Raw genomic sequence first — 72089 nt, 5'->3', positions numbered from 1 at the left:
GCAGGATTTTTGGAAGCGTAGTGTAGGAAAGAGATTTAGGATATATGGTTATCTGTTCTGTACACAAGGACAGATGGGCAGACAAAAAGATGATTGATTGATTGATAAATAGATAGACAGACAGAAAGATAGATATAGGTACATATCGATTAACACGAGCTACTGCTCATAACCATGAGAGCAATGGTGAAAGCACATAGCGAATCTACAAACAAAAAGTAGAATGAAATCCAGTTTAAAAAGTGCAGTAAGCAGCCATAAGAAGAAAACAAATCCTATCATTTGTAATAACGTGGATGGAGCTAGAGGGTATTATGCTCAGTCAATAGGCCAGGCGGAGAAATACATGTACCAAATGAATTCACTCATGTGTGGAGTATGACAACAAAGAAAAACTGAAGGAAAAGACAGCAGCAGACACACAGAACCCGAGAGTGGACTAACAGTTACCAAAGAGAAAGGGACTGGGTAGGGTTTGTGGGAAGGGAGTAATAAGGGTGGGAAAAGAATGGGGGCATTGGGATTAGCATGTATAATGTGTAGGGTGGGGAGTCATGCGTAGGGCTGCACAACACAGAGAAGACATGTAGTGATTCTACAGCATCATAGTACATGCTGACGGACAGCGACTTTAACTGGGATTTTGGGGGGACTTGGTGAAGCGGGTAGACTGCAAAACATAATGTTCTGCATATGATTGTATATTAATGAGAACAACAAAAATTTCAAAGTGCAGTAAGAGCACAGCTCTCAAACATCAGAATGAAAGTACAGGCTTTGAGTGCTCCAATCAAAAGACACAGGGTTAGAAGACCTGATGAAACCTCAAGACCACTTACGTGTTCCCTTACTGGAGACTCACTTGAGATCTAAGGGCACAGACAAACTACAAGGTGAATGGGCGGGGTCAGGTACCCTACACAAGTGAAACTGAGAAACAAACAAACAAATGGATTCTGTTTGCGTCCCCAGAGAGAGTCAGTAGAAAATAGCCCTATCTAGCCACCGTGAATTCTTTTTGTTTGGTTTCAGCAGTGCTCAGGCATAGATTTCGTGGTGCAGCAACTTCCTTCTCATTTCCTCTCACCTCAACAAATGAATTGCTGTAATAATATGCATCTTGGCTTTTAAAATCATAGCTTTTTAGGATGTTCACGAATGTAAAGTAGTAATAACCACCTAAAGAGGGAAGTTTGGACCCTCAAATAAACACTTCACTCCACAACACACTCTTTGTTCCCATCTGCTCCTGTCCATAAATAGGTGTTCCTTTATATTTGGCCCTCCACCTATAAGCAGTGATCACCCCGATGTTCCTCTAACATGGTGGTGTGCAAAGAACCAAGTACACGTTTCTGTCGACAACAGGACCAGAAGAAGGATACTTGTGGTCTTCAGGGATCACTTACTCACTGTAAGTGGCTAAATAAAGTCACCAAGCGAGCAGGAAGTATAAGAGGACTGGGGACAGAGATACGGATTCAAGTCCTTTCACCTCTACTTACTGGTTTTCTAAGCACACGTGGCTGACTCTACCTGAAAGTGCATCGGTGAACACAGTGCTCTCCTTATGGCTTAGTTACCTTGCAATATTTCTGGAAGCATAACGTAGTGAAGAGACTTACGCTGTGTTGTTAACAGTTCTACACATAAGGATAGATGGGCAGACAAATGATGATTGATTCATAGATAGATAGCGAGACAGACGACAGATGAAAGATAGATAGGTAAATAGATTGAGAGATGATAGACATCATAGATAGATGATAGGAAGATAGGTAGATAGATAGATACATAGATACATAAATACATAGATAGACAGACCATTAGATAGATAGATACAGGTACATCTCAATTGACACAAAGCTATTATTCATAACCAGGAGTTGAATGGTGAATAACATAGCTAAACTACAAACAAAAAGGAAGAAAGAAATCCAGTTTAAAAAGTGCAGTAAGCAGCCTTAAGAAGAAAACAAATACTACCATTTGCAATGACGTGGATTGAGCTAGACAGTAGTATGTTCAGAGAAATAGGTCAGGCAGAGAAAGACAAGTACCAAGTGATTTCACTCATGTGTGGAGTATAACAATAAAGAAAAACTGTAGGAAATAAACAGCAGCAGACTCACAGAAATCGAGAGTTGACTAAAAGTTACCAAAGTTAAAAGGACTGGGCATGGTGGGTCTGAAGGTAGGGATAAGTGTGCGGATAAAGAATGTGGGCATTAGGATTAGCATGTATAATGCGTGGGGTCGGGTGTGCATGGGGAGTACTGTACAACACAGAGAAGACTAGTAGACATCATATAGCATCTTACTACTCACTGATGGACAGCGAATGTAACTGGGTCTGTGGAGGGGGACATGGTGAAGGGGTCTACAGCATCCAACTACGCTGATCGACAGCGAGTGAAGAGGTTTTTCGGGGGGACTTGGTTAAGGGGGGAGCCTAGTAAACATAATGTTCCTCACGTGAGTGTAGATTAATGATAAAAAAAAATCTTTAAGTGCAATAAGTGCACAGCTCTGATTCATCAGAATAAAAGGTCAGGCACTGAGTGCTGCAAACAAAAGACACAGGGTTAAAAGAAGGGATGAAAACTCAAGACACATACGTGCCTACTTACAGGAGACTCACTTGAGATCCAAGGACACAGACAAACTACAAGCCGAAGGTGTGTGGACAAGTACCCTACACGAGTGAAACTGAAAAACAACCAATCAAACAAATGGATTCTGTTTGAGTCCCCAGAGACAGTCAGCAGAAAATAGCCCTATCTGGCCACAGTGAATTCTTTTTGTTTTGTTTCAGCAGTTCCCAGCCATAGATTTAGTGGTGCAGCAACATACTTCTCATTGTCTCTCACCTCAACAACTGAGTTGCTGTAATAATAAGCATCTGGGCCTTTGAAATCAGTGGGTTTTATGATGTTCACGAATGTGAAGATCTAATAACCACCTAAAGAGGGAAGTTGGGACACTCAAATAAACACGTCACTCCACAATGCACTCTTAGCTCCCAACTGCTCCTGTCTAGAAATTGGTGTTCCTTTTCATTTGTCCCTCCGTCCTATCGGAGGTGATCACGCTGATGTCCTTCAAACATGGTGGTGAGCAAAGCAACATGTTTACTTTTCTGCCGACAACAGGCCCAGAGGAATGATACTTGTGGTCTTCAGGGAGCACTTAGTCAATGAATGTGGCTAAATACAGACAGCAAGTTAGAAGGAGATGAAAGAGGACAGAGTATAGACACATGGGTTCAAGTCCAGGAACAACCATTTCCTGGTATTGTAGGTACACGTGGCCGACTCGACCTGAAAGTGTCTCGGTGAAACCAGTGCTCTCTCTACAGCCTAGATACTTTGCAGGATTTTTGGAAGCGTAGTGTAGGAAAGAGATTTAGGATATATGGTTAACTGTTCTGTACACAAGGACAGATGGGCAGACAAAAAGATGATTGATTGATTGATAAATAGATAGACAGACAGAAAGATAGATATAGGTACATATCGATTAACACGAGCTACTGCTCATAACCAGGAGAGCAATGGTGAAAGCACATAGCGAATCTACAAACAAAAAGTAGAATGAAATCCAGTTTAAAAAGTGCAGTAAGCAGCCATAAGAAGAAAACAAATCCTATCATTTGTAATAACGTGGATGGAGCTAGAGGGTATTCTGCTCAGTCAATAGGCCAGGCAGAGAAATACATGTACCAAATGAATTCACTCATGTGTGGAGTATGATAACAAAGAAAAACTGAAGGAAAAGACAGCAGCAGACACACAGAACCCGAGAGTGGACTAACAGTTACCAAAGAGAAAGGGACTGGGTAGGGTTTGTGGGAAGGGAGTAATAAGGGTGGGAAAAGAATGGGGGCATTGGGATTAGCATGTATAATGTGTAGGGTTGGGAGTCATGCGTAGGGCTGTACAACACAGAGAAGACATGTAGTGATTCTACAGCATCATAGTACATGCTGACGGACAGCGACTTTAACTGGGATTTTGGGGGGACTTGGTGAAGCGGGTAGACTGCAAAACATAATGTTCTGCATATGATTGTATATTAATGAGAACAACAAAAATTTCAAAGTGCAGTAAGAGCACAGCTCTCAAACATCAGAATGAAAGTACAGGCTTTGAGTGCTCCAATCAAAAGACACAGGGTTAGAAGACCTGATGAAACCTCAAGACCACTTACGTGTTCCCTTACTGGAGACTCACTTGAGATCTAAGGGCACAGACAAACTACAAGGTGAATGGGCGGGGTCAGGTACCCTACACAAGTGAAACTGAGAAACAAACAAACAAGTGGATTCTGTTTGCGTCCCCAGAGAGAGTCAGTAGAAAATAGCCCTATCTAGCCACCGTGAATTCTTTTTGTTTGGTTTCAGCAGTGCTCAGGCATAGATTTCGTGGTGCAGCAACTTCCTTCTCATTTCCTCTCACCTCAACAAATGAATTGCTGTAATAATATGCATCTTGGCTTTTAAAATCATAGCTTTTTAGGATGTTCACCAATGTAAAGTAGTAATAACCACCTAAAGAGTGAAGTTTGGACCCTCAAATAAACACTTCACTCCACAACACACTCTTTGTTCCCATCTGCTCCTGTCCATAAATAGGTGTTCCTTTATATTTGGCCCTCCACCTATAAGCAGTGATCACCCCGATGTTCCTCTAACATGGTGGTGTGCAAAGAACCAAGTACACGTTTCTGTCGACAACAGGCCCAGACGAAGGATACTTGTGGTCTTCAGGGATCACTTACTCACTGTAAGTGGCTAAATAAAGTCACCAAGCGAGCAGTAAGTATAAGAGGACTGGGGACAGAGATACGGATTCAAGTCCTTTCACCTCCACTTACTGGTTTTCTAAGCACACGTGGCTGACTCTACCTGAAAGTGCATCGGTGAACACAGTGCTCTCCTTATGGCTTAGTTACCTTGCAATATTTCTGGAAGCATAACGTAGTGAAGAGACTTACGCTGTGTTGTTAACAGTTCTACACATAAGGATAGATGGGCAGACAAATGATGATTGATTCATAGATAGATAGCGAGACAGACGACAGATGAAAGATAGATAGGTAAATAGATTGAGAGATGATAGACATCATAGATAGATGATAGGAAGATAGGTAGATAGATAGATACATAGATACATAAATACATAGATAGACAGACCATTAGATAGATAGATACAGGTACATCTCAATTGACACAAAGCTATTGTTCATAACCAGGAGTTGAATGGTGAATAACATAGCTAAACTACAAACAAAAAGGAAGAAAGAAATCCAGTTTAAAAAGTGCAGTAAGCAGCCTTAAGAAGAAAACAAATACTACCATTTGCAATGACGTGGATTGAGCTAGACAGTAGTATGTTCAGAGAAATAGGTCAGGCAGATAAAGACAAGTACCAAGTGATTTCACTCATGTGTGGAGTATAACAATGAAGAAAAACTGTAGGAAAAAAACAGCAGCAGACTCACAGAAATCGAGAGTTGACTAAAAGTTACCAAAGTTAAAAGGACTGGGCATGGTGGGTCTGAAGGTAGGGATAAGTGTGCGGATAAAGAATGTGGGCATTAGGATTAGCATGTATAATGCGTGGGGTCGGGTGTGCATGGGGAGTACTGTACAACACAGAGAAGACTAGTAGACATCATATAGCATCTTACTACTCACTGATGGACAGCGAATGTAACTGGGTCTGTGGAGGGGGACATGGTGAAGGGGTCTACAGCATCCAACTACGCTGATCGACAGCGAGTGAAGAGGTTTTTCGGGGGGACTTGGTTAAGGGGGGAGCCTAGTGAACATAATGTTCCTCACGTGAGTGTAGATTAATGATAAAAAAAAATCTTTAAGTGCAATAAGTGCACAGCTCTGATTCATCAGAATAAAAGGTCAGGCACTGAGTGCTGCAAACAAAAGACACAGGGTTAAAAGAAGGGATGAAAACTCAAGACACATACGTGCTTACTTACAGGAGACTCACTTGAGATCCAAGGACACAGACAAACTACAAGCCGAAGGTGTGTGGACAAGTACCCTACACGAGTGAAACTGAAAAACAACCAATCAAACAAATGGATTCTGTTTGAGTCCCCAGAGACAGTCAGCAGAAAATAGCCCTATCTGGCCACAGTGAATTCTTTTTGTTTTGTTTCAGCAGTTCCCAGCCATAGAGTTAGTGGTGCAGCAACATACTTCTCATTGTCTCTCACCTCAACAACTGAGTTGCTGTAATAATAAGCATCTGGGCCTTTGAAATCAGTGGGTTTTATGATGTTCACGAATGTGAAGATCTAATAACCACCTAAAGAGGGAAGTTGGGACACTCAAATAAACACTTCACTCCACAATGCACTCTTAGCTCCCAACTGCTCCTGTCTAGAAATTGGTGTTCCTTTTCATTTGTCCCTCCGTCCTATCGGAGGTGATCACGCTGATGTCCTTCAAACATGGTGGTGAGCAAAGCAACATGTTTACTTTTCTGCCGACAACAGGCCCAGAGGAATGATACTTGTGGTCTTCAGGGAGCACTTAGTCAATGAATGTGGCTAAATACAGACAGCAAGTTAGAAGGAGATGAAAGAGGACAGAGTATAGACACATGGGTTCAAGTCCAGGAACAACCATTTCCTGGTATTGTAGGGACACGTGGCCGACTCGACCTGAAAGTGTCTCGGTGAAACCAGTTCTCTCTCTACAGCATAGATACTTTGCAGGATTTTTGGAAGCGTAGTGTAGGAAAGAGATTTAGGATATATGGTTAACTGTTCTGTACACAAGGACAGATGGGCAGACAAAAAGATGATTGATTGATTGATAAATAGATAGACAGACAGAAAGATAGATATAGGTACATATCGATTAACACGAGCTACTGCTCATAACCAGGAGAGCAATGGTGAAAGCACATAGCGAATCTACAAACAAAAAGTAGACTGAAATCCAGTTTAAAAAGTGCAGTAAGCAGCCATAAGAAGAAAACAAATCCTATCATTTGTAATAACGTGGATGGAGCTAGAGGGTATTCTGCTCAGTCAATAGGCCAGGCAGAGAAATACATGTACCAAATGAATTCACTCATGTGTGGAGTATGATAACAAAGAAAAACTGAAGGAAAAGACAGCAGCAGACACACAGAACCCGAGAGTGGACTAACAGTTACCAAAGAGAAAGGGACTGGGTAGGGTTTGTGGGAAGGGAGTAATAAGGGTGGGAAAAGAATGGGGGCATTGGGATTAGCATGTATAATGTGTAGGGTTGGGAGTCATGCGTAGGGCTGTACAACACAGAGAAGACATGTAGTGATTCTACAGCATCATAGTACATGCTGACGGACAGCGACTTTAACTGGAATTTTGGGGGGACTTGGTGAAGCGGTTAGACTGCAAAACATAATGTTCTGCATATGATTGTATATTAATGAGAACAACAAAAATTTCAAAGTGCAGTAAGAGCACAGCTCTCAAACATCAGAATGAAAGTACAGGCTTTGAGTGCTCCAATCAAAAGACACAGGGTTAGAAGACCTGATGAAACCTCAAGACCACTTACGTGTTCCCTTACTGGAGACTCACTTGAGATCTAAGGGCACAGACAAACTACAAGGTGAATGGGCGGGGTCAGGTACCCTACACAAGTGAAACTGAGAAACAAACAAACAAATGGATTCTGTTTGCGTCCCCAGAGAGAGTCAGTAGAAAATAGCCCTATCTAGCCACCGTGAATTCTTTTTGTTTGGTTTCAGCAGTGCTCAGGCATAGATTTCGTGGTGCAGCAACTTCCTTCTCATTTCCTCTCACCTCAACAAATGAATTGCTGTAATAATATGCATCTTGGCTTTTAAAATCATAGCTTTTTAGGATGTTCACGAATGTAAAGTAGTAATAACCACCTAAAGAGGGAAGTTTGGACCCTCAAATAAACACTTCACTCCACAACACACTCTTTGTTCCCATCTGCTCCTGTCCATAAATAGGTGTTCCTTTATATTTGGCCCTCCACCTATAAGCAGTGATCACCCCGATGTTCCTCTAACATGGTGGTGTGCAAAGAACCAAGTACACGTTTCTGTCGACAACAGGACCAGAAGAAGGATACTTGTGGTCTTCAGGGATCACTTACTCACTGTAAGTGGCTAAATAAAGTCACCAAGCGAGCAGGAAGTATAAGAGGACTGGGGACAGAGATACGGATTCAAGTCCTTTCACCTCCACTTACTGGTTTTCTAAGCACACGTGGCTGACTCTACCTGAAAGTGCATCGGTGAACACAGTGCTCTCCTTATGGCTTAGTTACCTTGCAATATTTCTGGAAGCATAACGTAGTGAAGAGACTTACGCTGTGTTGTTAACAGTTCTACACATAAGGATAGATGGGCAGACAAATGATGATTGATTCATAGATAGATAGCGAGACAGACGACAGATGAAAGATAGATAGGTAAATAGATTGAGAGATGATAGACATCATAGATAGATGATAGGAAGATAGGTAGATAGATAGATACATAGATACATAAATACATAGATAGACAGACCATTAGATAGATAGATACAGGTACATCTCAATTGACACAAAGCTATTGTTCATAACCAGGAGTTGAATGGTGAATAACATAGCTAAACTACAAACAAAAAGGAAGAAAGAAATCCAGTTTAAAAAGTGCAGTAAGCAGCCTTAAGAAGAAAACAAATACTACCATTTGCAATGACGTGGATTGAGCTAGACAGTAGTATGTTCAGAGAAATAGGTCAGGCAGAGAAAGACAAGTACCAAGTGATTTCACTCATGTGTGGAGTATAACAATAAAGAAAAACTGTAGGAAAAAAACAGCAGCAGACTCACAGAAATCGAGAGTTGACTAAAAGTTACCAAAGTTAAAAGGACTGGGCATGGTGGGTCTGAAGGTAGGGATAAGTGTGCGGATAAAGAATGTGGGCATTAGGATTAGCATGTATAATGCGTGGGGTCGGGTGTGCATGGGGAGTACTGTACAACACAGAGAAGACTAGTAGACATCATATAGCATCTTACTACTCACTGATGGACAGCGAATGTAACTGGGTCTGTGGAGGGGGACATGGTGAAGGGGTCTACAGCATCCAACTACGCTGATCGACAGCGAGTGAAGAGGTTTTTCGGGGGGACTTGGTTAAGGGGGGAGCCTAGTCAACATAATGTTCTTCACGTGAGTGTAGATTAATGATAAAAAAAGTTCTTTAAGTGCAATAAGTGCACAGCTCTGATTCATCAGAATAAAAGGTCAGGCACTGAGTGCTGCAAACAAAAGACACAGGGTTAAAAGAAGGGATGAAAACTCAAGACACATACGTGCTTACTTACAGGAGACTCACTTGAGATCCAAGGACACAGACAAACTACAAGCAGAAGGTGTGTGGACAAGTACCCTACACGAGTGAAACTGAAAAACAACCAAACAAATGGATTCTGTTTGAGTCCCCAGAGACAGTCAGCAGAAAATAGCCCTATCTGGCCACAGTGAATTCTTTTTGTTTTGTTTCAGCAGTTCCCAGCCATAGATTTAGTGGTGCAGCAACATACTTCTCATTGTCTCTCACCTCAACAACTGAGTTGCTGTAATAATAAGCATCTGGGCCTTTGAAATCAGTGGGTTTTATGATGTTCACGAATGTGAAGATCTAATAACCACCTAAAGAGGGAAGTTGGGACACTCAAATAAACACGTCACTCCACAATGCACTCTTAGCTCCCAACTGCTCCTGTCTAGAAATTGGTGTTCCTTTTCATTTGTCCCTCCATCCTATCGGAGGTGATCACGCTGATGTCCTTCAAACATGGTGGTGAGCAAAGCAACGTGTTTACTTTTCTGCCGACAACAGGCCCAGAGGAATGATACTTGTGGTCTTCAGGGAGCACTTAGTCAATGAATGTGGCTAAATACAAACAGCAAGTTAGAAGGAGATGAAAGAGGACAGAGGATAGAGACATGGGTTCAAGTCCAGGAACAACCATTTCCTGGTATTGTAGGTACACGTGGCCGACTCGACCTGAAAGTGTCTCGGTGAAACCAGTGCTCTCTCTACAGCCTAGATACTTTGCAGGATTTTTGGAAGCGTAGTGTAGGAAAGAGATTTAGGATATATGGTTAACTGTTCTCTACACAAGGACAGATGGGCAGACAAAAAGATGATTGATTGATTGATAAATAGATAGACAGACAGAAAGATAGATATAGGTACATATCGATTAACACGAGCTACTGCTCATAACCAGGAGAGCAATGGTGAAAGCACATAGCGAATCTACAAACAAAAAGTAGAATGAAATCCAGTTTAAAAAGTGCAGTAAGCAGCCATAAGAAGAAAACAAATCCTATCATTTGTAATAACGTGGATGGAGCTAGAGGGTATTATGCTCAGTCAAAAGGCCAGGCGGAGAAATACATGTACCAAATGAATTCACTCATGTGTGGAGTATGATAACAAAGAAAAACTGAAGGAAAAGACAGCAGCAGACACACAGAACCCGAGAGTGGACTAACAGTTACCAAAGAGAAAGGGACTGGGTAGGGTTTGTGGGAAGGGAGTAATAAGGGTGGGAAAAGAATGGGGGCATTGGGATTAGCATGTATAATGTGTAGGGTGGGGAGTCATGCGTAGGGCTGTACAACACAGAGAAGACATGTAGTGATTCTACAGCATCATAGTACATGCTGACGGACAGCGACTTTAACTGGGATTTTGGGGGGACTTGGTGAAGTGGGTAGACTGCAAAACATAATGTTCTGCATATGATTGTATATTAATGAGAACAAAAAAAATTTCAAAGTGCAGTAAGAGCACAGCTCTCAAATATCAGAATGAAAGTACAGGCTTTGAGTGCTCCAATCAAAAGACACAGGGTTAGAAGACCTGATGAAACCTCTAGACCACTTACGTGTTCCCTTACTGGAGACTCACTTGAGATCTAAGGGCACAGACAGACTACAAGGTGAATGGGCGGTGTCAGGTACCCTACACAAGTGAAACTGAGAAACAAACAAACAAATGGATTCTGTTTGCGTCCCCAGAGAGAGTCAGTAGAAAATAGCCCTATCTAGCCACCGTGAATTCTTTTTGTTTGGTTTCAGCAGTGCTCAGGCATAGATTTCGTGGTGCAGCAACTTCCTTCTCATTTCCTCTCACCTCAACAAATGAATTGCTGTAATAATATGCATCTTGGCTTTTAAAATCATAGCTTTTTAGGATGTTCACGAATGTAAAGTAGTAATAACCACCTAAAGAGGGAAGTTTGGACCCTCAAATAAACACTTCACTCCACAACACACTCTTTGTTCCCATCTGCTCCTGTCCATAAATAGGTGTTCCTTTATATTTGGCCCTCCACCTATAAGCAGTGATCACCCCGATGTTCCTCTAACATGGTGGTGTGCAAAGAACCAAGTACACGTTTCTGTCGACAACAGGCCCAGACGAAGGATACTTGTGGTCTTCAGGGATCACTTACTCACTGTAAGTGGCTAAATAATGTCACCAAGCGAGCAGGAAGTATAAGAGGACTGGGGACAGAGATACGGATTCAAGTCCTTTCACCTCCACTTACTGGTTTTTTAAGCACACGTGGCTGACTCTACCTGAAAGTGCATCGGTGAACACAGTGCTCTCCTTATGGCTTAGTTACCTTGCAATATTTCTGGAAGCATAACGTAGTGAAGAGACTTACGCTGTGTTGATAACAGTTCTGCACATAAGGATAGATGGGCAGACAAATGATGATTGATTCATAGATAGATAGCGAGACAGACGACAGATGAAAGATAGATAGATAGGTAAATAGATTGAGAGATGATAGACATCATAGATAGATGATAGGAAGATAGGTAGATAGATAGATACATAGATACATAAATACATAGATAGACAGACCATTAGATAGATAGATACAGATACATCTCAATTGACACCAAGCTATTGTTCATAACCAGGAGTTGAATGGTGAATAACATAGCTAAACTACAAACAAAAAGGAAGAAAGAAATCCAGTTTAAAAAGTGCAGTAAGCAGCCTTAAGAAGAAAACAAATACTACCATTTGCAATGACGTGGATTGAGCTAGACAGTAGTATGTTCAGAGAAATAGGTCAGGCGGAGAAAGACAAGTACCAAGTGATTTCACTCATGTGTGGAGTATAACAATAAAGAAAAACTGTAGAAAAAAAACAGCAGCAGACTCACAGAAATCGAGAGTTGACTGAAAGTTACCAAAGGGAAAAGGACTGGGCATGGTGGGTCTGAAGGTAGGGATAAGTTTGGGGAGAAAGAATGTGGGCATTAGGATTAGCATGTATAATGCGTGGGGTCGGGTGTGCATGGGGAGTACTGTACAACACAGAAAAGACTAGTAGACATCATATAGCATCTTACTACTCACTGATGGACAGCGAATGTAACTGGGTCTGTGGAGGGGGACATGGTGAAGGGGTCTACAGCATCCAACTACGCTGATCGACAGCGAGTGAAGAGGTTTTTCGGGGGGACTTGGTTAAGGGGGGAGCCTAGTAAACATAATGTTCTTCACGTGAGTGTAGATTAATGATAAAAAAACTTCTTTAAGTGCAATAAGTGCACAGCTCTGATTCATCAGAATAAAAGGTCAGGCACTGAGTGCTGCAAACAAAAGACACAGGGTTAAAAGAAGGGATGAAAACTCAAGACACATACGTGCTTACTTACAGGAGACTCACTTGAGATCCAAGGACACAGACAAACTACAAGCCGAAGGTGTGTGGACAAGTACCCTACACGAGTGAAACTGAAAAACAACCAATCAAACAAATGGATTCTGTTTGAGTCCCCAGAGACAGTCAGCAGAAAATAGCCCTATATGGCCACAGTGAATTCTTTTTGTTTTGTTTCAGCAGTTCCCAGCCATAGATTTAGTGGTGCAGCAACATACTTCTCATTGTCTCTCACCTCAACAACTGAGTTGCTGTAATAATAAGCATCTGGGCCTTTGAAATCAGTGGGTTTTATGATGTTCACGAATGTGAAGATCTAATAACCACCTAAAGAGGGAAGTTGGGACACTCAAATAAACACGTCACTCCACAATGCACTCTTAGCTCCCAACTGCTCCTGTCTAGAAATTGGTGTTCCTTTTCATTTGTCCCTCCGTCCTATCGGAGGTGATCACGCTGATGTCCTTCAAACATGGTGGTGAGCAAAGCAACATGTTTACTTTTCTGCCGACAACAGGCCCAGAGGAATGATACTTGTGGTCTTCAGGGAGCACTTAGTCAATGAATGTGGCTAAATACAGACAGCAAGTTAGAAGGAGATGAAAGAGGACACAGGATAGAGACATGGGTTCAAGTCCAGGAACAACCATTTCCTGGTATTGTAGGTACACGTGGCCGACTCGACCTGAAAGTGTCTCGGTGAAACCAGTGCTCTCTCTACAGCCTAGATACTTTGCAGGATTTTTGGAAGCGTAGTGTAGGAAAGAGATTTAGGATATATGGTTAACTGTTCTGTACACAAGGACAGATGGGCAGACAAAAAATGATTGATTGATTGATAAATAGATAGACAGACAGAAAGATAGATATAGGTACATATCGATTAACACGAGCTACTGCTCATAACCAGGAGAGCAATGGTGAAAGCACATAGCGAATCTACAAACAAAAAGTAGAATGAAATCCAGTTTAAAAAGTGCAGTAAGCAGCCATAAGAAGAAAACAAATCCTTTCATTTGTAATAACGTGGATGGAGCTAGAGGGTATTCTGCTCAGTCATTAGGCCAGGCAGAGAAATACATGTACCAAATGAATTCACTCATGTGTGGAGTATGATAACAAAGAAAAACTGAAGGAAAAGACAGCAGCAGACACACAGAACCCGAGAGTGGACTAACAGTTACCAAAGAGAAAGGGACTGGGTAGGGTTTGTGGGAAGGGAGTAATAAGGGTGGGAAAAGAATGGGGGCATTGGGATTAGCATGTATAATGTGTAGGGTGGGGAGTCATGCGTAGGGCTGTACAACACAGAGAAGACATGTAGTGATTCTACAGCATCATAGTACATGCTGACGGACAGCGACTTTAACTGGGATTTTGGGGGGACTTGGTGAAGTGGGTAGACTGCAAAACATAATGTTCTGCATATGATTGTATATTAATGAGAACAAAAAAATTTTCAAAGTGCAGTAAGAGCACAGCTCTCAAATATCAGAATGAAAGTACAGGCTTTGAGTGCTCCAATCAAAAGACACAGGGTTAGAAGAACTGATGAAACCTCAAGTCCACATACGTGTTCCTTTACTGGAGACTCACTTGCGATCTAAGGGCACAGACAAACTACAAGGTGAATGGGCGGGGTCAGGTACCCTACACAAGTGAAACTGAGAAACAAACAAATGGATTCTGTTTGCGTCCCCAGAGAGAGTCAGTAGAAAATAGCCCTATCTAATCTAACCACCGTGAATTCTTTTTGTTTGGTTTCAGCAGTGCTCTGGCATAGATTTCGTGGTGCAGCAACTTCCTTCTCATTTCCTCTCACCTCAACAAATGAATTGCTGTAATAATATGCATCTTGGCTTTTAAAATCATAGCTTTTTAGGATGTTCACCAATGTAAAGTAGTAATAACCACCTAAAGAGGGAAGTTTGGACCCTCAAATAAACACTTCACTCCACAACACACTCTTTGTTCCCATCTGCTCCTGTCCATAAATAGGTGTTCCTTTATATTTGGCCCTCCACCTATAAGCAGTGATCACCCCGATGTTCCTCTAACATGGTGGTGTGCAAAGAACCAAGTACACGTTTCTGTCGACAACAGGCCCAGACGAAGGATACTTGTGGTCTTCAGGGATCACTTACTCACTGTAAGTGGCTAAATAAAGTCACCAAGCGAGCAGGAAGTATAAGAGGACTGGGGACAGAGATACGGATTCAAGTCCTTTCACCTCCACTTACTGGTTTTTTAAGCACACGTGGCTGACTCTACCTGAAAGTGCATCGGTGAACACAGTGCTCTCCTTATGGCTTAGTTACCTTGCAATATTTCTGGAAGCATAACGTAGTGAAGAGACTTACGCTGTGTTGATAACAGTTCTGCACATAAGGATAGATGGGCAGACAAATGATGATTGATTCATAGATAGATAGCGAGACAGACGACAGATGAAAGATAGATAGATAGGTAAATAGATTGAGAGATGATAGACATCATAGATAGATGATAGGAAGATAGGTAGATAGATAGATACATAGATACATAAATACATAGATAGACAGACCATTAGATAGATAGATACAGATACATCTCAATTGACACCAAGCTATTGTTCATAACCAGGAGTTGAATGGTGAATAACATAGCTAAACTACAAACAAAAAGGAAGAAAGAAATCCAGTTTAAAAAGTGCAGTAAGCAGCCTTAAGAAGAAAACAAATACTACCATTTGCAATGACGTGGATTGAGCTAGACAGTAGTATGTTCAGAGAAATAGGTCAGGCGGAGAAAGACAAGTACCAAGTGATTTCACTCATGTGTGGAGTATAACAATAAAGAAAAACTGTAGGAAAAAAACAGCAGCAGACTCACAGAAATCGAGAGTTGACTAAAAGTTACCAAAGGGAAAAGGACTGGGCATGGTGGGTCTGAAGGTAGGGATAAGTGTGGGGAGAAAGAATGTGGGCATTAGGATTAGCATGTATAATGCGTGGGGTCGGGTGTGCATGGGGAGTACTGTACAACACAGAGAAGACTAGTAGACATCATATAGCATCTTACTACTCACTGATGGACAGCGAATGTAACTGGGTCTGTGGAGGGGTCATGGTGAAGGGATCTACAGCATCCAACTAAGCTGATCGACAGCGAGTGAAGAGGTTTTTCGGGGGGACTTGGTTAAGGGGGGAGCCTAGTAAACATAATGTTCTTCACGTGAGTGTAGATTAATGATGAAAAAAATTCTTTAAGTTCAATAAGTGCACAGCTCTGATTCATCAGAATAAAAGGTCAGGCACTGAGTGCTGCAAACAAAAGACACAGGGTTAAAAGAAGGGATGAAAACTCAAGACACATACGTGCTTACTTACAGGAGACTCACTTGAGATCCAAGGACACAGACAAACTACAAGCCGAAGGTATGTGGACAAGTACCCTACACGAGTGAAACTGAAAAACAACCAATCAAACAAATGGATTCTGTTTGAGTCCCCAGAGACAGTCAGCAGAAAATAGCCCTACCTGGCTACAGTGAATTCTTTTTGTTTTGTTTCAGCAGTTCCCAGCCATAGAGTTAGTGGTGCAGCAACATACTTCTCATTGTCTCTCACCTCAACAACTGAGTTGCTGTAATAATAAGCATCTGGGCCTTTGAAATCAGTGGGTTTTATGATGTTCACGAATGTGAAGATCTAATAACCACCTAAAGAGGGAAGTTGGGACACTCAAATAAACACGTCACTCCACAATGCACTCTTAGCTCCCAACTGCTCCTGTCTAGAAATTGGTGTTCCTTTTCATTTGTCCCTCCGTCCTATCGGAGGTGATCACGCTGATGTCCTTCAAACATGGTGGTGAGCAAAGCAACATGTTTACTTTTCTGCCGACAACAGGCGCAGAGGAATGATACTTGTGGTCTTCAGGGAGCACTTAGTCAATGAATGTGGCTAAATACAGACAGCAAGTTAGAAGGAGATGAAAGAGGACAGAGGATAGAGACATGGGTTCAAGTCCAGGAACAACCATTTCCTGGTACTGTAGGTACACGTGGCCGACTCGACCTGAAAGTGTCTCGGTGAAACCAGTGCTCTCTCTACAGCCTAGATACTTTGCAGGATTTTTGGAAGCGTAGTGTAGGAAAGAGATTTAGGATATATGGTTAACTGTTCTGTACACAAGGACAGATGGGCAGACAAAAAATGATTGATTGATTGATAAATAGATAGACAGACAGAAAGATAGATATAGGTACATATCGATTAACACGAGCTACTGCTCATAACCAGGAGAGCAATGGTGAAAGCACATAGCGAATCTACAAACAAAAAGTAGAATGAAATCCAGTTTAAAAAGTGCAGTAAGCAGCCATAAGAAGAAAACAAATCCTATCATTTGTAATAACGTGGATGGAGCTAGAGGGTATTATGCTCAGTCAATAGGCCAGGCGGAGAAATACATGTACCAAATGAATTCACTCATGTGTGGAGTATGATAACAAAGAAAAACTGAAGGAAAAGACAGCAGCAGACACACAGAACCCGAGAGTGGACTAACAGTTACCAAAGAGAAAGGGACTGGGTGGGGTTTGTGGGAATGGAGTAATAAGGGTGGGAAAAGAATGGGGGCATTGGGATTAGCATGTATAATGTGTAGGGTGGGGAGTCATGCGTAGGGCTGTACAACACAGAGAAGACATGTAGTGATTCTACAGCATCATAGTACATGCTGACGGACAGCGACTTTAACTGGGATTTTGGGGGGACTTGGTGAAGTGGGTAGACTGCAAAACATAATGTTCTGCATATGATTGTATATTAATGAGAACAAAAAAATTTCAAAGTGCAGTAAGAGCACAGCTCTCAAATATCAGAATGAAAGTACAGGCTTTGAGTGCTCCAATCAAAAGACACAGGGTTAGAAGACCTGATGAAACCTCAAGACCACTTACGTGTTCCCTTACTGGAGACTCACTTGAGATCTAAAGGCACAGACAAACTACAAGGTGAATGGGCGGTGTCAGGTACCCTACACAAGTGAAACTGAGAAACAAACAAACAAATGGATTCTGTTTGCGTCCCCAGAGAGAGTCAGTAGAAAATAGCCCTATCTAGCCACCGTGAATTCTTTTTGTTTGGTTTCAGCAGTGCTCAGGCATAGATTTCGTGGTGCAGCAACTTCCTTCTCATTTCCTCTCACCTCAACAAATGAATTGCTGTAATAATATGCATCTTGGCTTTTAAAATCATAGCTTTTTAGGATGTTCACGAATGTAAAGTAGTAATAACCACCTAAAGAGGGAAGTTTGGACCCTCAAATAAACACTTCACTCCACAACACACTCTTTGTTCCCATCTGCTCCTGTCCATAAATAGGTGTTCCTTTATATTTGGCCCTCCACCTATAAGCAGTGATCACCCCGATGTTCCTCTAACATGGTGGTGTGCAAAGAACCAAGTACACGTTTCTGTCGACAACAGGCCCAGACGAAGGATACTTGTGGTCTTCAGGGATCACTTACTCACTGTAAGTGGCTAAATAATGTCACCAAGCGAGCAGGAAGTATAAGAGGACTGGGGACAGAGATACGGATTCAAGTCCTTTCACCTCCACTTACTGGTTTTTTAAGCACACGTGGCTGACTCTACCTGAAAGTGCATCGGTGAACACAATGCTCTCCTTATGGCTTAGTTACCTTGCAATATTTCTGGAAGCATAACGTAGTGAAGAGACTTACGCTGTGTTGATAACAGTTCTGCACATAAGGATAGATGGGCAGACAAATGATGATTGATTCATAGATAGATAGCGAGACAGACGAAAGATGAAAGATAGATAGATAGGTAAATAGATAGAGAGATGATAGACATCATAGATAGATGATAGGAAGATAGGTAGATAGATAGATATATAGATACATTAATACATAGATAGAGAGACCATTAGATAGATAGATACAGGTCCATCTCAACTGACACCAAGCTATTGTTCATAACCAGGAGTTGAATGGTGAATAACATAGCTAAACTACAAACAAAAAGGAAGAAAGAAATCCAGTTTAAAAAGTGCAGTAAGCAGCCTTAAGAAGAAAACAAATACTACCATTTGCAATGACGTGGATTGAGCTAGACAGTAGTATGTTCAGAGAAATAGGTCAGGTGGAGAAAGACAAGTACCAAGTGATTTCACTCATGTGTGGAGTATAACAATAAAGAAAAACTGTAGAAAAAAAACAGCAGCAGACTCACAGAAATCGAGAGTTGACTGAAAGTTACCAAAGGGAAAAGGACTGGGCATGGTGGGTCTGAAGGTAGGGATAAGTGTGGGGAGAAAGAATGTGGGCATTAGGATTAGCATGTATAATGCGTGGGGTCGGGTGTGCATGGGGAGTACTGTACAACACAGAGAAGACTAGTAGACATCATATAGCATCTTACTACTCACTGATGGACAGCGAATGTAACTGGGTCTGTGGAGGGGGACATAGTGAAGGGGTCTACAGCATCCAACTACGCTGATCGACAGCAAGTGAAGAGGTTTTTCGGGGGGACTTGGTTAAGGGGGGAGCCTAGTAAACATAATGTTCTTCACGTGAGTGTAGATTAATGATAAAAAAAACTCTTTAAGTGCAATAAGTGCACAGCTCTGATTCATCAGAATAAAAGGTCAGGCACTGAGTGCTGCAAACAAAAGACACAGGGTTAAAAGAAGGAATGAAAACTCAAGACACATACGTGCTTACTTACAGGAGACTCACTTGAGATCCAAGGACACAGACAAACTACAAGCAGAAGGTGTGTGGACAAGTACCCTACACGAGTGAAACTGAAAAACAACCAATGAAACAAATGGATTCTGTTTGAGTCCCCAGAGACAGTCAGCAGAAAATAGCCCTATCTGGCCACAGTGAATTCTTTTTGTTTTGTTTCAGCAGTTCCCAGCCATAGATTTAGTGGTGCAGCAACATACTTCTCATTGTCTCTCACCTCAACAACTGAGTTGCTGTAATAATAAGCATCTGGGCCTTTGAAATCAGTGGGTTTTATGATGTTCACCAATGTGAAGATCTAATAACCACCTGAAGAGGGAAGTTGGGACACTCAAATAAACACGTCACTCCACAATGCACTCTTAGCTCCCAACTGCTCCTGTCTAGAAATTGGTGTTCCTTTTCATTTGTCCCTCCGTCCTATCGGAGGTGATCACGCTGATGTCCTTCAAACATGGTGGTGAGCAAAGCAACATGTTTACTTTTCTGCCGACAACAGGCCCAGAGGAATGATACTTGTGGTCTTCAGGGAGCACTTAGTCAATGAATGTGGCTAAATAAAGACAGCAAGTTAGAAGGAGATGAAAGAGGACAGAGGATAGAGACATGGGTTCAAGTCCAGGAACAACCATTTCCTGGTATTGTAGGTACACGTGGCCGACTCGACCTGAAAGTGTCTCGGTGAAACCAGTGCTCTCTCTACAGCCTAGATACTTTGCAGGATTTTTGGAAGCGTAGTGTAGGAAAGAGATTTAGGATATATGGTTAACTGTTCTGTACACAAGGACAGATGGGCAGACAAAAAGATGATTGATTGATTGATAAATAGGTAGACAGACAGAAAGATAGATATAGGTACATGTCGATTAACACGAGCTACTGCTCATAACCAGGAGAGCAATGGTGAAAGCACATAGCGAATCTACAAACAAAAAGAAATATGAAATCCAGTTTAAAAAGTGCAGTAAGCGGCCATAAGAAGAAAACAAATCCTGTCATTTGTAATAACGTGGATGGAGGTAGAGGGTATTATGCTCAATCAATAGGCCAGGCGGAGAAATACATGTACCAAATGAATTCAATCATGTGTGGAGTATGATAACAAAGAAAAACTGAAGGAAAAGACAGCAGCAGACACACAGAACCCGAGAGTGGACTAACAGTTACCAAAGAGAAAGGGACTGGGTAGGGTTTGTGGGAAGGGAGTAATAAGGGTGGGAAAAGAATGGGGGCATTGGGATTAGCATGTCTAATGTGTAGGTTGGGGAGTCATGCGTAGGGCTGTACAACACAGAGAAGTCATGTAGCGATTCTACAGCATCATAGTACATGCTGACGGACAGCGACTTTAACTGGGATTTTGGGGGGACTTGGTGAAGTGGGTAGACTGCAAAACATAATGTTCTGCATATGATTGTATATTAATGAGAAGAAAAAAAATTTCAAAGTGCAGTAAGAGCACAGCTCTCAAATATCAGAATGAAAGTACAGGCTTTGAGTGCTCCAATCAAAAGACACAGGGTTAGAAGACCTGATGAAACCTCAAGACCACATACGTGTTCCCTTACTGGAGACTCACTTGAGATCTAAGGGCACAGACAAACTACAAGGTGAATGGGCGGGGTCAGGTACCCTACACAAGTGAAACTGAGAAACAAACAAATGGATTCTGTTTGCGTCCCCAGAGAGAGTCAGTAGAAAATAGCCCTATCTAGCCACCGTGAATTCTTTTTGTTTGGTTTCAGCAGTGCTCAGGCATAGATTTCGTGGTGCAGCAACTTCCTTCTCATTTCCTCTCGCCTCAACAAATGAATTGCTGTAATAATATGCATCTTGGCTTTTAAAATCATAGCTTTTTAGGATGTTCACGAATGTAAAGTAGTAATAACCACCTAAAGAGGGAAGTTTGGACCCTCAAATAAACACTTCACTCCACAACACACTCTTTGTTCCCATCTGCTCCTGTCCATAAATAGGTGTTCCTTTATATTTGGCCCTCCACCTATAAGCAGTGATCACCCCGATGTTCCTCTAACATGGTGGTGTGCAAAGAACCAAGTACACGTTTCTGTCGACAACAGGCCCAGACGAAGGATACTTGTGGTCTTCAGGGATCACTTACTCACTCTAAGTGGCTAAATAAAGTCACCAAGCGAGCAGGAAGTATAAGAGGACTGGGGACAGAGATACGGATTCAAGTCCTTTCACCTCCACTTACTGGTTTTTTAAGCACACGTGGCTGACTCTACCTGAAAGTGCATCGGTGAACACAGTGCTCTCCTTATGGCTTAGTTACCTTGCAATATTTCTGGAAGCATAACGTAGTGAAGAGACTTACGCTGTGTTGATAACAGTTCTGCACATAAGGATAGATGGGCAGACAAATGATGATTGATTCATAGATAGATAGCGAGACTGACGACAGATGAAAGATAGATAGATAGGTAAATAGATTGAGAGATGATAGACATCATAGATAGATGATAGGAAGATAGGTAGATAGATAGATACATAGATACATAAATACATAGATAGACAGACCAGTAGATAGATAGATACAGATACATCTCAATTGACACCAAGCTATTGTTCATAACCAGGTGTTGAATGGTGAATAACATAGCTAAACTACAAACAAAAAGGAAGAAAGAAATCCAGTTTAAAAAGTGCAGTAAGCAGCCTTAAGAAGAAAACAAATACTACCATTTGCAATGACGTGGATTGAGCTAGACAGTAGTATGTTCAGAGAAATAGGTCAGGCGGAGAAAGACAAGTACCAAGTGATTTCACTCATGTGTGGAGTATAACAATAAAGAAAAACTGTAGGAAAAAAACAGCAGCAGACTCACAGAAATCGAGAGTTGACTAAAAGTTACCAAAGGGAAAAGGACTGGGCATGGTGGGTCTGAAGGTAGGTATAAGTGTGGGGAGAAAGGATGTGGGCATTAGGATTAGCATGTATAATGCGTGGGGTCGGGTGTGCATGGGGAGTACTTTACAACACAGAGAAGACTGGTAGACATCATATAGCATCTTACTACTCACTGATGGACAGCGAATGTAACTGGGTCTGTGGAGGGGTCATGGTGAAGGGATCTACAGCATCCAACTACGCTGATCGACAGCGAGTGAAGAGGTTTTTCGGGGGGACTTGGTTAAGGGGGGAGCCTAGTAAACATAATGTTCTTCACGTGAGTGTAGATTAATGATGAAAAAAATTCTTTAAGTGCAATAAGTGCACAGCTCTGATTCATCTGAATAAAAGGTCAGGCACTGAGTGCTGCAAACAAAAGACACAGGGTTAAAAGAAGGGATGAAAACTCAAGACACATACGTGCTTACTTACAGGAGACTCACTTGAGATCCAAGGACACAGACAAACTACAAGCCGAAAGTATGTGGACAAGTACCCTACACGAGTGAAACTGAAAAACAACCAATCAAACAAATGGATTCTGTTTGAGTCCCCAGAGACAATCAGCAGAAAATAGCCCTACCTGGCTACAGTGAATTCTTTTTGTTTTGTTTCAGCAGTTCCCAGCCATAGATTTAGTGGTGCAGCAACATACTTCTCATTGTCTCTCACCTCAACAACTGAGTTGCTGTAATAATAAGCATCTGGGCCTTTGAAATCAGTGGGTTTTATGATGTTCACGAATCTGAAGATCTAATAACCACCTAAAGAGGGAAGTTGGGACACTCAAATAAACACGTCACTCCGCAATGCACTCTTAGCTCCCAACTGCTCCTGTCTAGAAATTGGTGTTCCTTTTCATTTGTCCCTCCGTCCTATCGGAGGTGATCACGCTGATGTCCTTCAAACATGGTCGTGAGCAAAGCAACATGTTAACTTTTCTGCCGACAACAGGCCCAGAGGAATGATACTTGTGGTCTTCAGGGAGCACTTAGTCAATGAATGTGGCTAAATACAGACAGCAAGTTAGAAGGAGATGAAAGAGGACACAGGATAGAGACATGGGTTCAAGTCCAGGAACAACCATTTCCTGGTATTGTAGGTACACGTGGCCGACTCGACCTGAAAGTGTCTTGGTGAAACCAGTGCTCTCTCTACAGCCTAGATACTTTGCAGGATTTTTGGAAGCGTAGTGTAGGAAAGAGATTTAGGATATATGGTTAACTGTTCTGTACACAAGGACAGATGGGCAGACAAAAAATGATTGATTGATTGATAAATAGATAGACAGACAGAAAGATAGATATAGGTACATATCGATTAACACGAGCTACTGCTCATAACCAGGAGAGCAATGGTGAAAGCACATAGCGAATCTACAAACAAAAAGTAGAATGAAATCCAGTTTAAAAAGTGCAGTAAGCAGCCATAAGAAGAAAACAAATCCTATCATTTGTAATAACGTGGATGGAGCTAGAGGGTATTCTGCTCAGTCAGTAGGCCAGGCAGAGAAATACATGTACCAAATGAATTCACTCATGTGTGGAGTATGATAACAAAGAAAAACTGAAGGAAAAGACAGCAGCAGACACACAGAACCCGAGAGTGGACTAACAGTTACCAAAGAGAAAGGGACTGGGTAGGGTTTGTTGGAAGGGAGTAATAAGGGTGGGAAAAGAATGGGGGCATTGGGATTAGCATGTGTAATGTGTAGGGTTGGGAGTCATGCGTAGGGCTGTACAACACAGAGAAGACATGTAGTGATTCTACAGCATCATAGTACATGCTGACGGACAGCGACTTTAACTGGAATTTTGGGGGGACTTGGTGAAGCGGGTAGACTGCAAAACATAATGTTCTGCATATGATTGTATATTAATGAGAACAACAAAAATTTCAAAGTGCAGTAAGAGCACAGCTCTCAAACATCAGAATGAAAGTACAGGCTTTGAGTGCTCCAATCAAAAGACACAGGGATAGAAGACCTGATGAAACCTCAAGACCACTTACGTGTTCCCTTACTGGAGACTCACTTGAGATCTAAGGGCACAGACAAACTACAAGGTGAATGGGCGGGGTCAGGTACCCTACACAAGTGAAACTGAGAAACAAACAAACAAATGGATTCTGTTTGCGTCCCCAGAGAGAGTCAGTAGAAAATAGCCCTATCTAGCCACCGTGAATTCTTTTTGTTTGGTTTCAGCAGTGCTCAGGCATAGATTTCGTGGTGCAGCAACTTCCTTCTCATTTCCTCTCACCTCAACAAATGAATTGCTGTAATAATATGCATCTTGGCTTTTAAAATCATAGCTTTTTAGGATGTTCACCAGTGTAAAGTAGTAATAACCACCTAAAGAGGGAAGTTTGGACCCTCAAATAAACACTTCACTCCACAACACACTCTTTGTTCCCATCTGCTCCTGTCCATAAATAGGTGTTCCTTTATATTTGGCCCTCCACCTATAAGCAGTGATCACCCCGATGTTCCTCTAACATGGTGGTGTGCAAAGAACCAAGTACACGTTTCTGTCGACAACAGGACCAGAAGAAGGATACTTGTGGTCTTCAGGGATCACTTACTCACTGTAAGTGGCTAAATAAAGTCACCAAGCGAGCAGGAAGTATAAGAGGACTGGGGACAGAGATACGGATTCAAGTCTTTTCACCTCCACTTACTGGTTTTCTAAGCACACGTGGCTGACTCTACCTGAAAGTGCATCGGTGAACACAGTGCTCTCCTTATGGCTTAGTTACCTTGCAATATTTCTGGAAGCATAACGTAGTGAAGAGACTTACGCTGTGTTGTTAACAGTTCTACACATAAGGATAGATGGGCAGACAAATGATGATTGATTCATAGATAGATAGCGAGACAGACGACAGATGAAAGATAGATAGGTAAATAGATTGAGAGATGATAGACATCATAGATAGATGATAGGAAGATAGGTAGATAGATAGATACATAGATACATAAATACATAGATAGACAGACCATTAGATAGATAGATACAGGTACATCTCAATTGACACAAAGCTATTGTTCATAACCAGGAGTTGAATGGTGAATAACATAGCTAAACTACAAACAAAAAGGAAGAAAGAAATCCAGTTTAAAAAGTGCAGTAAGCAGCCTTAAGAAGAAAACAAATACTACCATTTGCAATGACGTGGATTGAGCTAGACAGTAGTATGTTCAGAGAAATAGGTCAGGCAGAGAAAGACAAGTACCAAGTGATTTCACTCATGTGTGGAGTATAACAATAAAGAAAAACTGTAGGAAAAAAACAGCAGCAGACTCACAGAAATCGAGAGTTGACTAAAAGTTACCAAAGGGAAAAGGACTGGGCATGGTGGGTCTGAAGGTAGGGATAAGTGTGGGGAGAAAGAATGTGGGCATTAGGATTAGCATGTATAATGCGTGGGGTCGGGTGTGCATGGGGAGTACTGTACAACACAGAGAAGACTAGTAGACATCATATAGCATCTTACTACTCACTGATGGACAGCGAATGTAACTGGGTCTGTGGAGGGGTCATGGTGAAGGGGTCTACAGCATCCAACTACGCTGATCGACATCGAGTGAAGAGGTTTTTCGGGGGGACTTGGTTAAGGGGGGAGCCTAGTAAACATAATGTTCTTCACGTGAGTGTAGATTAATGATAAAAAAAATTCTTTAAGTGCAATAAGTGCACAGCTCTGATTCATCAGAATAAAAGGTCAGGCACTGAGTGCTGCAAACAAAAGACACAGGGTTAAAAGAAGGAATGAAATCTCAAGACACATACGTGCTTACTTACAGGAGACTCACTTGAGATCCAAGGACACAGACAAACTACAAGCAGAAGGTGTGTGGACAAGTACCCTACACGAGTGAAACTGAAAAACAACCAATCAAACAAATGGATTCTGTTTGAGTCCCCAGAGACAGTCAGCAGAAAATAGCCCTATATGGCCACAGTGAATTCTTTTTGTTTTGTTTCAGCAGTTCCCAGCCATAGATTTAGTGGTGCAGCAACATACTTCTCATTGTCTCTCACCTCAACAACTGAGTTGCTGTAATAATAAGCATCTGGGCCTTTGAAATCAGTGGGTTTTATGATGTTCACGAATCTGAAGATCTAATAACCACCTAAAGAGGGAAGTTGGGACACTCAAATAAACACGTCACTCCACAATGCACTCTTAGCTCCCAACTGCTCCTGTCTAGAAATTGGTGTTCCTTTTCATTTGTCCCTCCGTCCTATCGGAGGTGATCACGCTGATGTCCTTCAAACATGGTGGTGAGCAAAGCAACATGTTTACTTTTCTGCCGACAACAGGCCCAGAGGAATGATACTTGTGGTCTTCAGGGAGCACTTAGTCAATGAATGTGGCTAAATACAGACAGCAAGTTAGAAGGAGATGAAAGAGGACAGAGGATAGAGACATGGGTTCAAGTCCAGGAACAACCATTTCCTGGTATTGTAGGTACACGTGGCCGACTCGACCTGAAAGTGTCTCGGTGAAACCAGTGCTCTCTCTACAGCCTAGATACTTTGCAGGATTTTTGGAAGCGTAGTGTAGGAAAGAGATTTAGGATATATGGTTAACTGTTCTGTACACAAGGACAGATGGGCAGACAAAAATTGATTGACTGATTGATAAATAGATAGACAGACAGAAAGATAGATATAGGTACATATCGATTAACACGAGCTACTGCTCATAACCAGGAGAGCAATGGTGAAAGCACATAGCGAATCTAAAAACAAAAAGTAGAATGAAATCCAGTTTAAAAAGTGCAGTAAGCAGCCATAAGAAGAAAACAAATCCTATCATTTGTAATAACGTGGATGGAGCTAGAGGGTATTCTGCTCAGTCAATAGGCCAGGCAGAGAAATACATGTACCAAATGAATTCACTCATGTGTGGAGTATGATAACAAAGAAAAACTGAAGGAAAAGACAGCAGCAGACACACAGAACCCGAGAGTGGACTAACAGTTACCAAAGAGAAAGGGACTGGGTAGGGTTTGTGGGAAGGGAGTAATAAGGGTGGGAAAAGAATGGGGGCATTGGGATTAGCATGTGTAATGTGTAGGGTGGGGAGTCATGCGTAGGGCTGTACAACACAGAGAAGTCATGTAGCGATTCTACAGCATCATAGTACATGCTGACGGACAGCGACTTTAACTGGGATTTTGGGGGGACTTGGTGAAGTGGGTAGACTGCAAAACATAATGTTCTGCATATGATTGTATATTAATGAGAACAAAAAAAATTTCAAAGTGCAGTAAGAGCACAGCTCTCAAATATCAGAATGAAAGTACAGGCTTTGAGTGCTCCAATCAAAATACACAGGGTTAGAAGTCCTGATGAAACCTCAAGACCACTTACGTGTTCCCTTACTGGAGACTCACTTGAGATCTAAGGGCACAGACAAACTACAAGGTGAATGGGCGGGGTCAGGTACCCTACACAAGTGAAACTGAGAAACAAACAAACAAATGGATTCTGTTTGCGTCCCCAGAGAGAGTCAGTAGAAAATAGCCCTATCTAGCCACCGTGAATTCTTTTTGTTTGGTTTCAGCAGTGCTCAGGCATAGATTTCGTGGTGCAGCAACTTCCTTCTCATTTCCTCTCACCTCAACAAATGAATTGCTGTAAAAATATGCATCTTGGCTTTTAAAATCATAGCTTTTTAGGATGTTCATGAATGTAAAGTAGTAATAACCACCTAAAGAGGGAAGTTTGGACCCTCAAATAAACACTTCACTCCACAACACACTCTTTGTTCCCATCTGCTCCTGTCCATAAATAGGTGTTCCTTTATATTTGGCCCTCCACCTATAAGCAGTGATCACCCCGATGTTCCTCTAACATAGTGGTGTGCAAAGAACCAAGTACACGTTTCTGTCGACAACAGGCCCAGACGAAGGATACTTGTGGTCTTCAGGGATCACTTACTCACTGTAAGTGGCTAAATAAAGTCACCAAGCGAGCAGGAAGTATAAGAGGACTGGGGACAGAGATACGGATTCAAGTCCTTTCACCTCCACTTACTGGTTTTTTAAGCACACGTGGCTGACTCTACCTGAAAGTGCATCGGTGAACACAGTGCTCTCCTTATGGCTTAGTTACCTTGCAATATTTCTGGAAGCATAACGTAGTGAAGAGACTTACGCTGTGTTGATAACAGTTCTGCACATAAGGATAGATGGGCAGACAAATGATGATTGATTCATAGACAGATAGCGAGACAGACGACAGATGAAAGATAGATAGATAGGTAAATAGATTGAGAGATGATAGACATCATAGATAGATGATAGGAAGTTAGGTAGATAGATAGATACATAGATACATAAATACATAGATAGACAGACCATTAGATAGATAGATACAGATACATCTCAACTGACACCAAGCTATTGTTCATAACCAGGAGTTGAATGGTGAATAACATAGCAAAACTACAAACAAAAAGGAAGAAAGAAATCCAGTTTAAAAAGTACAGTAAGCAGCCTTAAGAAGAAAACAAATACTACCATTTGCAATGACGTGGATTGAGCTAGACAGTAGTATGTTCAGAGAAATAGGTCAGGCGGAGAAAGACAAGTACCAAGTGATTTCACTCATGTGTGGAGTATAACAATAAAGAAAAACTGTAGGAAAAAAACAGCAGCAGACTCACAGAAATCGAGAGTTGACTAAAAGTTACCAAAGGGAAAAGGACTGGGCATGGTGGGTCTGAAGGTAGGGATAAGTGTGGGGAGAAAGAATGTGGGCATTAGGATTAGCATGTATAATGCGTGGGGTCGGGTGTGCATGGGGAGTACTGTACAACACAGAGAAGACTAGGAGACATCATATAGCATCTTACTACTCACTGATGGACAGCGAATGTAACTGGGTCTGTGGAGGGGTCTTCAGATGGTGAAGGGGTCTACAGCATCCAACTACGCTGATCGACAGCGAGTGAAGAGGTTTTTCGGGGGGACTTGGTTAAGGGGGGAGCCTAGTAAACATAATGTTCTTCACGTGAGTGTAGATTAATGATAAAAAAAATTCTTTAAGTGCAATAAGTGCACAGCTCTGATTCATCAGAATAAAAGGTCAGGCACTGAGTGCTGCAAACAAAAGACACAGGGTTAAAAGAAGGGATGAAAACTCAAGACACATACGTGCTTACTTACAGGAGACTCACTTGAGATCCAAGGACACAGACAAACTACAAGCCGAAGGTGTGTGGACAAGTACCCTACACGAGTGAAACTGAAAAACAACCAATCAAACAAATGGATTCTGTTTGAGTCCCCAGAGACAGTCAGCAGAAAATAGCCCTATCTGGCCACAGTGAATTCTTTTTGTTTTGTTTCAGCAGTTCCCAGCCATAGATTTAGTGGTGCAGCAACATACTTCTCATTGTCTCTCACCTCAACAACTGAGTTGCTGTAATAATAAGCATCTGGGCCTTTGAAATCAGTGGGTTTTATGATGTTCACGAATGTGAAGATCTAATAACCACCTAAAGAGGGAAGTTGGGACACTCAAATAAACACGTCACTCCACAATGCACTCTTAGCTCCCAACTGCTCCTGTCTAGAAATTGGTGTTCCTTTTCATTTGTCCCTCCGTCCTATCGGAGGTGATCACGCTGATGTCCTTCAAACATGGTGGTGAGCAAAGCAACATGTTTACTTTTCTGCCGACAACAGGCCCAGAGGAATGATACTTGTGGTCTTCAGGGAGCACTTAGTCAATGAATGTGGCTAAATACATACAGCAAGTTAGAAGGAGATGAAAGAGAACAGAGGATAGAGACATGGGTTCAAGTCCAGGAACAACCATTTCCTGGTATTGTAGGTACACGTGGCCGACTCGACCTGAAAGTGTCTCGGTGAAACCAGTGCTCTCTCTACAGCCTAGATCCTTTGCAGGATTTTTGGAAGCGTAGTGTAGGAAAGAGATTTAGGATATATGGTTAACTGTTCTGTACACAAGGACAGATGGGCAGACAAAAAGATGATTGATTGATTGATAAATAGATAGACAGACAGATAGATAGATATAGGTACATATCGATTAACAAGAGCTATTGCTCATAACCAGGAGAGCAATGGTGATAGCACATAGCGAATCTACACACAAAAAGAAGAGTGAAATCCAGTTTAAAAAGTGCAGTAAGCAGCCATAAGAAGAAAACAAATCCTATCATTTGTAATAACGTGGATGGAGCTAGAGGGTATTATGCTCAGTCAATAGGCCAGGCGGAGAAATACATGTACCAAATGAATTCACTCATGTGTGGAGTATGATAACAAAGAAAAACTGAAGGAAAAGACAGCAGCAGACACACAGAACCCGAGAGTGGACTAACAGTTACCAAAGAGAAAGGGACTGGGTAGGGTTTGTGGGAAGGGAGTAATAAGGGTGGGAAAAGAATGGGGGCATTGGGATTAGCATGTGTAATGTGTAGGGTGGGGAGTCATGCGTAGGGCTGTACAACACAGAGAAGACATGTAGTGATTCTACAGCATCATAGTACATGCTGACGGACAGCGACTTTAACTGGGATTTTGGGGGGACTTGGTGAAGTGGGTAGACTGCAAAACATAAAGTTCTGCATATGATTGTATATTAATGAGAACAAAAAAATTTCAAAGTGCAGTAAGAGCACAGCTCTCAAATATCAGAATGAAAGTACAGGCTTTGAGTGCTCCAATCAAAAGACACAGGGTTAGAAGACCTGATGAAACCTCAAGACCACTTACGTGTTCCCTTACTGGACACTCACTTGAGATCTAAAGGCACAGACAAACTACAAGGTGAATGGGCGGGGTCAGGTACCCTACACAAGTGAAACTGAGAAACAAACAAACAAATGGATTGTGTTTGCGTCCCCAGAGAGAGTCAGTAGAAAATAGCCCTATCTAGCCACCGTGAATTCTTTTTGTTTGGTTTCAGCAGTGCTCAGGCATAGATTTCGTGGTGCAGCAACTTCCTTCTCATTTCATCTCACCTCAACAAATGAATTGCTGTAATAATATGCATCTTGGCTTTTAAAATCATAGCTTTTTAGGATGTTCACGAATGTAAAGTAGTAATAACCACCTAAAGAGGGAAGTTTGGACCCTCAAATAAACACTTCACTCCACAACACACTCTTTGTTCCCATCTGCTCCTGTCCATAAATAGGTGTTCCTTTATATTTGGCCCTCCACCTATAAGCAGTGATCACCCCGATGTTCCTCTAACATGGTGGTGTGCAAAGAACCAAGTACACGTTTCTGTCGACAACAGGCCCAGACGAAGGATACTTGTGGTCTTCAGGGATCACTTACTCACTCTAAGTGGCTAAATAATGTCACCAAGCGAGCAGGAAGTATAAGAGGACTGGGGACAGAGATACGGATTCAAGTCCTTTCACCTCCACTTACTGGTTTTTTAAGCACACGTGGCTGACTCTACCTGAAAGTGCATCGGTGAACACAGTGCTCTCCTTATGGCTTAGTTACCTTGCAATATTTCTGGAAGCATAACGTAGTGAAGAGACTTACGCTGTGTTGATAACAGTTCTGCACATAAGGATAGATGGGCAGACAAATGATGATTGATTCATAGATAGATAGCGAGACAGACGACAGATGAAAGATAGATAGATAGGTAAATAGATTGAGAGATGATAGACAACATAGATAGATGATAGGAAGATAGGTAGATAGATAGATACATAGATACATAAATACATAGATAGACAGACCATTAGATAGATAGATACAGATACATCTCAATTGACACCAAGCTATTGTTCATAACCAGGAGTTGAATGGTGAATAACATAGCTAAACTACAAACAAAAAGGAAGAAAGAAATCCAGTTTAAAAAGTGCAGTAAGCAGCCTTAAGAAGAAAACAAATACTACCATTTGCAATGACGTGGATTGAGCTAGACAGTAGTATGTTCAGAGAAATAGGTCAGGCGGAGAAAGACAAGTACCAAGTGATTTCACTCATGTGTGGAGTATAACAATAAAGAAAAACTGTAGGAAAAAAACAGCAGCAGACTCACAGAAATCGAGAGTTGACTAAAAGTTACCAAAGGGAAAAGGACTGGGCATGGTGGGTCTGAAGGTAGGGATAAGTGTGGGGAGAAAGAATGTGGGCATTAGGATTAGCATGTATAATGCGTGGGGTCGGGTGTGCATGGGGAGTACTGTACAACACAGAGAAGACTAGGAGACATCATATAGCATCTTACTACTCACTGATGGACAGCGAATGTAACTGGGTCTGTGGAGGGGTCTTCACATGGTGAAGGGGTCTACAGCATCCAACTACGCTGATCGACAGCGAGTGAAGAGGTTTTTCGGGGGGACTTGGTTAAGGGGGGAGCCTAGTAAACATAATGTTCTTCACGTGAGTGTAGATTAATGATAAAAAAACTTCTTTAAGTGCAATAAGTGCACAGCTCTGATTCATCAGAATAAAAGGTCAGGCACTGAGTGCTGCAAACAAAAGACACAGGGTTAAAAGAAGGGATGAAAACTCAAGACACATACGTGCTTACTTACAGGAGACTCACTTGAGATCCAAGGACACAGACAAACTACAAGCCGAAGGTGTGTGGACAAGTACTCTACACGAGTGAAACTGAAAAACAACCAATCAAACAAATGGATTCTGTTTGAGTCCCCAGAGACAGTCAGCAGAAAATAGCCCTATCTGGCCACAGTGAATTCTTTTTGTTTTGTTTCAGCAGTTCCCAGCCATAGATTTAGTGGTGCAGCAACATACTTCTCATTGTCTCTCACCTCAACAACTGAGTTGCTGTAATAATAAGCATCTGGGCCTTTGAAATCAGTGGGTTTTATGATGTTCACGAATGTGAAGATCTAATAACCACCTAAAGAGGGAAGTTGGGACACTCAAATAAACACGTCACTCCACAATGCACTCTTAGCTCCCAACTGCTCCTGTCTAGAAATTGGTGTTCCTTTTCATTTGTCCCTCCGTCCTATCGGAGGTGATCACGCTGATGTCCTTCAAACATGGTGGTGAGCAAAGCAACATGTTTACTTTTCTGCCGACAACAGGCCCAGAGGAATGATACTTGTGGTCTTCAGGGAGCACTTAGTCAATGAATGTGGCTAAATACAGACAGCAAGTTAGAAGGAGATGAAAGAGAACAGAGGATAGAGACATGGGTTCAAGTCCAGGAACAACCATTTCCTGGTATTGTAGGTACACCTGGCCGACTCGACCTGAAAGTGTCTCGGTGAAACCAGTGCTCTCTCTACAGCCTAGACCCTTTGCAGGATTTTTGGAAGCGTAGTGTAGGAAAGAGATTTAGGATATATGGTTAACTGTTCTGTACACAAGGACAGATGGGCAGACAGCAAGATGATTGATTGATTGATAAATAGATAGACAGACAGATAGATAGATATAGGTACATATCGATTAACAAGAGCTATTGCTCATAACCAGGAGAGCAATGGTGATAGCACATAGCGAATCTACAAACAAAAAGAAGAGTGAAATCCAGTTTAAAAAGTGCAGTAAGCAGCCATAAGAAGAAAACAAATCCTATCATTTGTAATAACGTGGATGGAGCTAGAGGGTATTATGCTCAGTCAATAGGCCAGGCGGAGAAATACATGTACCAAATGAATTCACTCATGTGTGGAGTATGATAACAAAGAAAAACTGAAGGAAAAGACAGCAGCAGACACACAGAACCCGAGAGTGGACTAACAGTTACCAAAGAGAAAGGGACTGGGTAGGGTTTGTGGGAAGGGAGTAATAAGGGTGGGAAAAGAATGGGGGCATTGGGATTAGCATGTGTAATGTGTAGGGTGGGGAGTCATGCGTAGGGCTGTACAACACAGAGAAGACATGTAGTGATTCTACAGCATCACAGTACATGCTGACGGACATCGACTTAAACTGGGATTTTGGGGGGACTTGGTGAAGTGGGTAGACTGCAAAACATAATGTTCTGCATATGATTGTATATTAATGAGAACAAAAAAATTTCAAAGTGCAGTAAGAGCACAGCTCTCAAATATCAGAATGAAAGTACAGGCTTTGAGTGCTTCAATCAAAAGACACAGGGTTAGAAGACCTGATGAAACCTCAAGACCACTTACGTGTTCCCTTACTGGACACTCACTTGAGATCTAAAGGCACAGACAAACTACAAGGTGAATGGGCGGGGTCAGGTACCCTACACAAGTGAAACTGAGAAACAAACAAACAAATGGATTCTGTTTGCGTCCCCAGAGAGAGTCAGTAGAAAATAGCCCTATCTAGCCACCGTGAATTCTTTTTGTTTGGTTTCAGCAGTGCTCAGGCATAGATTTCGTGGTGCAGCAACTTCCTTCTCATTTCCTCTCACCTCAACAAATGAATTGCTGTAATAATATGCATCTTGGCTTTTAAAATCATAGCTTTTTAGGATGTTCACGAATGTAAAGTAGTAATAACCACCTAAAGAGGGAAGTTTGGACCCTCAAATAAACACTTCACTCCACAACACACTCTTTGTTCCCATCTGCTCCTGTCCATAAATAGGTGTTCCTTTATATTTGGCCCTCCACCTATAAGCAGTGATCACCCCGATGTTCCTCTAACATGGTGGTGTGCAAAGAACCAAGTACACGTTTCTGTCGACAACAGGCCCAGACGAAGGATACTTGTGGTCTTCAGGGATCACTTACTCACTGTAAGTGGCTAAATAATGTCACCAAGCGAGCAGGAAGTATAAGAGGACTGGGGACAGAGATACGGATTCAAGTCCTTTCACCTCCACTTACTGGTTTTTTAAGCACACGTGGCTGACTCTACCTGAAAGTGCATCGGTGAACACAGTGCTCTCCTTATGGCTTAGTTACCTTGCAATATTTCTGGAAGCATAACGTAGTGAAGAGACTTACGCTGTGTTGATAACAGTTCTGCACATAAGGATAGATGGGCAGACAAATGATGATTGATTCATAGATAGATAGCGAGACAGACGACAGATGAAAGATAGATAGATAGGTAAATAGATTGAGAGATGATAGACAACATAGATAGATGATAGGAAGATAGGTAGATAGATAGATACATAGATACATAAATACATAGATAGACAGACCATTAGATAGATAGATACAGATACATCTCAATTGACACCAAGCTATTGTTCATAACGAGGAGTTGAATGGTGAATAACATAGCTAAACTACAAACAAAAAGGAAGAAAGAAATCCAGTTTAAAAAGTGCAGTAAGCAGCCTTAAGAAGAAAACAAATACTACCATTTGCAATGACGTGGATTGAGCTAGACAGTAGTATGTTCAGAGAAATAGGTCAGGCGGAGAAAGACAAGTACCAAGTGATTTCACTCATGTGTGGAGTATAACAATAAAGAAAAACTGTAGGAAAAAAACAGCAGCAGACACACAGAAATCGAGAGTTGACTAAAAGTTACCAAAGGGAAAAGGACTGGGCATGGTGGGTCTGAAGGTAGGGATAAGTGTGGGGAGAAAGAATGTGGGCATTAGGATTAGCATGTATAATGCGTGGGGTCGGGTGTGCATGGGGAGTACTGTACAACACAGAGAAGACTAGTAGACATCATATAGCATCTTACTACTCACTGATGGACAGCGAATGTAACTGGGTCTGTGGAGGGGGACATGGTGAAGGGGTCTACAGCATCCAACTACGCTGATCGACAGCGAGTGAAGAGGTTTTTCGGGGGGACTTGGTTAAGGGGGGAGCCTAGTAAACATAATGTTCTTCACGTGAGTGTAGATTAATGATAAAAAAACTTCTTTAAGTGCAATAAGTGCACAGCTCTGATTCATCAGAATAAAAGGTCAGGCACTGAGTGCTGCAAACAAAAGACACAGGGTTAAAAGAAGGGATGAAAACTCAAGACACATACGTGCTTACTTACAGGAGACTCACTTGAGATCCAAGGACACAGACAAACTACAAGCCGAAGGTGTGTGGACAAGTACCCTACACGAGTGAAACTGAAAAACAACCAATCAAACAAATGGATTCTGTTTGAGTCCCCAGAGACAGTCAGCAGAAAATAGCCCAATCTGGCCACAGTGAATTCTTTTTGTTTTGTTTCAGCAGTTCCCAGCCATAGATTTAGTGGTGCAGCAACATACTTCTCATTGTCTCTCACCTCAACAACTGAGTTGCTGTAATAATAAGCATCTGGGCCTTTGAAATCAGTGGGTTTTATGATGTTCACGAATGTGAAGATCTAATAACCACCTAAAGAGGGAAGTTGGGACACTCAAATAAACACGTCACTCCACAATGCACTCTTAGCTCCCAACTGCTCCTGTCTAGAAATTGGTGTTCCTTTTCATTTGTCCCTCCGTCCTATCGGAGGTGATCACGCTGATGTCCTTCAAACATGGTGGTGAGCAAAGCAACATGTTTACTTTTCTGCCGACAACAGGCCCAGAGGAATGATACTTGTGGTCTTCAGGGAGCACTTAGTCAATGAATGTGGCTAAATACAGACAGCAAGTTAGAAGGAGATGAAAGAGAACAGAGGATAGAGACATGGGTTCAAGTCCAGGAACAACCATTTCCTGGTATTGTAGGTACACGTGGCCGACTCGACCTGAAAGTGTCTCGGTGAAACCAGTGCTCTCTCTACAGCCTAGATCCTTTGCAGGATTTTTGGAAGCGTAGTGTAGGAAAGAGATTTAGGATATATGGTTAACTGTTCTGTACACAAGGACAGATGGGCAGACAAAAAGATGATTGATTGATTGATAAATAGATAGACAGACAGATAGATAGATATAGGTACATATCGATTAACAAGAGCTATTGCTCATAACCAGGAGAGCAATGGTGATAGCACATAGCGAATCTACACACAAAAAGAAGAGTGAAATCCAGTTTAAAAAGTGCAGTAAGCAGCCATAAGAAGAAAACAAATCCTATCATTTGTAATAACGTGGATGGAGCTAGAGGGTATTATGCTCAGTCAATAGGCCAGGCGGAGAAATACATGTACCAAATGAATTCACTCATGTGTGGAGTATGATAACAAAGAAAAACTGAAGGAAAAGACAGCAGCAGACACACAGAACCCGAGAGTGGACTAACAGTTACCAAAGAGAAAGGGACTGGGTAGGGTTTGTGGGAAGGGAGTAATAAGGGTGGGAAAAGAATGGGGGCATTGGGATTAGCATGTGTAATGTGTAGGGTGGGGAGTCATGCGTAGGGCTGTACAACACAGAGAAGACATGTAGTGATTCTACAGCATCATAGTACATGCTGACGGACAGCGACTTTAACTGGGATTTTGGGGGGACTTGGTGAAGTGGGTAGACTGCAAAACATAAAGTTCTGCATATGATTGTATATTAATGAGAACAAAAAAATTTCAAAGTGCAGTAAGAGCACAGCTCTCAAATATCAGAATGAAAGTACAGGCTTTGAGTGCTCCAATCAAAAGACACAGGGTTAGAAGACCTGATGAAACCTCAAGACCACTTACGTGTTCCCTTACTGGACACTCACTTGAGATCTAAAGGCACAGACAAACTACAAGGTGAATGGGCGGGGTCAGGTACCCTACACAAGTGAAACTGAGAAACAAACAAACAAATGGATTGTGTTTGCGTCCCCAGAGAGAGTCAGTAGAAAATAGCCCTATCTAGCCACCGTGAATTCTTTTTGTTTGGTTTCAGCAGTGCTCAGGCATAGATTTCGTGGTGCAGCAACTTCCTTCTCATTTCATCTCACCTCAACAAATGAATTGCTGTAATAATATGCATCTTGGCTTTTAAAATCATAGCTTTTTAGGATGTTCACGAATGTAAAGTAGTAATAACCACCTAAAGAGGGAAGTTTGGACCCTCAAATAAACACTTCACTCCACAACACACTCTTTGTTCCCATCTGCTCCTGTCCATAAATAGGTGTTCCTTTATATTTGGCCCTCCACCTATAAGCAGTGATCACCCCGATGTTCCTCTAACATGGTGGTGTGCAAAGAACCAAGTACACGTTTCTGTCGACAACAGGCCCAGACGAAGGATACTTGTGGTCTTCAGGGATCACTTACTCACTCTAAGTGGCTAAATAATGTCACCAAGCGAGCAGGAAGTATAAGAGGACTGGGGACAGAGATACGGATTCAAGTCCTTTCACCTCCACTTACTGGTTTTTTAAGCACACGTGGCTGACTCTACCTGAAAGTGCATCGGTGAACACAGTGCTCTCCTTATGGCTTAGTTACCTTGCAATATTTCTGGAAGCATAACGTAGTGAAGAGACTTACGCTGTGTTGATAACAGTTCTGCACATAAGGATAGATGGGCAGACAAATGATGATTGATTCATAGATAGATAGCGAGACAGACGACAGATGAAAGATAGATAGATAGGTAAATAGATTGAGAGATGATAGACAACATAGATAGATGATAGGAAGATAGGTAGATAGATAGATACATAGATACATAAATACATAGATAGACAGACCATTAGATAGATAGATACAGATACATCTCAATTGACACCAAGCTATTGTTCATAACCAGGAGTTGAATGGTGAATAACATAGCTAAACTACAAACAAAAAGGAAGAAAGAAATCCAGTTTAAAAAGTGCAGTAAGCAGCCTTAAGAAGAAAACAAATACTACCATTTGCAATGACGTGGATTGAGCTAGACAGTAGTATGTTCAGAGAAATAGGTCAGGCGGAGAAAGACAAGTACCAAGTGATTTCACTCATGTGTGGAGTATAACAATAAAGAAAAACTGTAGGAAAAAAACAGCAGCAGACTCACAGAAATCGAGAGTTGACTAAAAGTTACCAAAGGGAAAAGGACTGGGCATGGTGGGTCTGAAGGTAGGGATAAGTGTGGGGAGAAAGAATGTGGGCATTAGGATTAGCATGTATAATGCGTGGGGTCGGGTGTGCATGGGGAGTACTGTACAACACAGAGAAGACTAGGAGACATCATATAGCATCTTACTACTCACTGATGGACAGCGAATGTAACTGGGTCTGTGGAGGGGTCTTCACATGGTGAAGGGGTCTACAGCATCCAACTACGCTGATCGACAGCGAGTGAAGAGGTTTTTCGGGGGGACTTGGTTAAGGGGGGAGCCTAGTAAACATAATGTTCTTCACGTGAGTGTAGATTAATGATAAAAAAACTTCTTTAAGTGCAATAAGTGCACAGCTCTGATTCATCAGAATAAAAGGTCAGGCACTGAGTGCTGCAAACAAAAGACACAGGGTTAAAAGAAGGGATGAAAACTCAAGACACATACGTGCTTACTTACAGGAGACTCACTTGAGATCCAAGGACACAGACAAACTACAAGCCGAAGGTGTGTGGACAAGTACTCTACACGAGTGAAACTGAAAAACAACCAATCAAACAAATGGATTCTGTTTGAGTCCCCAGAGACAGTCAGCAGAAAATAGCCCTATCTGGCCACAGTGAATTCTTTTTGTTTTGTTTCAGCAGTTCCCAGCCATAGATTTAGTGGTGCAGCAACATACTTCTCATTGTCTCTCACCTCAACAACTGAGTTGCTGTAATAATAAGCATCTGGGCCTTTGAAATCAGTGGGTTTTATGATGTTCACGAATGTGAAGATCTAATAACCACCTAAAGAGGGAAGTTGGGACACTCAAATAAACACGTCACTCCACAATGCACTCTTAGCTCCCAACTGCTCCTGTCTAGAAATTGGTGTTCCTTTTCATTTGTCCCTCCGTCCTATCGGAGGTGATCACGCTGATGTCCTTCAAACATGGTGGTGAGCAAAGCAACATGTTTACTTTTCTGCCGACAACAGGCCCAGAGGAATGATACTTGTGGTCTTCAGGGAGCACTTAGTCAATGAATGTGGCTAAATACAGACAGCAAGTTAGAAGGAGATGAAAGAGAACAGAGGATAGAGACATGGGTTCAAGTCCAGGAACAACCATTTCCTGGTATTGTAGGTACACCTGGCCGACTCGACCTGAAAGTGTCTCGGTGAAACCAGTGCTCTCTCTACAGCCTAGACCCTTTGCAGGATTTTTGGAAGCGTAGTGTAGGAAAGAGATTTAGGATATATGGTTAACTGTTCTGTACACAAGGACAGATGGGCAGACAGCAAGATGATTGATTGATTGATAAATAGATAGACAGACAGATAGATAGATATAGGTACATATCGATTAACAAGAGCTATTGCTCATAACCAGGAGAGCAATGGTGATAGCACATAGCGAATCTACAAACAAAAAGAAGAGTGAAATCCAGTTTAAAAAGTGCAGTAAGCAGCCATAAGAAGAAAACAAATCCTATCATTTGTAATAACGTGGATGGAGCTAGAGGGTATTATGCTCAGTCAATAGGCCAGGCGGAGAAATACATGTACCAAATGAATTCACTCATGTGTGGAGTATGATAACAAAGAAAAACTGAAGGAAAAGACAGCAGCAGACACACAGAACCCGAGAGTGGACTAACAGTTACCAAAGAGAAAGGGACTGGGTAGGGTTTGTGGGAAGGGAGTAATAAGGGTGGGAAAAGAATGGGGGCATTGGGATTAGCATGTGTAATGTGTAGGGTGGGGAGTCATGCGTAGGGCTGTACAACACAGAGAAGACATGTAGTGATTCTACAGCATCACAGTACATGCTGACGGACATCGACTTAAACTGGGATTTTGGGGGGACTTGGTGAAGTGGGTAGACTGCAAAACATAATGTTCTGCATATGATTGTATATTAATGAGAACAAAAAAATTTCAAAGTGCAGTAAGAGCACAGCTCTCAAATATCAGAATGAAAGTACAGGCTTTGAGTGCTTCAATCAAAAGACACAGGGTTAGAAGACCTGATGAAACCTCAAGACCACTTACGTGTTCCCTTACTGGACACTCACTTGAGATCTAAAGGCACAGACAAACTACAAGGTGAATGGGCGGGGTCAGGTACCCTACACAAGTGAAACTGAGAAACAAACAAACAAATGGATTCTGTTTGCGTCCCCAGAGAGAGTCAGTAGAAAATAGCCCTATCTAGCCACCGTGAATTCTTTTTGTTTGGTTTCAGCAGTGCTCAGGCATAGATTTCGTGGTGCAGCAACTTCCTTCTCATTTCCTCTCACCTCAACAAATGAATTGCTGTAATAATATGCATCTTGGCTTTTAAAATCATAGCTTTTTAGGATGTTCACGAATGTAAAGTAGTAATAACCACCTAAAGAGGGAAGTTTGGACCCTCAAATAAACACTTCACTCCACAACACACTCTTTGTTCCCATCTGCTCCTGTCCATAAATAGGTGTTCCTTTATATTTGGCCCTCCACCTATAAGCAGTGATCACCCCGATGTTCCTCTAACATGGTGGTGTGCAAAGAACCAAGTACACGTTTCTGTCGACAACAGGCCCAGACGAAGGATACTTGTGGTCTTCAGGGATCACTTACTCACTGTAAGTGGCTAAATAATGTCACCAAGCGAGCAGGAAGTATAAGAGGACTGGGGACAGAGATACGGATTCAAGTCCTTTCACCTCCACTTACTGGTTTTTTAAGCACACGTGGCTGACTCTACCTGAAAGTGCATCGGTGAACACAGTGCTCTCCTTATGGCTTAGTTACCTTGCAATATTTCTGGAAGCATAACGTAGTGAAGAGACTTACGCTGTGTTGATAACAGTTCTGCACATAAGGATAGATGGGCAGACAAATGATGATTGATTCATAGATAGATAGCGAGACAGACGACAGATGAAAGATAGATAGATAGGTAAATAGATTGAGAGATGATAGACAACATAGATAGATGATAGGAAGATAGGTAGATAGATAGATACATAGATACATAAATACATAGATAGACAGACCATTAGATAGATAGATACAGATACATCTCAATTGACACCAAGCTATTGTTCATAACGAGGAGTTGAATGGTGAATAACATAGCTAAACTACAAACAAAAAGGAAGAAAGAAATCCAGTTTAAAAAGTGCAGTAAGCAGCCTTAAGAAGAAAACAAATACTACCATTTGCAATGACGTGGATTGAGCTAGACAGTAGTATGTTCAGAGAAATAGGTCAGGCGGAGAAAGACAAGTACCAAGTGATTTCACTCATGTGTGGAGTATAACAATAAAGAAAAACTGTAGGAAAAAAACAGCAGCAGACACACAGAAATCGAGAGTTGACTAAAAGTTACCAAAGGGAAAAGGACTGGGCATGGTGGGTCTGAAGGTAGGGATAAGTGTGGGGAGAAAGAATGTGGGCATTAGGATTAGCATGTATAATGCGTGGGGTCGGGTGTGCATGGGGAGTACTGTACAACACAGAGAAGACTAGTAGACATCATATAGCATCTTACTACTCACTGATGGACAGCGAATGTAACTGGGTCTGTGGAGGGGGACATGGTGAAGGGGTCTACAGCATCCAACTACGCTGATCGACAGCGAGTGAAGAGGTTTTTCGGGGGGACTTGGTTAAGGGGGGAGCCTAGTAAACATAATGTTCTTCACGTGAGTGTAGATTAATGATAAAAAAACTTCTTTAAGTGCAATAAGTGCACAGCTCTGATTCATCAGAATAAAAGGTCAGGCACTGAGTGCTGCAAACAAAAGACACAGGGTTAAAAGAAGGGATGAAAACTCAAGACACATACGTGCTTACTTACAGGAGACTCACTTGAGATCCAAGGACACAGACAAACTACAAGCCGAAGGTGTGTGGACAAGTACCCTACACGAGTGAAACTGAAAAACAACCAATCAAACAAATGGATTCTGTTTGAGTCCCCAGAGACAGTCAGCAGAAAATAGCCCAATCTGGCCACAGTGAATTCTTTTTGTTTTGTTTCAGCAGTTCCCAGCCATAGATTTAGTGGTGCAGCAACATACTTCTCATTGTCTCTCACCTCAACAACTGAGTTGCTGTAATAATAAGCATCTGGGCCTTTGAAATCAGTGGGTTTTATGATGTTCACGAATGTGAAGATCTAATAACCACCTAAAGAGGGAAGTTGGGACACTCAAATAAACACGTCACTCCACAATGCACTCTTAGCTCCCAACTGCTCCTGTCTAGAAATTGGTGTTCCTTTTCATTTGTCCCTCCGTCCTATCGGAGGTGATCACGCTGATGTCCTTCAAACATGGTGGTGAGCAAAGCAACATGTTTACTTTTCTGCCGACAACAGGCCCAGAGGAATGATACTTGTGGTCTTCAGGGAGCACTTAGTCAATGAATGTGGCTAAATACAGACAGCAAGTTAGAAGGAGATGAAAGAGAACAGAGGATAGAGACATGGGTTCAAGTCCAGGAACAACCATTTCCTGGTATTGTAGGTACACGTGGCCGACTCGACCTGAAAGTGTCTCGGTGAAACCAGTGCTCTCTCTACAGCCTAGATCCTTTGCAGGATTTTTGGAAGCGTAGTGTAGGAAAGAGATTTAGGATATATGGTTAACTGTTCTGTACACAAGGACAGATGGGCAGACAAAAAGATGATTGATTGATTGATAAATAGATAGACAGACAGATAGATAGATATAGGTACATATCGATTAACAAGAGCTATTGCTCATAACCAGGAGAGCAATGGTGATAGCACATAGCGAATCTACAAACAAAAAGAAGAGTGAAATCCAGTTTAAAAAGTGCAGTAAGCAGCCATAAGAAGAAAACAAATCCTATCATTTGTAATAACGTGGATGGAGCTAGAGGGTATTATGCTCAGTCAATAGGCCAGGCGGAGAAATACATGTACCAAATGAATTCACTCATGTGTGGAGTATGATAACAAAGAAAAACTGAAGGAAAAGACAGCAGCAGACACACAGAACCCGAGAGTGGACTAACAGTTACCAAAGAGAAAGGGACTGGGTAGGGTTTGTGGGAAGGGAGTAATAAGGGTGGGAAAAGAATGGGGGCATTGGGATTAGCATGTATAATGTGTAGGGTGGGGAGTCATGCGTAGGGCTTTACAACACAGAGAAGACATGTAGTGATTCTACAGCATCATAGTACATGCTGACGGACAGCGACTTTAACTGGGATTTTGGGGGGACTTGGTGAAGTGGGTAGACTGCAAAACATAATGTTCTGCATATGATTGTATATTAATGAGAACAAAAAAAGTTTCAAAGTGCAGTAAGAGCACAGCTCTCAAATATCAGAATGAAAGTACAGGCTTTGAGTGCTCCAATCAAAAGACACAGGGTTAGAAGACCTGATGAAACCTCAAGACCACTTACGTGTTCCCTTACTGGAGACTCACTTGAGATCTAAGGGCACAGACAAACTACAAGGTGAATGGGCGGGGTCAGGTACCCTACACAAGTGAAACTGAGAAACAAACAAACAAATGGATTCTGTTTGCGTCCCCAGAGAGAGTCAGTAGAAAATAGCCCTATCTAGCCACCGTGAATTCTTTTTGTTTGGTTTCAGCAGTGCTCAGGCATAGATTTCGTGGTGCAGCAACTTCCTTCTCATTTCCTCTCGCCTCAACAAATGAATTGCTGTAATAATATGCATCTTGGCTTTTAAAATCATAGCTTTTTAGGATGTTCACGAATGTAAAGTAGTAATAACCACCTAAAGAGGGAAGTTTGGACCCTCAAACACTTCACTCCACAACACACTCTTTGTTCCCATCTGCTCCTGTCCATAAATAGGTGTTCCTTTATATTTGGCCCTCCACCTATAAGCAGTGATCACCCCGATGTTCCTCTAACATGGTGGTGTGCAAAGAACCAAGTACACGTTTCTGTCGACAACAGGCCCAGACGAAGGATACCTGTGGTCTTCAGGGATCACTTACTCACTGTAAGTGGCTAAATAATGTCACCAAGCGAGCAGGAAGTATAAGAGGACTGGGGACAGAGATATGGATTCAAGTCCTTTCAGCTCCACTTACTGGTTTTTTAAGCACACGTGGCTGACTCTACCTGAAAGTGCATCGGTGAACACAATGCTCTCCTTATGGCTTAGTTACCTTGCAATATTTCTGGAAGCATAACGTAGTGAAGAGACTTACGCTGTGTTGATAACAGTTCTGCACATAAGGATAGATGGGCAGACAAATGATGATTGATTCATAGATAGATAGCGAGACAGACGACAGATGAAAGATAGATAGATAGGTAAATAGATTGAGAGATGATAGACAACATAGATAGATGATAGGAAGATAGGTAGATAGATAGATACATAGATACATAAATACATAGATAGACAGACCATTAGTTAGATAGATACAGATAGAACTCAATTGACACCAAGCTATTGTTCATAACCAGGAGTTGAATGGTGAATAACATAGCTAAACTACAAACAAAAAGGAAGAAAGAAATCCAGTTTTAAAAGTGCAGTAAGCAGCCTTAAGAAGAAAACAAATACTACCATTTGCAATGACGTGGATTGAGCTAGACAGTAGTATGTTCAGAGAAATAGGTCAGGCGGAGAAAGACAAGTACCAAGTGATTTCACTCATGTGTGGAGTATAACAATAAAGAAAAACTGTAGGAAAAAAACAGCAGCAGACTCACAGAAATCGAGAGTTGACTAAAAGTTACCAAAGGGAAAAGGACTGGGCATGGTGGGTCTGAAGGTAGGGATAAGTGTGGGGAGAAAGAATGTGGGCATTAGGATTAGCATGTATAATGCGTGGGGTCGGGTGTGCATGGGGAGTACTGTACAACACAGAGAAGACTAGTAGACATCATATAGCATCTTACTACTCACTGATGGACAGCGAATGTAACTGGGTCTGTGGAGGGGGACATGGTGAAGGGGTCTACAGCCTCCAACTATGCTGATCGACAGCGAGTGAAGAGGTTTTTCGGGGGGACTTGGTTAAGGGGGGAGCCGAGTAAACATAATGTTCTTCACGTGAGTGTAGATTAATGATAAAAAAAATTCTTTAAGTGCAATAAGTGCACAGCTCTGATTCTTCAGAATAAAAGGTCAGGCACTGAGTGCTGCAAACAAAAGACACAAGGTTAAAAGAAGGGATGAAAACTCAAGACACATACGTGCTTACTTACAGGAGACTCACTTGAGATCCAAGGACACAGACAAACTACAAGCCGAAGGTGTGTGGACAAGTACCCTACACGAGTGAAACTGAAAAACAACCAATCAAACAAATGGATTCTGTTTGAGTCCCCAGAGACAGTCAGCAGAAAATAGCCCTATCTGGCCACAGTGAATTCTTTTTGTTTTGTTTCAGCAGTTCCCAGCCATAGATTTAGTGGTGCAGCAACATACTTCTCATTGTCTCTCACCTCAACAACTGAGTTGCTGTAATAATAAGCATCTGGGCCTTTGAAATCAGTGGGTTTTATGATGTTCACGAATGTGAAGATCTAATAACCACCTAAAGAGGGAAGTTGGGACACTCAAATAAACACGTCACTCCACAATGCACTCTTAGCTCCCAACTGCTCCTGTCTAGAAATTGGTGTTCCTTTTCATTTGTCCCTCCGTCCTATCGGAGGTGATCACGCTGATGTCCTTCAAACATGGTGGTGAGCAAAGCAACATGTTTACTTTTCTGCCGACAACAGGCCCAGAGGAATGATACTTGTGGTCTTCAGGGAGCACTTAGTCAATGAATGTGGCTAAATACAGACAGCAAGTTAGAAGGAGATGAAAGAGAACAGAGGATAGAGACATGGGTTCAAGTCCAGGAACAACCATTTCCTGGTATTGTAGGTACACGTGGCCGACTCGACCTGAAAGTGTCTCGGTGAAACCAGTGCTCTCTCTACAGCCTAGATCCTTTGCAGGATTTTTGGAAGCGTAGTGTAGGAAAGAGATTTAGGATATATGGTTAACTGTTCTGTACACAAGGACAGATGGGCAGACAACAAGATGATTGATTGATTGATAAATAGATAGACAGACAGATAGATAGATATAGGTACATATCGATTAACAAGAGCTATTGCTCATAACCAGGAGAGCAATGGTGATAGCACATAGCGAATCTACAAACAAAAAGAAGAGTGAAATCCAGTTTAAAAAGTGCAGTAAGCAGCCATAAGAAGAAAACAAATCCTATCATTTGTAATAACGTGGATGGAGCTAGAGGGTATTATGCTCAGTCAATAGGCCAGGCGGAGAAATACATGTACCAAATGAATTCACTCATGTGTGGAGTATGATAACAAAGAAAAACTGAAGGAAAAGACAGCAGCAGACACACAGAACCCGAGAGTGGACTAACAGTTACCAAAGAGAAAGGGACTGGGTAGGGTTTGTGGGAAGGGAGTAATAAGGGTGGGAAAAGAATGGGGGCATTGGGATTAGCATGTATAATGTGTAGGGTGGGGAGTCATGCGTAGGGCTGTACAACACAGAGAAGACATGTAGTGATTCTACAGCATCATAGTACATGCTGACGGACAGCGACTTTAACTGGGATTTTGGGGGGACTTGGTGAAGTGGGTAGACTGCAAAACATAATGTTCTGCATATGATTGTATATTAATGAGAACAAAAAAAGTTTCAAAGTGCAGTAAGAGCACAGCTCTCAAATATCAGAATGAAAGTACAGGCTTTGAGTGCTCCAATCAAAAGACACAGGGTTAGAAGACCTGATGAAACCTCAAGACCACTTACGTGTTCCCTTACTGGAGACTCACTTGAGATCTAAGGGCACAGACAAACTACAAGGTGAATGGGCGGGGTCAGGTACCCTACACAAGTGAAACTGAGAAACAAACAAACAAATGGATTCTGTTTGCGTCCCCAGAGAGAGTCAGTAGAAAATAGCCCTATCTAGCCACCGTGAATTCTTTTTGTTTGGTTTCAGCAGTGCTCAGGCATAGATTTCGTGGTGCAGCAACTTCCTTCTCATTTCCTCTCACCTCAACAAATGAATTGCTGTAATAATATGCATCTTGGCTTTTAAAATCATAGCTTTTTAGGATGTTCACGAATGTAAAGTAGTAATAACCACCTAAAGAGGGAAGTTTGGACCCTCAAATAAACACTTCACTCCACAACACACTCTTTGTTCCCATCTGCTCCTGTCCATAAATAGGTGTTCCTTTATATTTGGCCCTCCACCTATAAGCAGTGATCACCCCGATGTTCCTCTAACATGGTGGTGTGCAAAGAACCAAGTACACGTTTCTGTCGACAACAGGCCCAGACGAAGGATACCTGTGGTCTTCAGGGATCACTTACTCACTGTAAGTGGCTAAATAATGTCACCAAGCAAGCAGGAAGTATAAGAGGACTGGGGACAGAGATATGGATTCAAGTCCTTTCAGCTCCACTTACTGGTTTTTTAAGCACACGTGGCTGACTCTACCTGAAAGTGCATCGGTGAACACAGTGCTCTCCTTATGGCTTAGTTACCTTGCAATATTTCTGGAAGCATAACGTAGTGAAGAGACTTACGCTGTGTTGATAACAGTTCTGCACATAAGGATAGATGGGCAGACAAATGATGATTGATTCATAGATAGATAGCGAGACAGACGACAGATGAAAGATAGATAGATAGGTAAATAGATTGAGAGATGATAGACAACATAGATAGATGATAGGAAGATAGGTAGATAGATAGATACATAGATACATAAATACATAGATAGACAGACCATTAGATAGATAGATACAGATAGAACTCAATTGACACCAAGCTATTGTTCATAACCAGGAGTTGAATGGTGAATAACATAGCTAAACTACAAACAAAAAGGAAGAAAGAAATCCAGTTTTAAAAGTGCAGTAAGCAGCCTTAAGAAGAAAACAAATACTACCATTTGCAATGACGTGGATTGAGCTAGACAGTAGTATGTTCAGAGAAATAGGTCAGGCGGAGAAAGACAAGTACCAAGTGATTTCACTCATGTGTGGAGTATAACAATAAAGAAAAACTGTAGGAAAAAATTAGCAGCAGACTCACAGAAATCGAGAGTTGACTAAAAGTTACCAAAGGGAAAAGGACTGGGCATGGTGGGTCTGAAGGTAGGGATAAGTGTGGGGAGAAAGAATGTGGGCATTAGGATTAGCATGTATAATGCGTGGGGTCGGGTGTGCATGGGGAGTACTGTACAACACAGAGAAGACTAGGAGACATCATATAGCATCTTACTACTCACTGATGGACAGCGAATGTAACTGGGTCTGTGGAGGGGTCTTCACATGGTGAAGGGGTCTACAGCATCCAACTATGCTGATCGACAGCGAGTGAAAAGGTTTTTCGGGGGGACTTGGTTAAGGGGGGAGCCGAGTAAACATAATGTTCTTCACGTGAGTGTAGATTAATGATAAAAAAAATTCTTTAAGTGCAATAAGTGCACAGCTCTGATTCATCAGAATAAAAGGTCAGGCACTGAGTGCTGCAAACAAAAGACACAGGGTTAAAAGAAGGGATGAAAACTCAAGACACATACGTGCTTACTTACAGGAGACTCACTTGAGATCCAAGGACACAGACAAACTACAAGCCGAAGGTGTGTGGACAAGTACCCTACACGAGTGAAACTGAAAAACAACCAATCAAACAAATGGATTCTGTTTGAGTCCCCAGAGACAGTCAGCAGAAAATAGCCCTATCTGGCCACAGTGAATTCTTTTTGTTTTGTTTCAGCAGTTCCCAGCCATAGATTTAGTGGTGCAGCAACATACTTCTCATTGTCTCTCACCTCAACAACTGAGTTGCTGTAATAATAAGCATCTGGGCCTTTGAAATCAGTGGGTTTTATGATGTTCACGAATGTGAAGATCTAATAACCACCTAAAGAGGGAAGTTGGGACACTCAAATAAACACGTCACTCCACAATGCACTCTTAGCTCCCAACTGCTCCTGTCTAGAAATTGGTGTTCCTTTTCATTTGTCCCTCCGTCCTATCGGAGGTGATCACGCTGATGTCCTTCAAACATGGTGGTGAGCAAAGCAACATGTTTACTTTTCTGCCGACAACAGGCCCAGAGGAATGATACTTGTGGTCTTCAGGGAGCACTTAGTCAATGAATGTGGCTAAATACAGACAGCAAGTTAGAAGGAGATGAAAGAGAACAGAGGATAGAGACATGGGTTCAAGTCCAGGAACAACCATTTCCTGGTATTGTAGGTACACGTGGCCGACTCGACCTGAAAGTGTCTCGGTGAAACCAGTGCTCTCTCTACAGCCTAGATCCTTTGCAGGATTTTTGGAAGCGTAGTGTAGGAAAGAGATTTAGGATATATGGTTAACTGTTCTGTACACAAGGACAGATGGGCAGACAACAAGATGATTGATTGATTGATAAATAGATAGACAGACAGATAGATAGATATAGGTACATATCGATTAACAAGAGCTATTGCTCATAACCAGGAGAGCAATGGTGATAGCACATAGCGAATCTACAAACAAAAAGAAGAGTGAAATCCAGTTTAAAAAGTGCAGTAAGCAGCCATAAGAAGAAAACAAATCCTATCATTTGTAATAACGTGGATGGAGCTAGAGGGTATTATGCTCAGTCAATAGGCCAGGCGGAGAAATACATGTACCAAATGAATTCACTCATGTGTGGAGTATGATAACAAAGAAAAACTGAAGGAAAAGACAGCAGCAGACACACAGAACCCGAGAGTGGACTAACAGTTACCAAAGAGAAAGGGACTGGGTAGGGTTTGTGGGAAGGGAGTAATAAGGGTGGGAAAAGAATGGGGGCATTGGGATTAGCATGTATAATGTGTAGGGTGGGGAGTCATGCGTAGGGCTGTACAACACAGAGAAGACATGTAGTGATTCTACAGCATCATAGTACATGCTGACGGACAGCGACTTTAACAGGGATTTTGGGGGGACTTGGTGAAGTGGGTAGACTGCAAAACATAATGTTCTGCATATGATTGTATATTAATGAGAACAAAAAAATTTCAAAGTGCAGTAAGAGCACAGCTCTCAAATATCAGAATGAAAGTACAGGCTTTGAGTGCTCCAATCAAAAGACACAGGGTTAGAAGTCCTGATGAAACCTCAAGACCACTTACGTGTTCCCTTACTGGAGACTCACTTGAGATCTAAGGGCACAGACAAACTACAAGGTGAATGGGCGGGGTCAGGTACCCTACACAAGTGAAACTGAGAAACAAACAAACAAATGGATTCTGTTTGCGTCCCCAGAGAGAGTCAGTAGAAAATAGCCCTATCTAGCCACCGTGAATTCTTTTTGTTTGGTTTCAGCAGTGCTCAGGCATAGATTTCGTGGTGCAGCAACTTCCTTCTCATTTCCTCTCACCTCAACAAATGAATTGCTGTAATAATATGCATCTTGGCTTTTAAAATCATAGCTTTTTAGGATGTTCACGAATGTAAAGTAGTAATAACCACCTAAAGAGGGAAGTTTGGACCCTCAAATAAACACTTCACTCCACAACACACTCTTTGTTCCCATCTGCTCCTGTCCATAAATAGGTGTTCCTTTATATTTGGCCCTCCACCTATAAGCAGTGATCACCCCGATGTTCCTCTAACATGGTGGTGTGCAAAGAACCAAGTACACGTTTCTGTCGACAACAGGCCCAGACGAAGGATACCTGTGGTCTTCAGGGATCACTTACTCACTGTAAGTGGCTAAATAATGTCACCAAGCGAGCAGGAAGTATAAGAGGACTGGGGACAGAGATATGGATTCAAGTCCTTTCACCTCCACTTACTGGTTTTTTAAGCACACGTGGCTGACTCTACCTGAAAGTGCATCGGTGAACACAGTGCTCTCCTTATGGCTTAGTTACCTTGCAATATTTCTGGAAGCATAACGTAGTGAAGAGACTTACGCTGTGTTGATAACAGTTCTGCACATAAGGATAGATGGGCAGACAAATGATGATTGATTCATAGATAGATAGCGAGACAGACGACAGATGAAAGATAGATAGATAGGTAAATAGATTGAGAGATGATAGACAACATAGATAGATGATAGGAAGATAGGTAGATAGATAGATACATAGATACATAAATACATAGATAGACAGACCATTAGATAGATAGATACAGATAGAACTCAATTGACACCAAGCTATTGTTCATAACCAGGAGTTGAATGGTGAATAACATAGCTAAACTACAAACAAAAAGGAAGAAAGAAATCCAGTTTTAAAAGTGCAGTAAGCAGCCTTAAGAAGAAAACAAATACTACCATTTGCAATGACGTGGATTGAGCTAGACAGTAGTATGTTCAGAGAAATAGGTCAGGCGGAGAAAGACAAGTACCAAGTGATTTCACTCATGTGTGGAGTATAACAATAAAGAAAAACTGTAGGAAAAAAACAGCAGCAGACTCACAGAAATCGAGAGTTGACTAAAAGTTACCAAAGGGAAAAGGACTGGGCATGGTGGGTCTGAAGGTAGGGATAAGTGTGGGGAGAAAGAATGTGGGCATTAGGATTAGCATGTATAATGCGTGGGGTCGGGTGTGCATGGGGAGTACTGTACAACACAGAGAAGACTAGTAGACATCATATAGCATCATACTACTCACTGATGGACAGCGAATGTAACTGGGTCTGTGGAGGGGTCTTCACATGGTGTAGGGGTCTACAGCATCCAACTATGCTGATCGACAGCGAGTGAAGAGGTTTTTCGGGGGGACTTGGTTAAGGGGGGAGCCTAGTAAACATAATGTTCTTCACGTGAGTGTAGATTAATGATAAAAAAAATTCTTTAAGTGCAATAAGTGCACAGCTCTGATTCTTCAGAATAAAAGGTCAGGCACTGAGTGCTGCAAACAAAAGACACAGGGTTAAAAGAAGGGATGAAAACTCAAGACACATACGTGCTTACTTACAGGAGACTCACTTGAGATCCAAGGACACAGACAAACTACAAGCCGAAGGTGTGTGGACAAGTACCCTACACGAGTGAAACTGAAAAACAACCAATCAAACAAATGGATTCTGTTTGAGTCCCCAGAGACAGTCAGCAGAAAATAGCCCTATCTGGCCACAGTGAATTCTTTTTGTTTTGTTTCAGCAGTTCCCAGCCATAGATTTAGTGGTGCAGCAACATACTTCTCATTGTCTCTCACCTCAACAACTGAGTTGCTGTAATAATAAGCATCTGGGCCTTTGAAATCAGTGGGTTTTATGATGTTCACGAATGTGAAGATCTAATAACCACCTAAAGAGGGAAGTTGGGACACTCAAATAAACACGTCACTCCACAATGCACTCTTAGCTCCCAACTGCTCCTGTCTAGAAATTGGTGTTCCTTTTCATTTGTCCCTCCGTCCTATCGGAGGTGATCACGCTGATGTCCATCAAACATGGTGGTGATCAAAGCAACATGTTTACTTTTCTGCCGACAACAGGCCCAGAGGAATGATACTTGTGGTCTTCAGGGAGCACTTAGTCAATGAATGTGGCTAAATACAGACAGCAAGTTAGAAGGAGATGAAAGAGAACAGAGGATAGAGACATGGGTTCAAGTCCAGGAACAACCATTTCCTGGTATTGTAGGTACACGTGGCCGACTCGACCTGAAAGTGTCTCGGTGAAACCAGTGCTCTCTCTACAGCCTAGATCCTTTGCAGGATTTTTGGAAGCGTAGTGTAGGAAAGAGATTTAGGATATATGGTTAACTGTTCTGTACACAAGGACAGATGGGCAGACAAAAAGATGATTGATTGATTGATAAATAGATAGACAGACAGATAGATAGATATAGGTACATATCGATTAACAAGAGCTATTGCTCATAACCAGGAGAGCAATGGTGATAGCACATAGCGAAACTACAAACAAAAAGAAGAGTGAAATCCAGTTTAAAAAGTGCAGTAAGCAGCCATAAGAAGAAAACAAATCCTATCATTTGTAGTAACGTGGATGGAGCTAGAGGGTATTATGCTCAGTCAATAGGCCAGGCGGAGAAATACATGTACCAAATGAATTCACTCATGTGTGGAGTATGATAACAAAGAAAAACTGAAGGAAAAGACAGCAGCAGACACACAGAACCCGAGAGTGGACTAACAGTTACCAAAGAGAAAGGGACTGGGTAGGGTTTGTGGGAAGGGAGTAATAAGGGTGGGAAAAGAATGGGGGCATTGGGATTAGCATGTGTAATGTGTAGGGTGGGGAGTCATGCGTAGGGCTGTACAACACAGAGAAGACATGTAGTGATTCTACAGCATCATAGTACATGCTGACGGACATCGACTTAAACTGGGATTTTGGGGGGACTTGGTGAAGTGGGTAGACTGCAAAACATAATGTTCTGCATATGATTGTATATTAATGAGAACAAAAAAATTTCAAAGTGCAGTAAGAGCACAGCTCTCAAATATCAGAATGAAAGTACAGGCTTTGAGTGCTCCAATCAAAAGACACAGGGTTAGAAGACCTGATGAAACCTCAAGACCACTTACGTGTTCCCTTACTGGACACTCACTTGAGATCTAAAGGCACAGACAAACTACAAGGTGAATGGGCGGGGTCAGGTACCCTACACAAGTGAAACTGAGAAACAAACAAACAAATGGATTCTGTTTGCGTCCCCAGAGAGAGTCAGTAGAAAATAGCCCTATCTAGCCACCGTGAATTCTTTTTGTTTGGTTTCAGCAGTGCTCAGGCATAGATTTCGTGGTGCAGCAACTTCCTTCTCATTTCCTCTCACCTCAACAAATGAATTGCTGTAATAATATGCATCTTGGCTTTTAAAATCATAGCTTTTTAGGATGTTCACGAATGTAAAGTAGTAATAACCACCTAAAGAGGGAAGTTTGGACCCTCAAATAAACACTTCACTCCACAACACACTCTTTGTTCCCATCTGCTCCTGTCCATAAATAGGTGTTCCTTTATATTTGGCCCTCCACCTATAAGCAGTGATCACCCCGATGTTCCGCTAACATGGTGGTGTGCAAAGAACCAAGTACACGTTTCTGTCGACAACAGGCCCAGACGAAGGATACCTGTGGTCTTCAGGGATCACTTACTCACTGTAAGTGGCTAAATAATGTCACCAAGCGAGCAGGAAGTATAAGAGGACTGGGGACAGAGATACGGATTCAAGTCCTTTCACCTCCACTTACTGGTTTTTTAAGCACACGTGGCTGACTCTACCTGAAAGTGCATCGGTGAACACAGTGCTCTCCTTATGGCTTAGTTACCTTGCAATATTTCTGGAAGCATAACGTAGTGAAGAGACTTACGCTGTGTTGATAACAGTTCTGCACATAAGGATAGATGGACAGACAAATGATGATTGATTCATAGATAGATAGCGAGATAGACGACAGATGAAAGATAGATAGATAGGTAAATAGATTGAGAGATGATAGACATCATAGATAGATGATAGGAAGATAGGTAGATAGATAGATACATAGATACATAAATACATAGATAGACAGACCATTAGATAGATAGATACAGATACATCTCAATTGACACCAAGCTATTGTTCATAACCAGGAGTTGAATGGTGAATAACATAGCTAAACTACAAACAAAAAGGAAGAAAGAAATCCAGTTTAAAAAGTGCAGTAAGCAGCCTTAAGAAGAAAACAAATACTACCATTTGCAATGACGTGGATTGAGCTAGACAGTAGTATGTTCAGAGAAATAGGTCAGGCGGAGAAAGACAAGTACCAAGTGATTTCACTCATGTGTGGAGTATAACAATAAAGAAAAACTGTAGGAAAAAAACAGCAGCAGACTCACAGAAATCGAGAGTTGACTAAAAGTTACCAAAGGGAAAAGGACTGGGCATGGTGGGTCTGAAGGTAGGGATAAGTGTGGGGAGAAAGAATGTGGGCATTAGGATTAGCATGTATAATGCGTGGGGTCGGGTGTGCATGGGGAGTACTGTACAACACAGAGAAGACTAGTAGACATCATATAGCATCTTACTACTCACTGATGGACAGCGAATGTAACTGGGTCTGTGGAGGGGGACATGGTGAAGGGGTCTACAGCATCCAACTACGCTGATCGACAGCGAGTGAAGAGGTTTTTCGGGGGGACTTGGTTAAGGGGGGAGCCTAGTAAACATAATGTTCTTCACGTGAGTGTAGATTAATGATAAAAAAAATTCTTTAAGTGCAATAAGTGCACAGCTCTGATTCATCAGAATAAAAGGTCAGGCACTGAGTGCTGCAAACAAAAGACACAGGGTTAAAAGAAGGGATGAAAACTCAAGACACATACGTGCTTACTTACAGGAGACTCACTTGAGATCCAAGGACACAGACAAACTACAAGCCGAAGGTGTGTGGTCAAGTACCCTACACGAGTGAAACTGAAAAACAACCAATCAAACAAATGGATTCTGTTTGAGTCCCCAGAGACAGTCAGCAGAAAATAGCCCTATCTGGCCACAGTGAATTCTTTTTGTTTTGTTTCAGCAGTTCCCAGCCATAGATTTAGTGGTGCAGCAACATACTTCTCATTGTCTCTCACCTCAACAACTGAGTTGCTGTAATAATAAGCATCTGGGCCTTTGAAATCAGTGGGTTTTATGATGTTCACGAATGTGAAGATCTAATAACCACCTAAAGAGGGAAGTTGGGACACTCAAATAAACACGTCACTCCACAATGCACTCTTAGCTCCCAACTGCTCCTGTCTAGAAATTGGTGTTCCTTTTCATTTGTCCCTCCGTCCTATCGGAGGTGATCACGCTGATGTCCATCAAACATGGTGGTGATCAAAGCAACATGTTTACTTTTCTGCCGACAACAGGCCCAGAGGAATGATACTTGTGGTCTTCAGGGAGCACTTAGTCAATGAATGTGGCTAAATACAGACAGCAAGTTAGAAGGAGATGAAAGAGAACAGAGGATAGAGACATGGGTTCAAGTCCAGGAACAACCATTTCCTGGTATTGTAGGTACACGTGGCCGACTCGACCTGAAAGTGTCTCGGTGAAACCAGTGCTCTCTCTACAGCCTAGATCCTTTGCAGGATTTTTGGAAGCGTAGTGTAGGAAAGAGATTTAGGATATATGGTTAACTGTTCTGTACACAAGGACAGATGGGCAGACAAAAAGATGATTGATTGATTGATAAATAGATAGACAGACAGATAGATAGATATAGGTACATATCGATTAACAAGAGCTATTGCTCATAACCAGGAGAGCAATGGTGATAGCACATAGCGAAACTACAAACAAAAAGAAGAGTGAAATCCAGTTTAAAAAGTGCAGTAAGCAGCCATAAGAAGAAAACAAATCCTATCATTTGTAGTAACGTGGATGGAGCTAGAGGGTATTATGCTCAGTCAATAGGCCAGGCGGAGAAATACATGTACCAAATGAATTCACTCATGTGTGGAGTATGATAACAAAGAAAAACTGAAGGAAAAGACAGCAGCAGACACACAGAACCCGAGAGTGGACTAACAGTTACCAAAGAGAAAGGGACTGGGTAGGGTTTGTGGGAAGGGAGTAATAAGGGTGGGAAAAGAATGGGGGCATTGGGATTAGCATGTGTAATGTGTAGGGTGGGGAGTCATGCGTAGGGCTGTACAACACAGAGAAGACATGTAGTGATTCTACAGCATCATAGTACATGCTGACGGACATCGACTTAAACTGGGATTTTGGGGGGACTTGGTGAAGTGGGTAGACTGCAAAACATAATGTTCTGCATATGATTGTATATTAATGAGAACAAAAAAATTTCAAAGTGCAGTAAGAGCACAGCTCTCAAATATCAGAATGAAAGTACAGGCTTTGAGTGCTCCAATCAAAAGACACAGGGTTAGAAGACCTGATGAAACCTCAAGACCACTTACGTGTTCCCTTACTGGACACTCACTTGAGATCTAAAGGCACAGACAAACTACAAGGTGAATGGGCGGGGTCAGGTACCCTACACAAGTGAAACTGAGAAACAAACAAACAAATGGATTCTGTTTGCGTCCCCAGAGAGAGTCAGTAGAAAATAGCCCTATCTAGCCACCGTGAATTCTTTTTGTTTGGTTTCAGCAGTGCTCAGGCATAGATTTCGTGGTGCAGCAACTTCCTTCTCATTTCCTCTCACCTCAACAAATGAATTGCTGTAATAATATGCATCTTGGCTTTTAAAATCATAGCTTTTTAGGATGTTCACGAATGTAAAGTAGTAATAACCACCTAAAGAGGGAAGTTTGGACCCTCAAATAAACACTTCACTCCACAACACACTCTTTGTTCCCATCTGCTCCTGTCCATAAATAGGTGTTCCTTTATATTTGGCCCTCCACCTATAAGCAGTGATCACCCCGATGTTCCGCTAACATGGTGGTGTGCAAAGAACCAAGTACACGTTTCTGTCGACAACAGGCCCAGACGAAGGATACCTGTGGTCTTCAGGGATCACTTACTCACTGTAAGTGGCTAAATAATGTCACCAAGCGAGCAGGAAGTATAATAGGACTGGGGACAGAGATACGGATTCAAGTCCTTTCACCTCCACTTACTGGTTTTTTAAGCACACGTGGCTGACTCTACCTGAAAGTGCATCGGTGAACACAGTGCTCTCCTTATGGCTTAGTTACCTTGCAATATTTCTGGAAGCATAACGTAGTGAAGAGACTTACGCTGTGTTGATAACAGTTCTGCACATAAGGATAGATGGGCAGACAAATGATGATTGATTCATAGATAGATAGCGAGACAGACGACAGATGAAAGATAGATAGATAGGTAAATAGATTGAGAGATGATAGACATCATAGATAGATGATAGGAAGATAGGTAGATAGATAGATACATAGATACATAAATACATAGATAGACAGACCATTAGATAGATAGATACAGATACATCTCAATTGACACCAAGCTATTGTTCATAACCAGGAGTTGAATGGTGAATAACATAGCTAAACTACAAACAAAAAGGAAGAAAGAAATCCAGTTTAAAAAGTGCAGTAAGCAGCCTTAAGAAGAAAACAAATACTACCATTTGCAATGACGTGGATTGAGCTAGACAGTAGTATGTTCAGAGAAATAGGTCAGGCGGAGAAAGACAAGTACCAAGTGATTTCACTCATGTGTGGAGTATAACAATAAAGAAAAACTGTAGGAAAAAAACAGCAGCAGACTCACAGAAATCGAGAGTTGACTAAAAGTTACCAAAGGGAAAAGGACTGGGCATGGTGGGTCTGAAGGTAGGGATAAGTGTGGGGAGAAAGAATGTGGGCATTAGGATTAGCATGTATAATGCGTGGGGTCGGGTGTGCATGGGGAGTACTGTACAACACAGAGAAGACTAGTAGACATCATATAGCATCTTACTACTCACTGATGGACAGCGAATGTAACTGGGTCTGTGGAGGGGGACATGGTGAAGGGGTCTACAGCATCCAACTACGCTGATCGACAGCGAGTGAAGAGGTTTTTCGGGGGGACTTGGTTAAGGGGGGAGCCTAGTAAACATAATGTTCTTCACGTGAGTGTAGATTAATGATAAAAAAAATTCTTTAAGTGCAATAAGTGCACAGCTCTGATTCATCAGAATAAAAGGTCAGGCACTGAGTGCTGCAAACAAAAGACACAGGGTTAAAAGAAGGGATGAAAACTCAAGACACATACGTGCTTACTTACAGGAGACTCACTTGAGATCCAAGGACACAGACAAACTACAAGCCGAAGGTGTGTGGACAAGTACCCTACACGAGTGAAACTGAAAAACAACCAATCAAACAAATGGATTCTGTTTGAGTCCCCAGAGACAGTCAGCAGAAAATAGCCCTATCTGGCCACAGGGAATTCTTTTTGTTTTGTTTCAGCAGTTCCCAGCCATAGATTTAGTGGTGCAGCAACATACTTCTCATTGTCTCTCACCTCAACAACTGAGTTGCTGTAATAATAAGCATCTGGGCCTTTGAAATCAGTGGGTTTTATGATGTTCACGAATGTGAAGATCTAATAACCACCTAAAGAGGGAAGTTGGGACACTCAAATAAACACGTCACTCCACAATGCACTCTTAGCTCCCAACTGCTCCTGTCTAGAAATTGGTGTTCCTTTTCATTTGTCCCTCCGTCCTATCGGAGGTGATCACGCTGATGTCCATCAAACATGGTGGTGAGCAAAGCAACATGTTTACTTTTCTGCCGACAACAGGCCCAGAGGAATGATACTTGTGGTCTTCAGGGAGCACTTAGTCAATGAATGTGGCTAAATACAGACAGCAAGTTAGAAGGAGATGAAAGAGAACAGAGGATAGAGACATGGGTTCAAGTCCAGGAACAACCATTTCCTGGTATTGTAGGTACACGTGGCCGACTCGACCTGAAAGTGTCTCGGTGAAACCAGTGCTCTCTCTACAGCCTAGATACTTTGCAGGATTTTTGGAAGCGTAGTGTATTAAAGAGATTTAGGATATATGGTTAAATGTTCTGTACACAAGGACAGATGGGCAGACAAAAAGATGATTGATTGATTGATAAATAGATAGACAGACAGATAGATAGATATAGTTACATATCGATTAACAAGAGCTATTGCTCATAACCAGGAGAGCAATGGTGATAGCACATACCGAATCTACAAACAAAAAGAAGAGTGAAATCCAGTTTAAAAAGTGCAGTAAGCAGCCATAAGAAGAAAACAAATCCTATCATTTGTAGTAACGTGGATGGAGCTAGAGGGTATTATGCTCAGTCAATAGGCCAGGCGGAGAAATACATGTACCAAATGAATTCACTCATGTGTGGAGTATGATAACAAAGAAAAACTGAAGGAAAAGACAGCAGCAGACACACAGAACCCGAGAGTGGACTAACAGTTACCAAAGAGAAAGGGACTGGGTAGGGTTTGTGGGAAGGGAGTAATAAGGGTGGGAAAAGAATGGGGGCATTGGGATTAGCATGTGTAATGTGTAGGGTGGGGAGTCATGCGTAGGGCTGTACAACACAGAGAAGACATGTAGTGATTCTACAGCATCATAGTACATGCTGACGGACATCGACTTAAACTGGGATTTTGGGGGGACTTGGTGAAGTGGGCAGACTTCAAAACATAATGTTCTGCATATGATTGTATATTAATGAGAACAAAAAAATTTCAAAGTGCAGTAAGAGCACAGCTCTCAAATATCAGAATGAAAGTACAGGCTTTGAGTGCTCCAATCAAAAGACACAGGGTTAGAAGACCTGATGAAACCTCAAGACCACTTACGTGTTCCCTTACTGGACACTCACTTGAGATCTAAAGGCACAGACAAACTACAAGGTGAATGGGCGGGGTCAGGTACCCTACACAAGTGAAACTGAGAAACAAACAAACAAATGGATTCTGTTTGCGTCCCCAGAGAGAGTCAGTAGAAAATAGCCCTATCTAGCCACCGTGAATTCTTTTTGTTTGGTTTCAGCAGTGCTCAGGCATAGATTTCGTGGTGCAGCAACTTCCTTCTCATTTCCTCTCACCTCAACAAATGAATTGCTGTAATAATATGCATCTTGGCTTTTAAAATCATAGCTTTTTAGGATGTTCACGAATGTAAAGTAGTAATAACCACCTAAAGAGGGAAGTTTGGACCCTCAAATAAACACTTCACTCCACAACACACTCTTTGTTCCCATCTTCTCCTGTCCATAAATAGGTGTTCCTTTATATTTGGCCCTCCACCTATAAGCAGTGATCACCCCGATGTTCCTCTAACATGGTGGTGTGCAAAGAACCAAGTACACATTTCTGTCGACAACAGGCCCAGACGAAGGATACCTGTGGTCTTCAGGGATCACTTACTCACTGTAAGTGGCTAAATAATGTCACCAAGCGAGCAGGAAGTATAAGAGGACTGGGGACAGAGATACGGATTCAAGTCCTTTCACCTCCACTTACTGGTTTTTTAAGCACACGTGGCTGACTCTACCTGAAAGTGCATCGGTGAACACAGTGCTCTCCTTATGGCTTAGTTACCTTGCAATATTTCTGGAAGCATAACGTAGTGAAGAGACTTACGCTGTGTTGATAACAGTTCTGCACATAAGGATAGATGGGCAGACAAATGATGATTGATTCATAGATAGATAGCGAGACAGACGACAGATGAAAGATAGATAGATAGGTAAATAGATTGAGAGATGATAGACATCATAGATAGATGATAGGAAGATAGGTAGATAGATAGATACATAGATACATAAATACATAGATAGACAGACCATTAGATAGATAGATACAGATACATCTCAATTGACACCAAGCTATTGTTCATAACCAGGAGTTGAATGGTGAATAACATAGCTAAACTACAAACAAAAAGGAAGAAAGAAATCCAGTTTAAAAAGTGCAGTAAGCAGCCTTAAGAAGAAAACAAATACTACCATTTGCAATGACGTGGATTGAGCTAGACAGTAGTATGTTCAGAGAAATAGGTCAGGCGGAGAAAGACAAGTACCAAGTGATTTCACTCATGTGTGGAGTATAACAATAAAGAAAAACTGTAGGAAAAAAACAGCAGCAGACTCACAGAAATCGAGAGTTGACTAAAAGTTACCAAAGGGAAAAGGACTGGGCATGGTGGGTCTGAAGGTAGGGATAAGTGTGGGGAGAAAGAATGTGGGCATTAGGATTAGCATGTATAATGCGTGGGGTCGGGTGTGCATGGGGAGTACTGTACAACACAGAGAAGACTAGTAGACATCATATAGCATCTTACTACTCACTGATGGACAGCGAATGTAACTGGGTCTGTGGAGGGGGAAATGGTGAAGGGGTCTACAGCATCCAACTACGCTGATCGACAGCGAGTGAAGAGGTTTTTCGGGGGGACTTGGTTAAGGGGGGAGCCTAGTAAACATAATGTTCTTCACGTGAGTGTAGATTAATGATAAAAAAACTTCTTTAAGTGCAATAAGTGCACAGCTCTGATTCATCAGAATAAAAGGTCAGGCACTGAGTGCTGCAAACAAAAGACACAGGGTTAAAAGAAGGGATGAAAACTCAAGACACATACGTGCTTACTTACAGGAGACTCACTTGAGATCCAAGGACACAGACAAACTACAAGCCGAAGGTGTGTGGACAAGTACCCTACACGAGTGAAACTGAAAAACAACCAATCAAACAAATGGATTCTGTTTGAGTCCCCAGAGACAGTCAGCAGAAAATAGCCCTATCTGGCCACAGTGAATTCTTTTTGTTTTGTTTCAGCAGTTCCCAGCCATAGATTTAGTGGTGCAGCAACATACTTCTCATTGTCTCTCACCTCAACAACTGAGTTGCTGTAATAATAAGCATCTGGGCCTTTGAAATCAGTGGGTTTTATGATGTTCACGAATGTGAAGATCTAATAACCACCTAAAGAGGGAAGTTGGGACACTCAAATAAACACGTCACTCCACAATGCACTCTTAGCTCCCAACTGCTCCTGTCTAGAAATTGGTGTTCCTTTTCATTTGTCCCTCCGTCCTATCGGAGGTGATCACGCTGATGTCCTTCAAACATGGTGGTGAGCAAAGCAACATGTTTACTTTTCTGCCGACAACAGGCCCAGAGGAATGATACTTGTGGTCTTCAGGGAGCACTTAGTCAATGAATGTGGCTAAATACAGACAGCAAGTTAGAAGGAGATGAAAGAGGACAGAGGATAGAGACATGGGTTCAAGTCCAGGAACAACCATTTCCTGGTATTGTAGGTACACGTGGCCGACTCGACCTGAAAGTGTCTCGGTGAAACCAGTGCTCTCTCTACAGCCTAGATCCTTTGCAGGATTTTTGGAAGCGTAGTGTAGGAAAGAGATTTAGGATATATGGTTAACTGTTCTGTACACAAGGACAGATGGGCAGACAACAAGATGATTGATTGATTGATAAATAGATAGACAGACAGATAGATAGATATAGGTACATATCGATTAACAAGAGCTATTGCTCATAACCAGGAGAGCAATGGTGATAGCACATAGCGAATCTACAATCAAAAAGAAGAGTGAAATCCAGTTTAAAAAGTGCAGTAAGCAGCCATAAGAAGAAAACAAATCCTATCATTTGTAATAACGTGGATGGAGCTAGAGGGTATTATGCTCAGTCAATAGGCCAGGCGGAGAAATACATGTACCAAATGAATTCACTCATGTGTGGAGTATGATAACAAAGAAAAACTGAAGGAAAAGACAGCAGCAGACACACAGAACCCGAGAGTGGACTAACAGTTACCAAAGAGAAAGGGACTGGGTAGGGTTTGTGGGAAGGGAGTAATAAGGTTGGGAAAAGAATGGGGGCATTGGGATTAGCATGTGTAATGTGTAGGGTGGGGAGTCATGCGTAGGGCTGTACAACACAGAGAAGACATGTAGTGATTCTACAGCATCATAGTACATGCTGACGGACATCGACTTAAACTGGGATTTTGGGGGGACTTGGTGAAGTGGGCAGACTTCAAAACATAATGTTCTGCATATGATTGTATATTAATGAGAACAAAAAAATTTCAAAGTGCAGTAAGAGCACAGCTCTCAAATATCAGAATGAAAGTACAGGCTTTGAGTGCTCCAATCAAAAGACACAGGGTTAGAAGACCTGATGAAACCTCAAGACCACTTACGTGTTCCCTTACTGGACACTCACTTGAGATCTAAAGGCACAGACAAACTACAAGGTGAATGGGCGGGTTCAGGTACCCTACACAAGTGAAACTGAGAAACAAACAAACAAATGGATTCTGTTTGCGTCCCCAGAGAGAGTCAGTAGAAAATAGCCCTATCTAGCCACCGTGAATTCTTTTTGTTTGGTTTCAGCAGTGCTCAGGCATAGATTTCGTGGTGCAGCAACTTCCTTCTCATTTCCTCTCACCTCAACAAATGAATTGCTGTAATAATATGCATCTTGGCTTTTAAAATCATAGCTTTTTAGGATGTTCACGAATGTAAAGTAGTAATAACCACCTAAAGAGGGAAGTTTGGACCCTCAATAAACACTTCACTCCACAACACACTCTTTGTTCCCATCTGCTCCTGTCCATAAATAGGTGTTCCTTTATATTTGGCCCTCCACCTATAAGCAGTGATCACCCCGATGTTCCTCTAACATGGTGGTGTGCAAAGAACCAAGTACACGTTTCTGTCGACAACAGGCCCAGACGAAGGATACTTGTGGTCTTCAGGGATCACTTACTCACTGTAAGTGGCTAAATAATGTCACCAAGCGAGCAGGAAGTATAAGAGGACTGGGGACAGAGATACGGATTCAAGTCCTTTCACCTCCACTTACTGGTATTTTAAGCACACGTGGCTGACTCTACCTGAAAGTGCATCGGTGAACACAGTGCTCTCCTTATGGCTTAGTTACCTTGCAATATTTCTGGAAGCATAACGTAGTGAAGAGACTTACGCTGTGTTGATAACAGTTATGCACATAAGGATAGATGGGCAGACAAATGATGATTGATTCATAGATAGATAGCGAGACAGACGACAGATGAAAGAAAGATAGATAGGTAAATAGATTGAGAGATGATAGACATCATAGATCGATGATAGGAAGATAGGTAGATAGACAGATACATAGATACATAAATACATAGATAGACAGACCATTAGATAGACAGATACAGATAGAACTCAATTGACACCAAGCTATTGTTCATAACCAGTAGTTGAATGGTGAATAACATAGCTAAACTACAAACAAAAAGGAAGAAAGAAATCCAGTTTAAAAAGTGCAGTAAGCAGCCTTAAGAAGAAAACAAATACTACCATTTGCAATGACGTGGATTGAGCTAGACAGTAGTATGTTCAGAGAAATAGGTCAGGCGGAGAAAGACAAGTACCAAGTGATTTCACTCATGTGTGGAGTATAACAATAAAGAAAAACTGTAGGAAAAAAACAGCAGCAGACTCACAGAAATCGAGAGTTGACTAAAAGTTACCAAAGGGAAAAGGACTGGGCATGGTGGGTCTGAAGGTAGGGATAAGTGTGGGGAGAAAGAATGTGGGCATTAGGATTAGCATGTATAATGCGTGGGGTCGGGTGTGCATGGGGAGTACTGTACAACACAGAGAAGACTAGTAGACATCATATAGCATCTTACTACTCACTGATGGACAGCGAATGTAACTGGGCCTGTGGAGGGGTACATGGTGAAGGGGTCTACAGCATCCAACTACGCTGATCGACAGCGAGTGAAGAGGTTTTTCGGGGGGACTTGGTTAAGGGGGGAGCCTAGTAAACATAATGTTCTTCACGTGAGTGTAGATTAATGATAAAAAAAATTCTTTAAGTGCAATAAGTGCACAGCTCTGATTCATCAGAATAAAAGGTCAGGCACTGAGTGCTGCAAACAAAAGACACAGGGTTAAAAGAAGGGATGAAAACTCAAGACACATACGTGCTTACTTACAGGAGACTCACTTGAGATCCAAGGACACAGACAAACTACAAGCCGAAGGTGTGTGGACAAGTACCCTACACGAGTGAAACTGAAAAACAACCAATCAAACAAATGGATTCTGTTTGAGTCCCCAGAGACAGTCAGCAGAAAATAGCCCTATCTGGCCACAGTGAATTCTTTTTGTTTTGTTTCAGCAGTTCCCAGCCATAGATTTAGTGGTGCAGCAACATACTTCTCATTGTCTCTCACCTCAACAACTGAGTTGCTGTAATAATAAGCATCTGGGCCTTTGAAATCAGTGGGTTTTATGATGTTCACGAATGTGAAGATCTAATAACCACCTAAAGAGGGAAGTTGGGACACTCAAATAAACACGTCACTCCACAATGCACTCTTAGCTCCCAACTGCTCCTGTCTAGAAATTGGTGTTCCTTTTCATTTGTCCCTCCGTCCTATCGGAGGTGATCACGCTGATGTCCTTCAAACATGGTGGTGAGCAAAGCAACATGTTTACTTTTCTGCCGACAACAGGCCCAGAGGAATGATACTTGTGGTCTTCAGGGAGCACTTAGTCAATGAATGTGGCTAAATACAGACAGCAAGTTAGAAGGAGATGAAAGAGGACACAGGATAGAGACATGGGTTCAAGTCCAGGAACAACCATTTCCTGGTATTGTAGGTACACCTGGCCGACTCGACCTGAAAGTGTCTCGGTGAAACCAGTGCTCTCTCTACAGCCTAGATCCTTTGCAGGATTTTTGGAAGCGTAGTGTAGGAAAGAGATTTAGGATATATGGTTAACTGTTCTGTACACAAGGACAGATGGGCAGACAGCAAGATGATTGATTGATTGATAAATAGATAGACAGACAGATAGATAGATATAGGTACATATCGATTAACAAGAGCTATTGCTCATAACCAGGAGAGCAATGGTGATAGCACATAGCGAATCTACAAACAAAAAGAAGAGTGAAATCCAGTTTAAAAAGTGCAGTAAGCAGCCATAAGAAGAAAACAAATCCTATCATTTGTAATAACGTGGATGGAGCTAGAGGGTATTATGCTCAGTCAATAGGCCAGGCGGAGAAATACATGTACCAAATGAATTCACTCATGTGTGGAGTATGATAACAAAGAAAAACTGAAGGAAAAGACAGCAGCAGACACACAGAACCCGAGAGTGGACTAACAGTTACCAAAGAGAAAGGGACTGGGTAGGGTTTGTGGGAAGGGAGTAATAAGGGTGGGAAAAGAATGGGGGCATTGGGATTAGCATGTGTAATGTGTAGGGTGGGGAGTCATGCGTAGGGCTGTACAACACAGAGAAGACATGTAGTGATTCTACAGCATCATAGTACATGCTGACGGACATCGACTTAAACTGGGATTTTGGGGGGACTTGGTGAAGTGGGTAGACTGCAAAACATAATGTTCTGCATATGATTGTATATTAATGAGAACAAAAAAATTTCAAAGTGCAGTAAGAGCACAGCTCTCAAATATCAGAATGAAAGTACAGGCTTTGAGTGCTCCAATCAAAAGACAGAGGGTTAGAAGACCTGATGAAACCTCAAGACCACTTACGTGTTCCCTTACTGGACACTCACTTGAGATAGAAAGGCACAGACAAACTACAAGGTGAATGGGCGGGGTCAGGTACCCTACACAAGTGAAACTGAGAAACAAACAAATGGATTCTGTTTGCGTCCCCAGAGAGAGTCAGTAGAAAATAGCCCTATCTAGCCACCGTGAATTCTTTTTGTTTGGTTTCAGCAGTGCTCAGGCATAGATTCCGTGGTGCAGCAACTTCCTTCTCATTTCCTCTCACATCAACAAATGAATTGCTGTAATAATATGCATCTTGGCTTTTAAAATCATAGCTTTTTAGGATGTTCACCAATGTAAAGTAGTAATAACCACCTAAACAGGGAAGTTTGGACCCTCAAATAAACACTTCACTCCACAACACACTCTTTGTTCCCATCTGCTCCTGTCCATAAATAGGTGTTCCTTTATATTTGGCCCTCCACCTATAAGCAGTGATCACCCCGATGTTCCTCTAACATGGTGGTGTGCAAAGAACCAAGTACACGTTTCTGTCGACAACAGGCCCAGACGAAGGATACCTGTGGTCTTCAGGGATCACTTACTCACTCTAAGTGGCTAAATAATGTCACCAAGCTAGCAGGAAGTATAAGAGGACTGGGGACAGAGATACGTATTCAAGTCCTTTCACCTCCACTTACTGGTTTTTTAAGCACACGTGGCTGACTCTACCTGAAAGTGCATCGGTGAACACAGTGCTCTCCTTATGGCTTAGTTACCTTGCAATATTTCTGGAAGCATAACGTAGTGAAGAGACTTACGCTGTGTTGATAACAGTTCTGCACATAAGGATAGATGGGCAGACAAATGATGATTGATTCATAGATAGATAGCGAGACAGACGACAGATGAAAGATAGATAGATAGGTAAATAGATTGAGAGATGATAGACATCATAGATAGATGATAGGAAGATAGGTAGATAGATAGATACATAGATACATAAATACATAGATAGACAGACCATTAGATAGATAGATACAGATACATCTCAATTGACACAAAGCTATTGTTCATAACCAGGAGTTGAATGGTGAATAACATAGCTAAACTACAAACAAAAAGGAAGAAAGAAATCCAGTTTAAAAAGTGCAGTAAGCAGCCTTAAGAAGAAAACAAATACTACCATTTGCAATGACGTGGATTGAGCTAGACAGTAGTATGTTCAGAGAAATAGGTCAGGCGGAGAAAGACAAGTACCAAGTGATTTCACTCATGTGTGGAGTATAACAATAAAGAAAAACTGTAGGAAAAAAACAGCAGCAGACTCACAGAAATCGAGAGTTGACTAAAAGTTACCAAAGGGAAAAGGACTGGGCATGGTGGGTCTGAAGGTAGGGATAAGTGTGGGGAGAAAGAATGTGGGCATTAGGATTAGCATGTATAATGCGTGGGGTCGGGTGTGCATGGGGAGTACTGTACAACACAGAGAAGACTAGTAGACATCATATAGCATCTTACTACTCACTGATGGACAGCGAATGTAACTGGGTCTGTGGAGGGGGACATGGTGAAGGGGTCTACAGCATCAAACTACGCTGATCGACAGCGAGTGAAGAGGTTTTTCGGGGGGACTTGGTTAAGGGGGGAGCCTAGTAAACATAATGTTCTTCATGTGAGTGTAGATTAATGATAAAAAAATTCTTTAAGTGCAATAAGTGCACAGCTCTGATTCATCAGAATAAAAGGTCAGGCACTGAGTGCTGCAAACAAAAGACACAGGGTTAAAAGAAGGGATGAAAACTCAAGGCACATACGTGCTTACTTACAGGAGACTCACTTGAGATCCAAGGACACAGACAAACTACAAGCCGAAGGTGTGTGGACAAGTACCCTACACGAGTGAAACTGAAAAACAACCAATCAAACAAATGGATTCTGTTTGAGTCCCCAGAGACAGTCAGCAGAAAATAGCCCTATCTGGCCACAGTGAATTCTTTTTGTTTTGTTTCAGCAGTTCCCAGCCATAGATTTAGTGGTGCAGCAACATACTTCTCATTGTCTCTCACCTCAACAACTGAGTTGCTGTAATAATAAGCATCTGGGCCTTTGAAATCAGTGGGTTTTATGATGTTCACGAATGTGAAGATCTAATAACCACCTAAAGAGGGAAGTTGGGACACTCAAATAAACACGTCACTCCACAATGCACTCTTAGCTCCCAACTGCTCCTGTCTAGAAATTGGTGTTCCTTTTCATTTGTCCCTCCGTCCTATCGGAGGTGATCACGCTGATGTCCTTCAAACATGGTGTTGAGCAAAGCAACATGTTTACTTTTCTGCCGACAACAGGCCCAGAGGAATGATAATTGTGGTCTTCAGGGAGCACTTAGTCAATGAATGTGGCTAAATACATACAGCAAGTTAGAAGGAGATGAAAGAGAACAGAGGATAGAGACATGGGTTCAAGTCCAGGAACAACCATTTCCTGGTATTGTAGGTACACGTGGCCGACTCGACCTGAAAGTGTCTCGGTGAAACCAGTGCTCTCTCTACAGCCTAGATCCTTTGCAGGATTTTTGGAAGCGTAGTGTAGGAAAGAGATTTAGGATATATGGTTAACTGTTCTGTACACAAGGACAGATGGGCAGACAAAAAGATGATTGATTGATTGATAAATAGATAGACAGACAGATAGATAGATATAGGTACATATCGATTAACAAGAGCTATTGCTCATAACCAGGAGAGCAATGGTGATAGCACATAGCGAATCTACAAACAAAAAGAAGAGTGAAATCCAGTTTAAAAAGTGCAGTAAGCAGCCATAAGAAGAAAACAAATCCTATCATTTGTAATAACGTGGATGGAGCTAGAGGGTATTATGCTCAGTCAATAGGCCAGGCGGAGAAATACATGTACCAAATGAATTCACTCATGTGTGGAGTATGATAACAAAGAAAAACTGAAGGAAAAGACAGCAGCAGACACACAGAACCCGAGAGTGGACTAACAGTTACCAAAGAGAAAGGGACTGGGTAGGGTTTGTGGGAAGGGAGTAATAAGGGTGGGAAAAGAATGGGGGCATTGGGATTAGCATGTGTAATGTGTAGGGTGGGGAGTCATGCGTAGGGCTGTACAACACAGAGAAGACATGTAGTGATTCTACAGCATCATAGTACATGCTGACGGACATCGACTTAAACTGGGATTTTGGGGGGACTTGGTGAAGTGGGTAGACTGCAAAACATAATGTTCTGCATATGATTGTATATTAATGAGAACAAAAAAATTTCAAAGTGCAGTAAGAGCACAGCTCTCAAATATCAGAATGAAAGTACAGGCTTTGAGTGCTCCAATCAAAAGACACAGGGTTAGAAGACCTGATGAAACCTCAAGACCACTTACGTGTTCCCTTACTGGACACTCACTTGAGATCTAAAGGCACAGACAAACTACAAGGTGAATGGGCGGGGTCAGGTACCCTACACAAGTGAAACTGAGAAACAAACAAACAAATGGATTCTGTTTGCGTCCCCAGAGAGAGTCAGTAGAAAATAGCCCTATCTAGCCACCGTGAATTCTTTTTGTTTGGTTTCAGCAGTGCTCAGGCATAGATTTCGTGGTGCAGCAACTTCCTTCTCATTTCCTCTCACCTCAACAAATGAATTGCTGTAATAATATGCATCTTGGCTTTTAAAATCATAGCTTTTTAGGATGTTCACGAATGTAAAGTAGTAATAACCACCTAAAGAGGGAAGTTTGGACCCTCAATAAACACTTCACTCCACAACACACTCTTTGTTCCCATCTGCTCCTGTCCATAAATAGGTGTT

This window comes from Manis pentadactyla, chromosome X (assembly GCF_030020395.1).
Source record: "Manis pentadactyla isolate mManPen7 chromosome X, mManPen7.hap1, whole genome shotgun sequence".
Lineage (NCBI taxonomy): Eukaryota > Metazoa > Chordata > Mammalia > Pholidota > Manidae > Manis > Manis pentadactyla.
This window is presented reverse-complemented; position numbering follows the sequence as displayed.